General features: G+C 35.9%; 1 protein-coding gene across 1 annotated transcript; it reads left to right on the top strand.

Annotated features, from left to right (window-relative positions):
• The first annotated feature begins 22,710 nt into the window (after positions 1–22,710).
• Positions 22,711–45,109, top strand: LOC131158451 (subtilisin-like protease SBT3.9). The gene is made up of 11 exons (XM_058113322.1): positions 22,711–22,779; positions 22,862–22,953; positions 35,117–35,214; positions 35,301–35,459; positions 35,525–35,636; positions 36,043–36,586; positions 37,132–37,226; positions 37,319–37,561; positions 44,069–44,183; positions 44,264–44,453; positions 44,541–45,109. The coding sequence occupies exons 1-11, from the start codon at positions 22,711–22,713 to the stop codon at positions 45,107–45,109; spliced, it is 2,286 nt and encodes a 761-aa protein (XP_057969305.1).
• The last annotated feature ends 26,980 nt before the right edge of the window (positions 45,110–72,089 follow it).

Below are 72,089 nucleotides of genomic sequence, written 5' to 3'. Positions count from 1 at the left end.
AAGTCAACAATATAATAACATTACTAATAATAATACAAACAAAGTAATACTAATACAAGTAAAATCAATATAATAATGTTAATACAATTAATATAATGGCAATAATAATATCCAAGCAATTTACTAATAACAATATACAAATAATAATAACAATATGATCAACATAAAAAAAAAACCTTCAATAACAATTTTAATATATATAACAAGGATAAAATAAAGAAAAATTTAAACATTAAAACATAAGGTGTGTGTGTGCGCATGTATTTACAGAGGGGGTCACCGTGGGTATTGCCAGAGTTGGGTGATTGCCGGAACTGGTGAGGAGTTGCTGACAGGAGCAGTGGAGAGGCCTGGTGGTCTGCTAGTGTTGCTGTGCGCGGGTGTGGAGGACCTCCGGCGTTTGCAGAAGAGTTGCAGAGTGGCCTGGTGAGTCTCGGGTGTTCTGGTCCTCCACGGCGGCTGTAGGAAACGATGGTGATGCCAAGTTGCAGCAGAGATTGGAGGATGGAATCTGCTAGTCTGTCGTGCGGGTGTTGCAGCGAGATACTGGTTGGAGCAAGGGCGGCTACTTGCTGCGGGTTTGCCGGATTGCTGGAGTGCCACTGCGGAAGATGGTTGGAGCTTCAACTGCTGCAAGGACTCGCCGGTGAGGTCGTGGTAGGCTGGATGTTCGGGTGGCTTTGGTTCGTGCCGGCGTGATAGTGGTTTCTGGTGTGGCTGGCTCTGCAGGGAGCGGCGGCGATGGCATGCACGGGGGCAGCGTGTGCGAGTGTAGAGTTGCTGAAGATCGGCTGGATGATGGTGAGTTCGAGTCTGCCACGGCCGTGGAGTGTTGTGGTTCTTGCGGAGATGGATGCTGCCGGAGTGAGGAGCGGCAGCTGGGAGATGGTGAGGGAGGAGGTGGTCGGGGCTGGGAGACTGAGGGAGGTCGAGAATGGCTGCGAGAGAGTGGGAGGGGGCAAGGAGACAATGGAGGCAGTGGTGTCTGGGTTGCGCAGAGAGGGTGACAGGAGATGAGGAGATGGGGATCTCGGCGGCTATGGAAGAAGAAGAAGAAGAAGAAGAAGTAAGAAAAAAAAATTTTGTTTTTGGGTTTCTTTGCCTCCCCCTGTGTGTGCGCCCTGTGCTCCACTCTTATAAAAATTTTAAAAAAAAAACCCTAACATCATTACCTTTTTCAATTTTGGTATTTTTCTCTTTTTTGGAAATAAGATATACTACCATTATGGTTATAAGGAAATAAAAATAATAATAATAATAGTAATAACAAAGATAAATAAATAAAATAATAGTGAAGGTAAAAATATTAATAATAATAATAATTAAAAATAATATCAATAATAATGAAAATAATAAATAATAATAATAATAATAATAAACAATATAAATAAAAATAAAAATAAAGGTAATAATAATAAGACCAATGAACATAATAATAATAATAATAATAATAATAATAATAATAATAACAAATAAAATAATAGTAATAAAAAACATTAATAATAATGATAATAAAAATTAAAAATAATAATAATAAATAATAATAATAATAGAAGTAAAAATAAATAATAATAATAATAATAATAATACTAATGAAAAATAATAATAACAAAATAATACTAATAATAAAAATAATAATAAGGACAAATGAAATAATAAAAATACTACTAATAATAATATAATAATAATAACAATAGTAATAAATATATTGGGCATGGGTAAAAATAGGGTGTCTACAGCTGCCCCTCTTTGTAGGCTTAGTTGTTTCAATGTAACGGTAGGAACTCTCCTACGTTTTTTGTAGTAACAAGCCTGCAAAGATAAAAGACACCTATTTTAGCCAAGCCATTCAACTGTCTAGGCTTTTCAATCAAGTATTGTTTGCTTTTGCCAATCAGGGATAATTTGCACTGAATGTAAGAATCCAAACACCAAAGTATGTGAGAATGACTTGCACTGGGGTTTGAGAACCCGAGCGCCAACGCATATGAGAATGACTTGCACTGGGTTTGAGAACCCGAGCACCAAAGCACATGAGAATGACTTGCACTGGGTTTGAGAACCCGAGCGCCGAAGCACATGAGAATGACTTGCACTGGGTTTGAGAACCCGAGCGCCGAAGTACATGAGAATGACTTGCACTGGGTTTGAGAACCCGAGCGCCAAAGCACATGAGAATGACTTGCACTGGGTTTGAGAACCCGAGCGCCAAAGCACATGAGAATGACTTGCACTGGGTTTGAGAACCCGAGCGCCAAAGCACATGAGAATGACTTGCACTGGGTTTGAGAACCCGAGCGCCGAAGCACATAAGAATGACTTGCACTAGGTTTGAGAACCCGAGCGCCAAAGTACCATGATAATGACTTGCACTGGGTTTGAGAACCCGAGCGCCGAAGAATATGAGAATGACTTGCACTGGGTTTGAGAACCCGAGCGCCAAAGCACATGAGAATGGCTTGCACTGGGTTTGAGAACCCGAGCGCCAAAGCACATGAGAATGACTTGCACTGGGTTTGAGAACCCGAGCGCCAAAGCACATGAGAATGACTTGCACTGGGTTTGAGAACCCGAGCGCCAAAGTACAATGATGGCTTGCTTCGAATGTAAGAATCCGAGCCGTAGGGACACGATGATCCAGCCATGGGACACAATGATGGTTTGCTTCGAATGTAAGAATCCGAGCCGTAGGGACACGATGATCCAGCCACCTCAATCCAGTAACAAGATGTGAAAGCAAAATTTGGAAAGTTTGTTACTCTATTTGGAAAATGCACTTGGGGTAAAGTCTAAATGTCAATGAATGAATCCCCTATCTTTGGGATTTGTTGCTCAGTTCAAAATAAATCAACGTGTGTCTGGGGTCAACTTGCCCTAGTTTTCCAAGTAAATCAATGTGTGCTTGGGGTCAGTTACCCCAATACAACTGAAATCTCTCCATCAAGGATGTCAAATAATCATTTGAAAACTCAAGACAAGTGTGAAGGGTGCTCTATTGCTGCTTGTGATGCTAGAATGCAATGATATGCTGCTATATGTATGCATGTTGCTAACTTGTGATTATATGTATGCATTTTTATTTTTTATTTTTGTGATGCTAAAATATGAAATGCATAAGATGTATAGTAATGCGTGAAATACATGACAATGCATGAGATGCATGGTAATACATGAAATGCATGGCAATGCATGAGATGTGTGGTAATGTGTGAAATATAGGGTAATGCATGACATGCAAGGCGATGCATAAGATGTATGGTAATACATAAGACGTATGGCAATGTGTGAAATGCATGGAAATGCATAAGATGTATGGTAATACATGAAATGCATGCAATGCACGACGATGCATAAGATGTATGGTAATGCTTGAAATGTATGATAATGCATGAAATGTACGGTAATACATGAAATGTAGGTACTGCATGCAATTGATAATGCATGAAATGTAGATAATGCATGAAATGCATGACAATGTATGAGATGAATGGTAGCGCATGGAATGCATGGCAATATGTGAAATCTAGGTAATGCATGAAATGTATAACAATGCATGAAATTTGGGGTAATGCATGATAATGCATGAATCTTTTCTCCCAATGCACTCATGATCAATGTCCTCATTTTTGCTCTCTACATGAGATTCGCCACATTTGAATGGATTTGTAACCGATCTTAGCTTAATCTTCTTTATTCATCCGGTCATGGAAGTGATTGACTCAGCTCAAATGAAAATCATAAAATCTGCCCCAGTTGAATGGACCTACAGATGATCTTGACCCTGATTTCCTATTCCAATTCAATAAGAAAGTACTTGAATGGGACCTACTGAGACTCAACTCGGAATTTGCCCCAGTTAAATTCATCTGTCACCGATCTTGAATCTATTGTTGGATTCCTTTTGAACTTGACATAACATTTGCCCTAGTTTGACTACTCTTTCTCCACAAGGATCTTCTTTATAGAAATTTCTGGTGATTCTGAAACTCTTTGACTATCCGTCCTCTTTTAATGCTCTAAAGAGTAAAAAGGGTTCCCCCTTTTTCTTTTCTCATTTTTTTCATTTTTTTTTTGTAAGGAACAAGGAATGATTATGCAACTATGACATCAACTCGCTAAATCAAAAGGCCATCTGCACTAAATAAATGTTTTACCATGTTTCAATGCTATCGTAGGGGAAAATTCATGCCAGTATTCAAAAGTCATGTAACGTTGATTTCCCAGCCTAGATGACTGTTCCTTCTCTTCACTTGCCCCAGTTTCATCAACTCATGCTTTGATCTCAAGATGGTCTTTAAGACTCGGGACGAAACGTAGGCTTAAGGATGTAGGATTTCAGAATAAAAGGGAAACTAAGGCTCAAAAATACCACCCCAAATAATGTTTTATGCCCCCAGTTCGAGTTGAGGCGCTTTTGCATGATGTTGACCGAACTTGTTATTTAAACAAGCTGCCTACGTACCCTTTCAGGATCAGGTCATTACGTAGTTCAGACTCAATATTGAGTCTGACAAATCATTTAAGACAACAATGTATACCAATCTGGTCAGGACTTTCATTTGGACCGTAATGTTGGTTAAGGATATGGGTTAAAGAAGAAAGGAGTTACATAAGGTTCAAAATCATCACTTTCATCAAGGGTAATTTGGTCAAAGATCACATATGTAGTAAGTCTCTTATTTTCTCTCTTCTTCCTTCTCTTTCCTTCTTTCATTCTTTATCTTCTTTTTCTTCCTTTTTTTTTTTACTGCAATTTTCACTTTTCCTTTTATGAAGGGATTTAAACTTCATTCTCATTTGAACTTCAATTGGGACTGACCTTTTTTAAAACTGCCCCCAGTGTGGGGTGTGATCCTTTGACGGGTTAATCAAGAAATGAATCTTTCAGGCTTGAAAAGGGTTTGCAAGGGATTTCTGTTTTTGACTTTCTTTTGGGTAGCAGAACCATGGCCTGCCATCCTTTTGGTAATGACTATTGTCTCAAATGATTTGCCAAACGCTAAGGGACCCAAACCCAGGTTAGCTTTCTGGTGATCTGACTTTTAAGAAAAAGCTGGTTTAACATTCAGGCTCAATTTGGTTAACAAATGGTAAATCATTGTTTGGGTTCTTTTTAAGGATAACTGGTCGGCCAAAGAGGGCCATCCATCATTTGGTCAAAGCATGTGATTAATTTATCAAAACAGTGCAGCCACCTCGTTGAATTTCTTGGAAAGTAAAAAAAAACCTTCTTCATGATGTCTGAATTCAATGATTGTTTCATCCTTTAACATCTCTTTCTAGCTGATGAACACTAGCAATATTACTTTCCCTATTCCGGCATGAAACATAAGCAAACATAATTTGGCAATGGGACTCATGATGCAAGTGAGATAACAAAATGCATAATTCATTTTATTGAATATAGAAACTATTCCGAGACACAGGCGTCCACGGATTACGAAAAGCAAATAAAAATGAAAAACAAAAGAATATCAACTGAAAAGGATTAGATAGTCAAAAGTTCAGTACTCCATCACTTTAGCGTCGGCGGATAATGACTGAAACCATTGATTTGGGAACCTCCTGGATATATTAACCACTTCCTTCCTCATGTTTGGGCAAAGGATTCCCTTGGACTCCTGGTTGCTTGTCATCAAAAGCTAACCATCCAGCATCTCTTAATGATTGCACCTTATGCTTGAAGGCCCAACATCTGTCAATAGTATGGCCGGGAGAGTTAGCATGGTACTCACAACGAACCCCAGGATCATACCACTGTGGAGGAGGGTTCGCAACGGGCGTCCCAGGGATTGCAGATACCATCCCCTTTTCCCGCAGCTGAGGAAATAATTCGGCATATGTCATGGGAATGGGGTCCACCCTTCGGAAGTTTCTAGTCACATTCCTATCTTGTGCTTGTTGATTCGGTGGACCAGAGTGAACAATCTGAGGCCTGGTGCCTGTATGCGCCGTTTGATTTACCATGGGCTCAAAACCAAAGTTTCTCTTGGGCCATTGGTTCCCACCTCTGGTGTACTGATTATTCCAATTAAACTGCCCCTGTATCATTTGCGCCTCTTCCTCTTTCTTCTTATTAGTCCATCTTTTGCCTAAGCCAGTTTCTGTGCCGCTATCCTTGATTAGGCCTGCCTTGATATCGCCTTCAATTCTTCCTCCCGCAGCCACAATATCCATAAAATCATGGGGAGTTGCTCCCCGAAGGTGCGTACGGTAGGGGTCCTTTAATGTGCTCACGAACAAGGAGATAGCCTCTCGGTCACTCACCGGGGGGTCCACTTGGATCGACATATCCCTCCATCTATAAGCGTATTCTCTGAATGTTTCGGTGGATTTCTTCTCCATTTCTTGAAGAGTCATTCGATCAGGTGCCATTTCCGTCACGTGGCGATAGTGAGTGATAAAGGCACTGGCCAAGTCCTTCCAAGTGCGGACCCGAGCCTTATCTTGTTGAATGTACCAACGGATGGCGGACCCGGTCAAACTGCTTTGAAAGCAATGCATCATTAGTTTTTCATCATCCGAGTAAGCGGCCATTGCTTGGCAGTACATCACTAAATGTGTTCGAGGGCACCGGGTCCTGTCAAACTTTTCAAAGTCTGGCATTTTAAACTTCGGCGGCAGGATGACTTTCGGCACCAAGCAAAGGTCATTTGGATTAACTGAATCGAAAGTATTAGAACCTTCCATTGCTTTTAAACGTTCTTCTAATACGTCGCAGCGACGCTCAGCCTCAGATTTACTGATCCCCATATCAGAAGGTACTAATGGAGGAGTTCCTACTACTGGGAACCCCTGTTCTGGCATAGCAGGGATGAAAGGAGGCATGTTTGGCGGTGGACCCCCCATGACACCAGGCAGTGGAATTGATGTTTGTCCATGATCTGGGGTGAACCCTGGGGGATGAGCGGGGTCCACATCTACTTCGGGATCAACATGCACTGCCTTTCCCTTGTTCATCAGTAACTCCAGAACCTTACTTATCTTGTCATTTATTTCTTCTTGTCCTTGTTCTAGACCTAGGACTCTATTTTCCAATTGTTCACTCATTTCTCTCGCTCTTCGCCGAGTATTGTACTGATGCGTGGTAGTCTCAATTATTGCTTTATATTACTCAGACCACCTCTTTGATTAGAAACTGAAAGCCAAAAAAAAAAATTTCCTTTTTTAGAACCTTGAATGCACAATTATGTACTATATGAGTGAAAGCGTTTTGATGCATGATTATGGTATGCAATAGGTGTTTATGCATGGATGCAACTAGTGCCCTTGTATATACAAACACAGATATAAACATGCATGCAGCCTATCGTGCATGACTATGTATTAAATGAAATGTATGAATATGATGTCCTAAATTACTACTTAGTTAGAATTCTAGAAAAATCCCACTAATGAGACAGGTCAAGATTAACATGACCATTGATGGGCCACGATTTCAATTCAATTTCTCCCTTAATCGGTTCATGTATCTCAGATTTTATGAAGGGTCAAATTATGATCTGAGGTTGGGGTTGACCCAGGTTGGTCAACCCGTTGGATTTGTTCAGTGCGGACTTGTGGACTTTAGTGTGCACTTGGGTCTCAAGTATTTTAAAATATGGGTTTTAATATACTTCATGATGGGATCAGGCCCTAATTTTAAAGGGATTTGGGCTTGGATTGTTTAGAAAATATGGGCCCGGATTTTTAGGGAAATAAGGCCGAAGCCCATTTATGGAAATCTGGATTTGACCCATTTTGAAAATCAGGCCTGGACCGAGTTTTTACTTAGGAAAAGGTTGGGCGTATACTTGTTATTTCTCAAAAAATTGGGCCCGAGTTACTTGAAAAGGGTTGGGCCCACCCATATTTTAAAATGCTTGGGCCAAGTGCTTCATTTTTTGAAAGGATGGGTCTTGGTCTTATTATTGGGCTTTTTCAGAATACTAACTAAGTAGTATGTATGTCTAAATATATGTCAAATGCATGATATAATACAAAGTATTTCACATATATGCAACACACTATTCATGGAGAAGGATGTGGCTCCTGTCCCAACCTAGGGTAGGTACGTATGTATAGGGTTCTTCATGGCTCTACCCTAGTTAAGGAAGACTATAGACAAGTATGTGTGGGTAGGTTCTAACCCTATTGACAAAAGGTTCCCAATTTGGAATTTCATCCTCCTCTATAGGGGTCCGGATAAAACCCGCATTGAGTGGAGTGGTTCGCGGGTCCCATCAAGCTCTGCCACGAAGGGACTGACGCTATTACACTCCTATCTAGTCCTAGTAAGGAAAGCTCGGGTATAGAGCGTGAGAGTGTGTGAATTCAATTTTTTAACCTAATCCCGCTATCCCCACATTTATTCACATGCTATAAACAATATGGAAACAAGATATCTACCATTAATATATATATTCAAAAGATAAGGAAACACAATATATGCAATTAATATGTTTATTCACAAAAATTTGGAAACAAAAAATAAGGAAACAAAATTTTTTTTTTTTTAATTAATTAAGGTTATTTACAAATTATGGAAGTAAAATATTTACAATTAATCAAAGTTATTTACAAATTAAAATATTCACAAAATAAGGAGTAATTAAAAGATTTATTAAATTAGAACTTAGGATAATTTCTAATTAATTAATGGCTCGACTCTCTACGTCCCCAGCGGAGTCGCCAAGCTGTCGCGACGTCCCGGGAGCGCATGTGCCCCGGGCGGCGGAATTAAAAAATCAATTTTATTTTTAAGGAAAAACATGGAATATCGGAGTCGCCACTAACCTTTAGTGCGGTTAGAACACATGATTACTACCCCGTTAGGGGTAGAATCGGTCTACAATACCAGAGTTGGGGTCGGTGAGTTCGGTTACGCGAGGGGAATGTATGAGCACCCCCTACGCGCCCGTTCTTAAGAACGGTACCTAATTAATTTAAAATTATCCCTAAGTTAATCTAATAAATCTTTACATTACTCCTTTTTATGAATTTATAAAAACATAGGAAAATAAATAAATATATACATATATTCCCTCAGAGCTTAGGGTACGTGATGCCCAAAGGCTAATACCTCTTGCAATTATATCATAGGGATTTAAAAATCAAGAAAATATTTTATCAAAATATATACCATAGTACGTATAAGATTGAATAAAGAAAATACTAAAAATAGTGATAATATTATTAATAATGATAAGAATGATAACGTTAATAAATAATACTAATACTAATAACAATACTAATATTAATAGTAGTAATAGATATGATAATAATAATAATAATAATAATAATAAATGACAATAATGGTAACAATAATAATATTAACAGTAACAATACTAAACATCATTAACTAACAATATACATATTTTAATAATATGATATTTATCCTAATATTAACACGCGGTCAAAGATATGCACAAGACATACATATGCTAACAATTAATTAAGGAAAACAAATCGAATTTAAAATATGTAAACTACTAAAACGGACAAGAAAATAATTGAATTTATGGAAACAAGTTAATTCTAAAATTAATAATTACCTATTTAATATGACAACCAAAATTAACACGCAACCTTAACTATACAAATATTAAATACAAAGAGAGTACAATAATGACCAAAAAACCCTAAGTACATAATTTATGTGGAAGCAATTTCAACCCTAAAAGTACATCAAGATACAATAAATCAAAATACGAGAATACAATAGAATGTGCATGAATATGCAAATAATTATATAAGGCAATCACAATAATAATACAAATATACAAACTATACAAAAAAATGTGCATTCAAAATAATATAAATATACAAATAGACATATAAGACAATAACAATAATATATATGCACATTAGATAATAACTAATAAATGACAACAATAATAATAGTACTCCAATAATATAATAATAATAATAAGAACATACCAACAATATAATAATAATACTAATAATAATAAGTCAACAATATAATAACATTACTAATAATAATACAAACAAAGTAATACTAATACAAGTAAAATCAATATAATAATGTTAATACAATTAATATAATGGCAATAATAATATCCAAGCAATTTACTAATAACAATATACAAATAATAATAACAATATGATCAACATAAAAAAAAAACCTTCAATAACAATTTTAATATATATAACAAGGATAAAATAAAGAAAAATTTAAACATTAAAACATAAGGTGTGTGTGTGCGCATGTATTTACAGAGGGGGTCACCGTGGGTATTGCCAGAGTTGGGTGATTGCCGGAACTGGTGAGGAGTTGCTGACAGGAGCAGTGGAGAGGCCTGGTGGTCTGCTAGTGTTGCTGTGCGCGGGTGTGGAGGACCTCCGGCGTTTGCAGAAGAGTTGCAGAGTGGCCTGGTGAGTCTCGGGTGTTCTGGTCCTCCACGGCGGCTGTAGGAAACGATGGTGATGCCAAGTTGCAGCAGAGATTGGAGGATGGAATCTGCTAGTCTGTCGTGCGGGTGTTTGCAGCGAGATACTGGTTGGAGCAAGGGCGGCTACTTGCTGCGGGTTTGCCGGATTGCTGGAGTGCCACTGCGGAAGATGGTTGGAGCTTCAACTGCTGCAAGGACTCGCCGGTGAGGTCGTGGTAGGCTGGATGTTCGGGTGGCTTTGGTTCGTGCCGGCGTGATAGTGGTTTCTGGTGTGGCTGGCTCTGCAGGGAGCGGCGGCGATGGCATGCACGGGGGCAGCGTGTGCGAGTGTAGAGTTGCTGAAGATCGGCTGGATGATGGTGAGTTCGAGTCTGCCACGGCCGTGGAGTGTTGTGGTTCTTGCGGAGATGGATGCTGCCGGAGTGAGGAGCGGCAGCTGGGAGATGGTGAGGGAGGAGGTGGTCGGGGCTGGGAGACTGAGGGAGGTCGAGAATGGCTGCGAGAGAGTGGGAGGGGGCAAGGAGACAATGGAGGCAGTGGTGTCTGGGTTGCGCAGAGAGGGTGACAGGAGATGAGGAGATGGGGATCTCGGCGGCTATGGAAGAAGAAGAAGAAGAAGAAGAAGAAGAAGTAAGAAAAAAAAATTTTGTTTTTGGGTTTCTTTGCCTCCCCTTGTGTGTGCGCCCTGTGCTCCCCTCTTATAAAAATTTTTAAAAAAAAACCCTAACATCATTACCTTTTTCAATTTTGGTATTTTTCTCTTTTTTGGAAATAAGATATACTACCATTATGGTTATAAGGAAATAAAAATAATAATAATAATAATAGTAATAACAAAGATAAATAAATAAAATAATAGTGAAGGTAAAAATATTAATAATAATAATAATTAAAAATAATATCAATAATAATGAAAATAATAAATAATAATAATAATAATAATAAACAATATAAATAAAAATAAAAATAAAGGTAATAATAATAAGACCAATGAACATAATAATAATAATAATAATAATAATAATAATAATAACAAATAAAATAATAGTAATAAAAAACATTAATAATAATGATAATAAAAATTAAAAATAATAATAATAAATAATAATAATAATAGAAGTAAAAATAAATAATAATAATAATAATAATAATACTAATGAAAAATAATAATAACAAAATAATACTAATAATAAAAATAATAATAAGGACAAATGAAATAATAAAAATACTACTAATAATAATATAATAATAATAACAATAGTAATAAATATATTGGGCATGGGTAAAAATAGGGTGTCTACAACAAGGGCTACTCATAATTTTGTTTCGCAATTGGAAGCAAGGAGACTCAACTTATCCTTAGAGAAGGTTACAGGATGCATGAAAGCAGTTAACTCTGTAGCCCAGCCTACTTTGGGAGTAGCCAAGCAAGTGGCTATAAAGCTTGGAAAGTGGGAAGGTCATGCGAGTTTCATAGTGGTGCCATTGGATGACTATCCAGTCATTCTAGGAATGGAGTTCCTAATGGGAACGAGGGCAGTGCTGATGCCTTCGGCTAGTTCCCTGTGTCTGATGGGAGATCACTTATGCATGGTGCAAGTCGTTGCAACGAAAGGAGACGACGGGAAGTCCCTTTCAGCCGTACAACTCAATGAAGGATTGGGTCAGAGTGAGCAGACACGTCTAGCCACGGTGGTGGTAGACAAAGAAGTAGGCCAAGACCTAGAGCCTACGACCATCTAAGCGGTGTTGGATGAGGATAAGGAGGTGTTGCCGGATATGATGCCTCAAAATTTGCCTTCACAACGGACTGTGGAGCAAGAGATCGAGTTGTTATTAGGAGTGAAACCACCTGCTAAAGGGCCATGTCAGATTACGCCTCGAGAGATAGTAGAGTTGGGGAAGCAACTTGATCAATTGGAAGTGGGAGGTGTTCACCCTTCCAAAACACTGTTGGGAGTATCGGTGTTGTTTATGAGGAAACATGAAGAGCATCTACGGAAGGTGTTCGACAGGCTGAGGGGAAACAGTTTGAATGTGAAGAAGGAGAATTTCTCTTTCGCTCAGCGGGGCAACAAATTCCTTGGTCAAGTCGTTGAACAAGGTCGTATCCAGAGGGGTATGGAGAAGGTAAGGATGATTCAAGAATGGAAGATCCCCATGATAGTGAAGGAGTTGCGTTCCTTTCTTAGCCTTACTAGATACTACAGGAAGTTCGTTGAGGGGTATTCGCGGAGAATGACTCCAATGACAGGACTACTGGGAAGGTATTATTGGCCGCACACGCGGGATGATGTGGTTAATTATACCAAAACTTGTCTCCTTTGCCAACAAGACAAGGGGGAGCGGAAGAAGTATGGTACTTTTATGGCCGCACCAAAGTACTGTTCGGCAGAGGGGACGACACAATTGTTCCTTGTGACTATTGTGAAACATTGGGGTGTTTCCCAAGTTATTATTTGTGACCAAGATTTAATGTTCACTGACAACTTCTTGACAGAGTTTTTCAGGATATTTAGGTCACACCTTGACATCTCTTCGAGTTATCATCGACAGACAGACGGACAGATGAAGAGATTCAAAGAGCTACTAGATGAGTACTTGTGCCATTGTGTCAACGACAACCAGAAGAATGGCGTGCAACTACTTGATGTGGCTCCGTTTTGTGGCAACGCCCAAAGGCTCTCAACTACCAAAGAGAGCCCTATTGAGCTTGTTATAGACCAACTGCCTCTGTTACCTCACACAGTGGGCGAGCTGTACAAACGAAATAGTCCCAAGGTGTGCATCTTCACCAGAGAATGGAGACTGAATGCAGAGTTTGCCCAAGCGTATCTGGAGAAAGCTTCTAAGCAGATGAAGAAGTGGGTAGATAAGGGGAGAAGACCGCAGTTTCATGTTAGATGCCTCAAGCCATTCAACACCAACACCAACGACCTGAGCAGAAGTCAGTCAAACAGCGCAGAGTTGAAGACAGTGCAACTTAACAGACATGATATTGAAGAGATCCTTATAGATAGAAAGTTCATATCCTCAAGGAAGAAGCGACAGAAGTTCCTAGTGAAGTGGAAGTGCCTTGATGACAAAGAAATCAGCTGGATTTCTGTGGAAGATACTCAACCACTCGTGGACAAATTTGAAGTGTACCTACCGCCAAAAGTCTACGAGGACGTCAACCGCATAAGTGGGGGAGAATGTCACGAGCTAAGCTTGTTCAGGGCATTATGCTTGCCTGTGACCACTTATCTCGTGTGCTTGGGATGGGTTTCCATCATTTAAATACTAGTGTAGGGTTATTTTCTGCTAGTAGAGTCTTTGTAAGCCAAATAAGGCAGTATGACTCCTCGGTCACTTTGATGTTTCCTAGTGCTAGGATGATAATTACATAAAAACCTCTTTAGGGGAGGGTGAGTGTTCATCAGTCATTGTAAAACTCACTGGCAATTGTCAACGTGCTTAGCCTACTTGCCTCCCTTGCTAAGTACAACATGTCAATGGAGGATTTGTTAATGAATTACGTTTGCTTCAATGTTTACTACTTGCTTGTTACGACTTTCATGAATTGATTATTGTTTCCGCTACTATACAAATGAATGTTAATGAAAGTGCTTTGTGAATGAATGTTGGTAAACGATAGGCTGGCTAGTTAAGCAAGAGTGTGAAAATAGTCGGACCGTGACACTTAGCTACCTACACAACTCCTTTGGATTTGCAAGGCTTCACCCAATATATATTTTTCTTTTTGTTTATCCTTTAAATTTCCAACAAGGCCCTACAATAATTAAATACAAAAATTCATAAATTATCGAATAAAATGAAATAAAATAAAATATTGTAAATTGAGCTCAATGTCAAAATACGGGACATAATCTGGCATATAAGTGAAATTATAATATTTAATTAAAAATTTTAGACACCTAATTACTCAACTTTATCATGTAATCATGGAGGTTCGGTCAGATGGGGCTTTCTTTAGGTCATTTACACCGGTCGGTCAAGGATTTTCGATCGACTAACCTTTTCAGTAGTAAACATATCAGTTGACTGAGGATTCAAAGAACCGACCCACGTGGCAAGATCGGTTGACCAAGGTATTTTGTATATGAGAAGGTCGGTCAGTAGGGCTTAGGTAAAAACATATTGGTACTGTTTTTGGCCTTAAATTCAATTGAAAAACTTTGTAAGTGTTTATCAACTAAGGTAAAGGATTTTCGTGAAAGCATTTGTTCCCTACAGTCAGTCTATGGTCAGAGTTGAGTTGTTATTCCCATCATGCCTGAATGAATTATTATAGACCCAAAAATAAATGCAATTACAATAGACATGAAGTGTCTTCATCATTCGCTCTTCATGTTGCCATGCCATATTCTAGAAGAAGTGGTCTTTTTGCTTCTCATAGTTTTGTTAGTACCTCGACTCTACATGCCATCCAAGAAGGTAATTCATTCAAGCACTAATTGCACAAGTGAGATACCTTGGATTTGTCATAATCAAAATGGTATAGGTCTCACAAAGTCAATAGGCCAAGCAGGAGCATCAGTAGCAATACCATATTGAGTAAGAGGTACTTCTTGTGGTGAATTATTCTGATGTCCAGGTTCATTTCCTGCCTCCATTGGTTCATTCACATTTTCTCTAGGAGGTGGATGGTATTTCGGAATCCAACCAATTTCTCTGCCATACTCATAGCCCATAAGCTTTAAGGTGGTCGATGTGAAGTACTCTGAGGTTTTTCTTTTGACAAATGGAATTATGGATTGAGCTAGACCCAAGTGTTCAAATATTAGGCTTAAAATCCCTCCATAAAGGAGTATAAGCCATCTAGTCTCTTCCTTGGCGATCATTAATTTCAATATAAGTGTAGGAAGATTTAAATGTTTACCGTTGTAGATACACCACATAACGAAACAATCTAAGTAAGAGATATGGTCACTGGACCCACTCTTAGGTAGAATGTTGTACGTGATAAGCAAGTGGATAATTTTCTCTTCTAAAGTGAATTGCTTATACGAAGGTGGATGACCATACTCAGTTGTTGGCTTTGTTAAAATTAATGGCAAAAATTCTTAAGGGGTAAACCCTTGTTCCATAATCTAGGTTTGTTCAAGGTTTGGACATTCAAACGTCCCAAATGGAATATGAAATCTTTCCGATATGGTTTGTAGGGTTAGGGCAATGGTTTTGTTCATTATTTGGGTCATATACGTATTGCCTTGCCTTCCTAAATTGGCATAAAATAAAAGAACAAGGTTTGGATAAAGCCCTTTGCTGATTGGAAACGAAATGATCCCATCCTAACACTACAAACATCCTAAGGATATTTGGAAAATGAGTTTCCATGAAGTTCATATCTAGTACCTTACATAGAATAGGTTCAATAGTACGAAGGAGTTCATTGTATATTTTCCTTGGCCTCAGAGTCACAAGCCATAGTATGATATGCTCTGAGTCATTTGAACCTGAAGAAATGTTCTTATTAGCTATTTTCTTCATTTTCAGCATGATTTCTACGGTGAAAACAAGAGAAAACTAAGAAATTAGAAGTAAATCAACAAGATCTAGGATTTAATAAGAGGTTTTAGAGCAAAATCAAGTGGTAGAAGGCTTGAAGAGAGAGAGACGCAACTCCATGTGAGAGACAATGAGGGTTCGAGCGGCTAGAGTTATGAAAAGTAAGGGTTTTGGCAAAAACACCTCTTATATTTGTGATTTTTGCTTGCCTGGACATTTTGTTCAGTCACCCGAATTGATACTGGATATTAAAAGCTAGAACAAGCAGGGGTTCGATCACCCGGTTAATACCCTCCGGTTGCTTAAAGTGTTAAGAGTTTTAAGGTAACTTAAGTTTTAGTCCAAAACTCTCAACTTAATTAGCTCCTTCTTCTCAAATTATTTTCCGAGCATGTAATAAGCCTAATTCATGTTTTATTGAAATAAAACGGTCATCTTGAAGTGGTTTCGTGAATATATATGCCCATTGCTAATGATATCTTCATTTTGCACACATGTTCTCGAAGGAAATGATGTCTTATGTCAATATGTTTAGTCTTTGAGTGAGATATTGTATTTTTGGATATTTTTATGGTGCTAATGTTATCACACTTCAAAGGTATAGCCTCATAATACAAATTAAAATCTTTGAGTTGTTGTCTCATATACAACGCTTGTGCATAACAACCACCTGCTACAACATACTTAGCCTTAGCACTGGATAATGCCACAAAATTCTATTTCTTGGAAAACCAAGATACCAAAGATCGTCCTAAGAAGTGACATGTACCACTTGTACTTTTATGGTCTATTTTGCACCCGGCATAGTCTGTATTGAGTAGCTGATTATTTCAAATGATGTATCTTTAGGATACCATAAACCTAAGTCTATAGTACCTATTAAATAGCATAAAATTCCTATACATCAATTTGATGTGATTCTTTAGGTGATGCTCGAAATCTAGCACATATACAAATGCTAAACATAATGTCTAACCTAGTAGCTGTTAAGTATAACAAACTACCAATCATACCTCAGTAGTATTTAACATCTAACAGTTTTCCTTACTTATCTCTATCAACACTAATAAAGGTGCTCATTGGGGTTCTCAATGCCTTGCCACCTTTTATGTCAAACTTCTTGAGCAAGTCTTTTATGTATTTAGATTGGTTAATAAATGTTCCATTTTTGGCTTGTTTTATCTAAAGATCAATAAAGTATGTCAGTTCGCCCATCATGCTCATCTCAATCTCATTTTACATGCATGTAGCGAATTCTTTGCATAAATTATCATTTGTAGCACTGAATATAATATCATCAACATAGATTTGAATGATAAGCATATCATCGGTCTTAGTTTTGATAAATAGGGTACTATCCATTTTTCTTCTCGAGAAACCATTGTCTAATAGAAAGTTACTTAATCTTTCATACCAAATTCTAAGAGTTTGTTTTAATCCATATAGGGCTTTCACTAATCTAAACACATGACTTGGAAAATGGAAGCCTTCAAAACTAGGGGGTTGTGCTACATATAATTCTTCATTTATATAGTCATTTACGAATGCACTTTTCACATCCATTAGATAAAGTTTGAAATTTTTATGGGATGCGTAGGCTAGTAGCATACGAATTGCTTTCATTCTAGCTACGGGAGCATAAGTTTCAACAAAATCAATGTCTTCTTCTTGATTATAACCTTGTGCTACAAATCTAGTCTCGTTACAGACAACAATGCCATTTTCATCATTTTTATTCCTATAAACCCATTTAATGCCAATCACAAAATAATAATTAGGTCTAGTAATTAACTTCAAAACTTTATTCTTCTCAAATTGATTTAATTCCTCTTGCATGGCTAACACCCATGATCATCATTGATTGCATCGTTAATGTTCTTAGGTTCCTCTTGAGATAGGAACGCACAATGATCACACAGGTTCTTTAGTGAAGACTTAGTCAACATCCCTCGTAATGGTTCACCAATTATTTGGTCCTTAAGGTGGTTCTTCACAAATTTCCATTCCTTAGGCAATTCATCTTGTTCTAAAGAGTCATCATTAGATGGTTCTTCGGCTCCAATGTTATCATCTTTGATTTCATGAATTGCTAGTTCTTTTAAACTCTTTCTTATATCGAGATCATCATTATCAGTAGTTTTAGAAGAAAATGGATTAGCTTCATCAAATATGACGTGTCTGGAATCTACAATAGATAATGTTCTATTGTTGTAGGCTCTAAATGCTTTGCTATTTATAGCATATCCTAGAAAAATTCATTCATCTGATTTTGCATCGAACTTTCCTAGGTCCCTTTTATCATTTAAGACAAAACATTTACATCCAAATACATAAAAGTATGAAATGTTTGGTCTTTTTCCTTTCCAAAGCTTGTTGGGGGTTTTATTCAGATTAGCACTAATGGTTACTCTATTTATTACATAAAAGATGGTGTTTACCGCTTCAACCCAAAAGCATTTAGGCAGATTATGCTCATTTAACATAGTCCTAGCCATTTCCTGTAGTGATTTATTCTTTTTCTCAACAACTCCATTTTCTTGAGGTATCTGTGGCGCTAAAAAGTTGTGAGAAATTTCATTTTCAGTACAGAAACTTTCAACATCTTTATTTTTAAACTCTCCACCTTTATCGCTTTTTATGTGTAAAATACCATACCTTTTTTTCATTTTGAAGTTTTTTACATAGATTGGTGAGCATTTTACTCACCTCATCCTTGGCGGATAAGAATAACACCTAGGTGAACCTGGAGTAGTCATCAATTATGACGGCTGTGTATTGCTTTTCTGAGCAATTTTTGCTTTCTCGTGATCGATGAAAATTACTTTTGGGTTTTCGCCATAGGCTACAAGCATATTTTATATAGTCCAATGTGAAAACTCAAAATGACATTATTATACTACAACAATATAACAACACTCTGCGAGTGCTCCTCCCTAAGTTTGGCCGACAGGCTTCAAGTGAATGAACTGTTCTAAATATGAGCCAACGATACTTTTTCAAAGCCTAATTTCACCATCTGTTGCTCCCTTTGCTTTGTTTTGTATTTTTCCTCCATGCATGCACTTGCAAAACAAGCTTTATATGAAGTCGTTGAGTAATTGAGATGTAAAAGGCAAATATTTAAAAAATTTAATAAACAAACGGTATAGTATGGCATCATGGAGCTAAAAAATGTAAATTTTCTCAAAAGTAATTGGTTTTTGTGTATTTAATAAGCTTTTAAAAAAATTATTCTTTTCTTAAGTACTGTTAATTGCGACTTGGAATTTGATTTTTTTTTATTATTTGAAGTGAACAAAATGTAAGGTTTCTAAAATAAATAAATAAATAAATAAAAACTCGTGTTTAATTGATACATGTAAGAACATTCATTGCATTTGCTTGAAGCTCAACATGATAAAATTCAAGCACTTTTTAAAGAAAATATAGTAATCTATTATAATAGTATAAGATAGAAAAATGACTCATGTACTCAAGATTTATGAAAATAAAATAAAGAGGGACATTATTTGTTAAAGAAAACTACAAAATTTTGATGTGTAGATGGATTGCTAGCTTCTATGGTTAGCACTAAAGCTTGAAAAATTGAAAGTTTATAAAAGAGAAAAAAAATATTTGAAAAAAAGAAACAGAAAAAATAAGAATAACACGAGGCACAATGGTAGGTTAAATTTTTTGAAACTTTTAATAGTCTCCCTAATCATAAGCCTAGAAACTATAACTTCAAATATTATGATTCATTGTATTTGTCATAAAAACAAAATGATAGATTTATCAAAATAAAATAAAGCAAAGTGGGGAGATAATTTGTTAAAGAAAACTACAAAATTTTGACTTGATGGTGGAGTGCTAGTTTCTATGGTTAGCACTAAAACTTGAAAATTTTAAAGTTTATAAAAGAGAAATAAAATATTTTTAAAAAAAGGAAAAATAAGAATAAGAGGAGGCACATCGACAGGTGAAATTTTTTGAAACTTTCAAAAGTCCCCCTAATCCTTAAGCATAGAAAGTATTGCTTCAAAATTTTCGGTTCATTGTATTTGTCCTAAAAACAAAATGATTTCGCTAAATTTCAATATTTGATGAAAGCATATCAATATTTAAAAAATAAAAAGAAAATCATGAAATTTATTAATTTATAGCATATATTTAATCTCTAAAATTATACACTATTTATCTTATTTAAATTTTCTTTTCCCACACCTATGATCCAATATTGTATTTTCTTAACACTTAATATCATTTTCATGTCAACAATTGTTAGGGTCACATTTTTTTCTCCACAAAAAATATACACTTATTAAGGACGAAGATATTAAAGAAAATGGCGAAGTTACTTTAGTAAGTTGTTTAACGAAAACCAGATAGAAGGCTTAAACTTAGAATTTTCAAATGAAGAAAAAATTAAAAATATAAGATTTATTTGCAAAATTAGAGTTAATGAAGCTAAGTTTGGATTAAAAAAGATGAAAAATGGGAAAGCTATGCGACCAGATAACATCCCAATTGAAGTTTAGAAATGCTTGGGTGATAACGGAATTATATGGTTAACTAATTTATTTAATACAATTGTGAAAATTAAAAAAATGTCAGATGAATGAAGGATAAGCACTTTAATACCTGCATACAAAAAAAAAGGAGATATTCAAAATTGTAACAACTATCGTGGAATTGAACTTATGAGTCATACGATGAAACTATGGAAAAGGGTAGTTGAACAAATATTAAGGTAGGAAATGAAGATCTCAGAAAGTCAATTTGATTTTATGCGTGGGAGATCTACCAGAGAAGCTATTTGTCATTTAAGAAGATTAATGGAAAAGTTTAGGGAAAGAAGAGGGGGCTTGCATATGATATTTATTGACCTTGAGAAAGCATATGATATGATACCTAGAGAAGTTTTATGGTAGGTTTTAAAAAAAAAGGGTGTATGTTGTAGGCATACCGATGTCATTAAGGATATGTAAAATGGAGTAACGACTATAGATTAAAAAACTAGAGAAATTCCAATTATCATAGGTTTACATCAAAGATCTGCTTTGAGTCCTTATCTTTTTGCTTTATTAATGGACCAATTAACTAAGAGTATTCAAAAGGAGGTTCCATGCTGTATGTTGTTTGCAGATACAGAATATATGAAATGTAATTTTAGTAATGATAGGAGGAATATTAGAGGCAAAGTTAAACTTGACGATGAAGAAATAAATGACACTTGTAGATTTCGATACCTTGGATCTATTGTGCAAGCTGAAGGAAAAATTAAAGATGAAGCAATGCATAGAGTTAAGGTAGGTTGAGTAACATGGAGAAGTGCTTCAAGTATGTTATGTGATCAGAGAATACCCTTAAATTTGAAGAGGAAGTTTTATAGGATAAGTATAAAACCAACTATGCTATATGGACTGGAATGTTGAGCGATGAAGAAACATAATATCCAAAAAGTAAAAGTTGTCGAAATGAGAATGCTTAGATGGATGAGTGGTATAACATTGAAAGATAATTTAAGGAATGAATATATTCATGATAAGTTAATTGTAATTCTTATAGAAGATAAGATAAGAGAGGAACGACTCAGATGGTATGGACAGTTGCAACGTAGTCCATATATTGCACATATGAGGAATAGTGACTTAATTACTGTGGGGGACAATAGAAGGGGTAGGGGTAGACCTAAAATAACTTGGGAGGAGATAGTGAGTAAGGAATTAATATCCTTAAATCTATCAAAAGAAATCGTTCATGGTCAGATAAATTGATGGAAAATGATTTATATAGCCGACCCCACTTAGTGGGACTAAGGCTTGGTTTTTTTGTTGTTGTTTTAAAACAAGCAAAAAGATTAATGCGCTATAGGTTTATAGGAGGTAAAACAAAATAAATAAATAAATAAATAAATAAAGAAGGGGGGAAATGAATAAAGCAATAGACTTTACAGTTTACATTGTCGCCTCCAAAAGGATAAGACTTTGATCGTTAAAAAATGCGCTAATTTTTTTGTTCAAAAGTTTAAAATATTTTAACTAAGATTGCCTAATAAAAAATAAAAAAAAAACTTCATAGCTAGCCTCATTTTTTTATAAAAAAATAAAATAAAAATTAGAGGTCTCTACATTTCTTCAATAAGCATGTGGATAAAATATTAATTACACAATATGGTATACATGAAATTGCACTTTGAGGATGCAATCTTAGAAACCCAGAAACAAAAAGAGAAAAGAAATTCCAATTTCAAATATACGACGACTATAAACACATCTTTAATTGGATTTTGCTGCCCATAAATTTAGCTATGCAAGTACAATCACATCTTCAAGATTTTTGTTTAAGCTCGATGATTTACTTCCCTATGTCAATGTTTAATATCATAAATCATTTTTTAATTTTCAAATTTTATACTATTTTCTCCTATTTTTTATTTTTATTTATTATTTCCAACAGTCATAACCCTATTCTTTACCTCACTATTGTAGTATTTTTTTAGAAAAAAAAAAAAGTTGTTGAAAGGAAGAAACATTTGCTATGGGAATCACATAAATAAAAAATAGCTGTAATATAATAATTAAATTTGCAGATATCTAGTGACATGAAATTCCCGAGAACTCAATTCCTTATATTTTGGTAAAAAGTCTTGGAACTAGTGACTAAAATTTTCATAAAGAGCAATATGTTAATTTCTTAAATTAACTTCTAACTACTATTCTCAAATTAATTATAGCATGTAGTCTCCATCTATTGCTATAAATTGGGCTGCCTAGATTACGAAATATGAACAGATATACTCTTGTTTCAATCATTGCTTTCTTCAAGGATGCATAGCATTATATTTCTTGTTCTTACTTTACAAAAACTATCTATTCTACTTGCCCAACCAAGTAAGGTGCGTGCTTCATTTTGCTTTTAATTTCAAGTTTAATAGTAAATTTGTCAAATTTTATTTTATTTTTACTTGAATTTCACAGGTTTACATTGTGTATATGGGAGACTCAACTCATCATACACCCCAACATATTGAAGACTCACATCATGAGCTTCTCACAAATTTGCTGGGAAGGTTTTGTCTTTAATTAAATATTTACATGGATTAATCATATGTTTGTGCATATTTACGTGGATGTATACATGCATATTCAATTACTTTATTTCTTTATTATTTGGGTAGGAACCTTGTCAACAATTTAGAATTTAAAGGTCATTAATCCAAAACAATTTAGAATCGAGTTTAGGAAACTTAGTATAGTGATCACACCAAAGTTATAGGAATTCTTCTGAACCTTTATTTTTAATTGATATGAATCAATTATAGGAGTTTCTCCTCATGATCATTTCCCCAAACCACAATGATTTTGGGTTATGAGAATTCATATTAAAAATGTACATTTGGGTCATATTTTTAAAGGAAAATAAGAAATTTTCATTTTAAATCTTAATATGGCAAAAAAAAAAAATGTCTTATTAATTAAGAAGTCTAAGATCCTAAACTAAGTTATAATTGAGAAGGTTAATGAAGCTAAAAAATAATTTAACCTGAGCAGAGGTTAGTGTCTTTCGCGCTATTTAAATTTTCAGAGATAAAAAGTAGAAGTATAATTTTTTTCTTTTTTATAAGCGATTGAATGACCATTGGTAAGTGGTTGATTGACACCCTCTTCCCATATTAGGTTGCATGTGCATGCAAGAAATAGTTGGCGTCGACGTGCAAAGCGGCCGATTGGTCTTTCAAAGGTGGTGATCGGTCTTTGCAATTTTTTAAAAAATACTTGTCTCTTTTGATTTGTTGGCATTCTTGGGTTTGCCACATGTTCTTAATCGTTGATACATGTCAATGGTTAGGGCAAGGTTAACGACCCTATCTCACATGAGGTAGCTATTGATTTTTTTTAAAATTCAAATTTTGAATCATTTTTCCTACATTTATCTTCTATTGCTTTTCTATAAATACACATGCCATGAGACTTTTTTGGGCATGCTGGATGTGTAGTTTGGCTAGAGAAAGATAGAAGTAAATCCAATCTCTCTTCACACATCCATTCATCCTATATTCATTCCTTCCATTCTCTTTCATTTTCTTTCACTTTCTCACCACATTTTGACTGATTCTTTCCATTTTCCTAGTACCATATCCATTGGTCGAATTTAGGAACTTTTCTACCTTTGTCTTTCTTTCTTTCTTTCTTTTTTTTTTTTTTTTTTTTTTTTTTCATTTTCATGCATGATCAATTAGTTTAAGCATGTTATATTTTTGTATGTGGTGGATGAATGTAATGTGATGTGTAATTGAAGTGTTTCTCTATTTTTTTATTTTTTTTTACCTTTCAAAAAATATAAATAAAGTAGCTACTCCATTTTTGACTTTAAAAATAAAATGGGTTGATTGGAAGAATGATTGACTAGTCTTCTTTCCGTTGTTTCTTTTCAAATTCATTCTCCAAATTGTTCGCTATGGACCTCAAATATTGGCATCAACAATTTATAATTTATCCTCCCTATTATTCGTCTTCATAATTTAGCTTTATATATATACATAATGTAACTCTTTAGGTAGTATTTGGTTCACGATGTCTCTGAATATTGCCAAGAATGTGATGTACATGACACCCTGAACACTCAATTTTTCCTAACCATTATATAGCAAAACTTTGGGGTTTTCAAAATTGTTCTTTCTTTTTAATTAGTTTTAGTTCTTTTTTTAGTTATTAGTCATATGAGCTTTCTAAGGTTTTGACCTAAGCAATCATTCTCATTTTGATTCTCTCAACCTCACCACTCTAAAACAAAGATTTGTTTACTAGGCTTTTTGTACAAGATTTTTGTTACATTTGTCCACTTGCTTTGCAAGTACAACATCAAAATGAAAAAGGAAAAATACGAAAAAAAAAAAAAAAAGGAAAAAAAGAAGCAAGCTTGGTCTTCATCCTTGGGCATCCTTCACCTGCCTGAATATTAAGCATATTTCAAAGTCAATTTTATGACAAAGTATTTCAAATTGGAATTGCAATATGTTGTGATATGGATTGAATAATGAAGATACACAGCGAAATAAACAACAACAAGTAAAAAACACATAACCAGAACAAAAACAACACAAAGATTTACGTGGCTCGACAAAGCCTACATCCACGGAAGCAATGACACACAAATTTCACTATGAAAATCACAATGTACACAATACACTTCTCAAAATGATTACTCTCTACATCAATATACGCCCAATATAGCATATATAGAAGTTCCTCAAAGGTTTCCCTTCGTTTACCCAACAACCCAACATTCAAAAATTCAAAATTCAGAAAAAATTGCTCGCAGCCCAAGCACCTTTCGTCGACGATCCACAGAAAGCAATTCATCTACGAGAACAAGCTTTCATCGATGAGTCTAGAACACTAAAATTTTACTGCACTAGGTATTTTCGTGTCGACGATTTCAAAACCTTCATTGATGAGTCCTTACTGTCCTCTCATCAATGATGTTTTGCTGTGCTACCCTTTCATGTTTTTCCTTCTTCCTTCTTTGCTTATGAAAAATAAAGTAGAAGAGCCACAAACAACAATCTCCACCTTGTCAATTGTACACCCCTTAGGAGAATCCCAAAAAATATGTTTAACTACTCCACCTTGAATTTGTAAACGCTTGGATGGGTATGTCTCCCTTCTATCACTTAGGCACATGGAGTAAGTCGAAATAATGCTTGAACTTCTTTAAAGTAACTGATTTCATCATAATATTTGCTGCATTTTCAGACGTGTAAACTTTCCCCAACGCAAGCTCACCCGAAGCAATCAATTCCTCAACCCTGTGAAACCTCACATCAATGTGCTTGGTTCTAGCATGGTATATCTGATTCTTCATCAAGTAAATGACTCTCTGACTATCACAATACAGCACCACACCATCTTACTATAACCTTAGCTCTCTGACTAAACCAGTAAGTCATAAGGCTTCCTTTGCAGTTTTAGCAACTACCATATATTCTGCCTCAGTCATGGATAATGCTACCAAAGATTGTACCATGGATTTCCAACACACTGGTCCTCCTACCAGGGTAAACACATATCCCGTTGTAGACCTTCTGTCATCTATATCTCCAACATAATTAGCATCAACAAACGGCATAACTAAAGGATAAGCCTGTTGCTTGTCGAACATGATGCCATATCTCGATGTACCCCATAAGTATCTAAGTATCCGTTTGACGGCTTCCCAATGGTGCCTTCTTTGATTAGAAAGAAAATTCCTTATCACGCTCACCGAATGAGCCAAATCTGGCCTCATACACACCATGGCATACATCAAACTCCCCACAACACTAGCATAGGGGACCTTCGACATGTCTCGGATTTCTTCATTCGAACTTGGGCAATCTATAGTAGACAATATGAAATGATTCGCTAGAGGTGTACACACCGGTCTGGCATCAACCATGCTTAACCTTCTGTACATAACCGCCATGAGATAATAATAACCTCCCTACAGTTCTGTCACAGTGAATCTCTATCCCAAGTATTTTCTTGGCTGAACCAAGATCCTTCATGTCAAATTCCTTATACAATAGGTCCTTTCACCGATTCACCTTAGTTAAATCTCTTGCAGCTATCAACATATCATCGACACACAATAACAAGAAAATAAGTGAGCCATCATCAAGTTTGTTCACATATATGCAGCAGTCATACTCACATTGTTTGTAGCCAATTTTGATCATATAGGGATCAAAATGTTTATACCATTGCTTCGAATACTATTTCAACTCATAAAGAGATTTCTTCAACCTACAAAAAAAAATTTCTTTTCTTGGTTCAATGAATCCCTTCGATTGTACCATATAGATTTGTTCCTCCAAGTCATCATAAAGAAATGTCGTCTTCACATCCATTTATTCCAAATGAAGATAATAATGAGCTACTAACACCAACACAACTCTGATAGAAGTATGTCGAGCCACTAGAGAAAATATCTCATCATAATCTATCCCTTTTTTTTTTTGTGAGTATACTTTTGTCTCAAACATGCCTTGAACTTCTCACCTTCCTTTTCTGATACTGCCTCCATCTGCTTATACACCCATTTGCACCCAATGTGTCTCTTCCCATCTGGAAGCTCCACCAACTCCCAAGTTTGATTTTTACGTAGTGACTCCATTTCATCAATCATTGCTCCCATCCATCTGTATTTCTCCTAGACGTACATTGTTTCTTGAAATGTAGTTGGATCGTTGCAACTAGTAAGAAAAGCATAAAACACTAACTCTTTAAAACCGATACCTTGGCAGAGGCCGAATAGTTCGTCTGGATCTTATTAATGGAATATCATCGACTTGCTGGATTTCCAAGCTAGATCTCCCTGCAACCACAGGACTATGATCATTTTCGTTGCCCTGAGCTTCGAACTCAACCTGCACAATACGTTCATCACTACCCCATCTTTCTTGCTCTTGTTTTTGTTCATCACATTCACGAGTACTCTTCACCATAGCCTTCTCATCATAGAATACATCTTTACTGATGACCACCTCGTTTTCCACTAGCTTGTATCCCTTTACACCTATTGGATACTCCAAAAAGATGCAATGATGAGACTTTCGGTCAAGTTTAGACCTCTCCTCACTTGACACGTGAACATAGGATGGACACTTGAATAATTTCAATTTGGAATAGTCATGTGCATTTCCTATCCATACCTCTTCCGTTACTTTACCCTCTAGTGACGCTCTTGGTGATCTATTTACCAGAAAACAAGTTATACTAACTGCCTCAACCCAGACGTTCTTCGTAGCCGTGCATTCAATTTGAGACACTGAGCCCTATCAGTAAGAGTCTAGTTTATTTGTTCTGCCACACCATTTTGTCGAGGTGTCTGACAAACTGTAAAATGTCTCTTAATGCCCTACTTCACACAAAAATCCATAAATCAAGAATCAACGTACTCGGTCCCATTATCCAACCTTAAACATTTGATTCTCCTCCCTATCTATTTCTCCACTTTAGCCTTCCAAATCTTAAACTTGGCAAACGTACTTGATTTGTGACGCATGAAGTAAACCCGGACCTTCCGCGAGTAATCATCAATGAAACTCATGTAATACACATGTGCACCGTTTGATGCAACTCTAACTGGGCCCCAAACATCTGAATTTACATAGTCAAGAATACCCATTGTCTTGTGAATAGCTGGTCTAAACTTTGCCCTATTTTGTTTTCCAATAACACGTATCCTGCAAAATTCCACTTTACATGATTTTAAGCCCTTCAAAAGTTTCCTCTTGTGTACTTCCTTCATGTCGTGTTCTCCCATATGCCCAAGGCGCATATGCCACAAGATGGTCTCATTTGATTCAGGATCCACGACTACAACTCCATCTACAACGGTAGTTCTCTACAATATGTAAATATTCCCATCTAGTTTTTCCCCTTTCGTTACAGATAGATTACCTTTTCATACCATCAAGACTCCACCTTTGGACTTGTAATTGAAGCCATTACAATCTAAAGTGCCAAGAGATATTAAACTCTTTCTTAACTCAAGTATATGTCTTACATTACACAATGTTCTTACAACACCATAAAAGATATTTATCTTTACATTTCCTATGCCAACAATCTTGCAAGAAGCATCATTACCAATACGAACTGATCCAAAATTTACTAACTTGTAAGTGCTGAACCACTCCTTGTTTGGAGTTATGTGATAAGAACATACCAAGTCAAGTATCCAAGAGTCTGTTAGATTATCTGTCCCCGTTGAAACTGATAGAACATCGTCATCTGCTGAATCTTCTTCTTGAACAACATTCATAGATTTTGAAACCCTCTCATGCTTTTCAGCATTTCCCTTCTTCCAATTCAGATACTCCGATTTCACATGCCATTTTTTACCGCATTTATAACACATATTTCCTTCTTCTTCTTGGATTGTTTTCAGGATGATTTCTAACTATACCTATTCTTAAATTTTCCTTTGCCCCACTCATTACTACCCTTTACCACAAGTCCTTCTCCTTCATCACATATCTTTAACCGTTGATGAAAATTTAACAAGGCATTTGTTACCTCTTCTAGATCAAAAGTTTTTTTTCCCCACGTAAAAGTGGTCACAAGATTTTCATAGGTATGAGTCGAGAGTAAAGAGTTTAATAGCATCAAAGCTTTATCATCCTCATAAAATTTCACATCAACCCTCATCAAATCACTTATGATTTGGTTAAAAGCATTGATGTGTTGATCTAGAGTTCATCCTTCAACCATCTTAAGCCAATATAAACACTACTTAAGAAAAAGTTTGTTATTGAGGGATTTAGACATGTGCCAACTTTCTAACTTTTACCAGATAGCTGCTGGAGAATCCTCCTTTAACACCAAATAAAGAACTTCGTCGGCCAAATACAAACGTATTGTAGACGCTTCCTTTGCTTTTAAATCTACACATGTTTCCTCATCCATTCCTTCCGGTTGAGTATCAAGCAAAGCCTTAGCCATTCCTTGTTGCACAAGAATGTCTTTCACTATCCTCTTCTATAAACCGAAGTTTCTGGTTCCATCCAATTTGACAACGTCAAATCTTGCAGAATACGATCCCGATGCCATAACAACACCTCCTCTGATCCCAATTTTTTGTGATATGGATCGAATAAAAAAGATGCGCAGTAGAATAAACAACGACTAGTAAATAACACATGACCAGAACAAGAACAACACAAAGATTTATGTGGTTCGGTAAAGCCTACATTCACAAAAACAATGACACACAAATTTCACTATGAAAATCGCAATGTAAATAATACACTTCTCAAAATGATCACTTTCTACTTCAATATATGCCTAGAATAGTATATATAGACGTTCCTCAGAGCTTTCCCTTTATTTACCCAACCACCCAACATTCAAAAATTCAAAATTTAGAAAAAATTGCTCGCAGCATAGGCGCCTTTCATCGATGAGTATAGGGCTTCGTCGACGATCGACAAAAAACCATTCGTTGACAAGAACAGGCTTTCATTGATGAGTCCATAACTTTGAAAATTTCTTGCTCTTGGTATTTTCTCTTCGACAATTTCAGAACCTCGTCAACGAGTCCTTGCTATCCTCTCATTAATGAGCACAAGACATTCGTCGACGATCACTTGCTGTGCTGCCCTTTCATGTTTTTCCTTCTTCCTTCTTTCCTCATGAAAAACAAAGAATAAGAGCCACAAACAACACAATCCAATTTGGGCTCATTTGTGATTTGGGCCTATGACTTTTATTGCAACCCAATTTGGAGTTTTTTGGTTGAAGTTGAAACCCACTACGGGGCTAATTTTGGGAAGATTAAGGCCCATTGTGGACCTTTCTTTTGACTAAAGCCTAACATGGGGCTTAGGGGAGTCAAAAGGACCCAATTAGGGGTCTTTGATTAAGATATCCAATTCCAATATGGTTATTTCCAATGAGTAGTCATGTCATTCCTTTTCCTAAGCACATTAATCCCTATGTAGTGGCCATGCCCTGCATTTCCCAAAGGGAACTGGTCCCTATGCCTAGTTTCCCTATAAATAGAGACTTTGGAGATAGGATTGCAAGCGATTTTGGACACAAGTTATCTAGATAAAGTGAGAAAGAGAGAAAGCAAGAAGAGAGCATTTAGAGATACAAGAAGAAGCAATGCAGAGTCTAGAGAGCATAATTCAGAAGTTTGCAATGAGGTGATAAAGCAAGGGTAGTGAAGAAGAAAAAAGGAGAGGAAATGCTTGAGAGGTAAGTACCCTATCCCCTAATATTATCTTATTTTAATGAATACATAAATTGTTTTGGATGTTTGATTGAATCAGTGTTGTAGAATGTACGGAAATTAGAGGTAATTGCACAGTTGAATAGATTTCCTAATCAAATCAATTTGTAATATTTTGAGATAAAAAGGCTATATGAAGAAGTTTGAAATTGAGTTTGATACAAAATTCAATTTTTTTTCAATTCATAAGGGCTCTCAACACTACCCTAATCTATATTTTTGTAAACCCAAAACTTTATCAAATCCAAAAAAAAAAAAAAAACGAAAAAAAAAAAAAGCAGAGCCTTAATGGTCCTCACGCAGAATCTACAACTCTTAATATCCTAGCAATATAGTCCCAAATATCCAAGCTAGGTCCCAAAACCCTGCCAAGTCTTGGGTTAACTAACCCTAAAATTCAAGTCAACTTGACTCAAATACCCAGGTAAAAGTAATCTAAGTACCACGGTCATCCAAACCCTATTCGAGTTGTCCTCCCCTAATCAAAACGTAAAACCCACTTACGTATTTAACCTCTAATTCTAGCACAAAACTTGCAACGTAAACAAACCTAAAACCCTCAACCCAAATGTGAACCTAAGCCCAAGCCTAGAAAACAAAGCCTAATCCCTAGGCCCACTTAAGTATATAACTAACCCAGGCCTAATCTAAACTTATCCCCATGCGTTGACCCAAACCCATTTAAACAAGAGCCCAACTCACCTAAGCCCAATCCTAAAATAGATTTAGAGTCCAAGCTAACTAAAACCCTTAGCCCGAAACCAAAACCATGTTCCATCCCAATTGGAAAACAAGGCCCAACCTAACCTAACCCAACCTAACTTAACCTAACCCAAGGCCTAAACCCTATCCAAACCCTAACTCCAACTAACCATAAACATAATCCTAGTTTAGCCCACTTGACCCCTAGCTATTTGCCTCACAAGAAAGTGCAAGAAAACATAGAAAAAAATTAAAGAAAAGAAAAGAACAATAGAGGGAGGAAAGAGAAAAGGGTGAGATTTTACCTTTGTGGGATCCAAGCTTGGATCAAGGAAAGGAAGAAGAGAGCTTGAAGCTCTCTACTTTTACTTTTGAGTTGAGACATATGAACAGATCAGAGATTGAGAAAGAGATCAAGAGAGAGAGAGAGAGAGAGAGAGAGAGAGAGATAGAGAGAGAGAGAGAACGAGAGTTGAGAGAACAAGAAAGATTAAGAGAGAAAAAGAAGAGATAGAGGGAGGGAGGGAGGGAGGGAGGGAGGGAGAGAGAGAGCGAGAGAGAGAGAGAGAGAGCGAGAGAGAGAGAGAGAGAGAGAGAGAGCAAGAGAGAGGGAGAAGAGGGCTTACCTAGTCCATTGACCATGGCGAGCCATGGTGGTGGCGTTCGTGTATATGTGTGCAATGCCCACCTCCGACGAGTTAATTGGCACACTTACTTGATGTATGACTCAGATGAGGTCTAAGTAGTAGATCACAATGGTACTATAAAGATAGAAGATGTTCCCCTTCGAGACACAGGGGTTCGCGGGCAGTGCCTCGGTGGGGGGTATTGGGGGTAATGCACCCCAAGACGGTGGGGTTCAGGGACCAGAGGCTATAAAAGACCCCTATGTGCTTCTTCCATAGATTAGAGGATATAAATAAGACCCTCCCCCCAACCAGAGCATCACACACATCTCGACTACAAGATTGTGTCATGTTATGTTTTTTCTATTTTTTTTCCTTTCCCTATTGAAGCTCATTTAGTGAGTGCATAGTTGGATAGCTTGTTATAATTCGATTATTGTAATAAAATTTTGGGTTATCACTTCAATCATTTCTTCAAAGTAGATCTAGGTGTTGTTATTCTACATGGTGTCAAAGTTGAATGCTACTAAGAAGAAACAACTATTATTGTTGAGACATTGCAATGGCAGGAACTTCATCTTCAGCTACTACATCTCCACTAGCACTTCATATACGTCCTCCAGCATTCATAGAAGGAAAGCTCGGTGGCACGAACTACACTTTATGGAAGTTCAAAATGGGTGCTATTCTAGATTTATATGAACTACTTGATACAACTCAAGGTATGGATCCAAAACTGATTGGCACGTCTGATCCCACCAATCCTAAGGTAATCATTCCTCTAGATGCTGCCGTCGTCAAAGCATGGAAGAGGCAGAATATAGATGCATTTTGTGCTATTATCACAAGTGTATCTGATTCTGTACTTACGTTGATTCTGCATACATCCAAGACTGTAGATTCTTGGAATGGTATGAAGATTCAATATGAAATGAGGAATAAGACATAGCTCGAAGATGTATTCAAGTGCTGCCATAAAAAATATGATAGTCTGGTAACTGCTCTTAACACGCAAATTAGAACTGCTGCACTAACCTTTGAGGAATTCTATGTTTTAGAAGAAGGGAAAAAACAAGAAGAGATTTTCTGGTATGTGCTACCACTGTAACAAAAAAGGGCATGCAACCAAGGATAGCAGAAAACGTATCCATGATGAAAAGAATGGCATGATGAAGCCTCTATGGAATGTCAGACAGCTAGCAAATTGTGCTTAACCACAATTAGATCTTTTCATGGTTACAGAAGAAATGTGCTCAACTACTCAAACAGTACCAGGAGATTGCTGATGGGTACTTGATAGTGGAGCTTCCTAACACATGACCAGAAAAAAGGACTTGTATGGTTCCTTTAAGCCTCTACATGAACCTATGAATGTGATTGTCGAAAATAATGCAAAAGGTCCAGTAGAGGGCACTCGATCCATTTTCCTAAAAACCATGAATGGCCAAGGTAAAACTCTTTCACATGTCCTTTATGTTCCTCAAATTAAAAGGAATCTTTTATGTGTAGCTGCTATCACTGACCGTGACTATGAAGTGCGATTTATGAAAACAAAAGCAAAGATCATTGATAGCAATGGTAGCATTGTAGGTGAAGGCATTGGAAAGAATAACCTGTATGAGTTTGTTGCACTTGCCACATCAGCTAGAGATAGAACAAACAGACTTTGGCATGAAAGGTTTGGACACATCTTCTATGCACTTTTGAAGGATGTGCATAGAAAGGAAATGGTGGTTGAACTGCCTGTAGTATTTGATACTATAAAGCCTTGTAAAGCTTGCATGCTGGGCAAGCAACATTGTATGTCATTTTGACAATAGAGCAACAACAAATCAAAGCCTCCTCCAGAGTTGGTACATGTAGATCTCTATGGTAAAATGACTACTCCTACACTGGGAGGATCTTTCTATTTTATGCTGTTAGTCGACGATTATAGTAGAAAGATGTGGGTGTACTTTCTTTAAGATAAAGCTAAGGCTTTTGTAAAATTTAAAGTGTGGCATAACCTTATTGAAAACGAGACAAGTTTGCTGTTAAAGAATCTTCGAATAGATCGAGGAGGGAAGTTCACCTTAGGGGAGTTCAGGAATTATTGCAGTGCATTTGTCATCGAGAGCCAATTGTCAAAACCAAAAACTCCACAACATAATGGCGTTCTGGAATGGCGAAATCACAATGTGATGGAGATGGCCAAAGCAATGATGAAGGCACAAGAACTTCCAAAATTGTTTTGGGTAGAAGCTGTTAATACAACTGTGTATATATATAACTATTTTTTATATATATATTTGTAGCCTTTCCAAAGCATATATAATTTTTACATAGGGCAAAATTGTAATGGTTATTAAAATGTCTATTTGAATATCATGTTAGACCAAACGTTGCATCTATTGTACGTCCTTTAAAATCTTACAAAAAAAACTAAAATATATGCAAGAAATAATACACATCCCACTTCTATGAATGTCATTTCCAAAACAAATACATGTAATTCTATAAGAATACTTTTGATTCCATAAACCAAATGCCCCCTAACAGTTCATCTTAATTATCAAGCAAAAATAGACCTTATGATTATTGGTGTGGAATAAAGTTAAAATTTTGTATTTTTTTTCATGAACATTTTGTAAAAGCTTGAGAAAGAAAATATTTTCTCTAATAGAAGGAGCTCAGATTTAATTTTGCAGTAAGGTTGTCCCTTGATTTATCAAGAAGAGGTTGTGGTATCAGTCATGTCCGGTCTGAAAGCGTCGTCTAAGTTAAAGTTGAGAATTACCAAAAAAAAGAATGATCTAAGAGATTATTGCATTGGGAAGGAGAAACATGCATGTTATCAAAATTGTTAGGATGGATATTATTGTGACGTGGAGGTGGTTTTGTTGGAAAAGGCAACACTAATACTCCCTTGACCTCAAGTTAAACATCATTTTCTATTATTAAATATAAAAAAAAATTATCTTTTTATTTTATTTAACCCTAGCTAAATTTGTCTATAAGGAATTATAGTTGCATGAATTAATCAATGACATGTTCATTTTTTCCCTTTTAAACGTAGAAATGAAATGTTTTTTAAATTATAATATCACAATTAAAAATAAGTAACTATTTTCAATTTGACTATGATAGCAAAGAAGCTGCCAAAGATTCAATTCTATATAGCTATAAGCATGGATTTTCGGGGTTTGCTGCAGTTTTAACGAAATCCCAGGCCAAACAAGTAGCAGGTGTTATAAAAGCAAACCTACAAATTACTTGCTTCAGTTTGAATAATATTTATTCACATTGTCTCTCTAACACACTAACCTTATAGGGTTTCCAAGAGTAGTCCGTGTATTCCCTAGTAAGATGTTTTCTTTGCATACTACTAGAAGTTGGGATTTTTTGCAATTAGAGGCACAAGTGAGTAATGAAATACACAAACAGAAGAGTCATGAAGGCAACGGTGTGATTCTAGGCTTCATAGATACTGGTGAGTGTTGGAAAGATAGCTCGAGGGAATTTGGTTTACATAAGTGTTTAATTATCTTAATATAGGAATATGGCCCGAATCTAAAAGCTTCAAAGATGACAACATGGGAGCAGTTCCATCTCGATGGAAAGGAATATGCCAAGAAGGGGAAGACTTCAACCAATCCCATTGTAATAAGTAAGTTCATTGCATTTTAGCTTCTTAATTATGCTTCACCTTTTATCCTTGACGTGCCATTTTCTTTTGTCACATTTAGTTTTCAAAATTAAATCATTAATTTTTCATCTTTATTTGTTAGTAGCTTGCCATCATTTGATCAATTGAATAAAGAATCACCTAGTCTAAAACTCAATATGATATTCATAATCTTAGCAACTACTCATGAAAGCACAGGTGACAGCGAGGGATTAAAAGATATTTTGGTGAGAAGTATTCAAATTACTTTTCCACAATAATGAATTTTCCACATTTTTCTCTACCTTTAATAAGATATAATTTGTTCTTATATTTATTGTTGAGATACTTTTATATATATATATATATAATTTCTCCAACATAATTAATGCCCGAACATTGTGAACAGCAAAGTTATTGGTGCACGCTGGTATATCAAAGGATATGAAGCTGAGTATGGAAAGATGAATAGAAGCGAGACAAATGAGTACTTATCACCTCGAGATGCAGATGGGCATGGTACTCACACCTCCTCTACAGCATTAGGGAATCCCGTACAAAATGCAAGTTTTATGGGGTTAGCTCAGGGCCTAGCGAGAGGGGGTGCTCCGTTAGCTCATTTGTCAGTTTATAAAGTCTGTTGGTCCTCAGGGGGTTGTGGTGCTGCAGATATCCTTGCGGCATTTGATGACGCTATTTATGATGGGGTGGATGTGATTTCTATCTCGCTTGGGTCATCGTTTCCAGCTCCATATTATTCTGATGATACTATGGCTATTGCTTCGTTCCATGCTGTGGCAAATGGAATTACCGTAGTTACTTCTGCTGGGAATTCAGGTCCCATTCCTCAAAGAGTTATAAGCAATGCTCCGTGGCTCATAACTGTTGCTGCCAGTACAATTGATAGATCTTTCCTCACTCAAATTACCCTGGGAAACAACCAAACATTGGTGGTAATATTACATTTCTCTGAGCTAATGGAACCCTCCTCAGGATACACAATACATAGTTAAAGAAAATTTAGATTGTTCAATTTGATAAATTTTAATCCAATTACACGTGTGATACAAGATTTAGCTTGCATGTCCTATATTTTTATTAGGGTGAATTTTCTATATTTATAAATTACATTTTTAAAATTGTAAGTAACAATAATGTTACTCCTAAGTATTAGTGTGACATTTAGATGTTCAAATATATAGTTAAATCCAAACTTAAGCACAATAATTAGGATTTATCTTATTTGTATCAAGTGTTGGATTATAGCACATTTGTAACTAGATTCAAACTTGGATTCATTAAATTTCCATCAGGATTATCATAGCAAACTATATCTTTTTGTTGGGTGGGAGTACAAGATTATTTACATATAGTTGCAAATAATAAATATGAATAATTGTCTTGGACTACAATTCATTATAAATTACCATATACAACTCTTTTTTATCTGTTCTAACAATGTACAGATATTAATTTCTAAATTCTTTTTTTGCTCAAGGGTCAATCTATTTATAGTGGGGAGAAAATGAACAAGTTTTACCCCCTTGTGACTGGAGAAGACGTTGCATCTTCTGATGCATATGAAGATGCAAAGTAATAAACTTCTCTATGTGCTTTATTTTCTATATAAAATATTTATGGATTTCCTAGTCTATGTTTTAGAAATGTATTTTTTGTTTTCACAGATATTGTGAGGTGGGAGCTTTGAATGCCACATTAGTAGAAGGAAAGGCAGTTCTTTGTTTTCAAGCCTATAATCAAAGTTCAGCTACGATTGCTTTACGCGCTGTATTGGAAGCCAAGGGTGCTGCTGTTATCTTTGCTCAATATCCATCGAAGGATGTTAATAAAGTGAATTCAGTTATCCCATTTGTTCAAGTGGACAACATAATAGGAGTATCGTTGTTGAGATACATCGAGATAACAAGGTAAATGCACAAAATATGTGTGATATTAGTACACATCAAATTAATTAAGGCTCTCTTTAGTTATGAAAAATATTTTTTCATTTTCTAACTTTTAGTTTTTCAAAGAATTATAAAATTTTTAACTTTTTTTTTTTATGTTTTCAAAATCCATAATAATAAAGAAAAAAATTAAAAGAGTTTGTGTACATGTGCAAAATAATTTGTTATTTTTTTATTTTTGTATTTCAAAATAATAATTAAAAAGATAATTTGCTTTCTAATTTTTCAAAATTTATATAAAATAAAATTTAAAATCGTTAATTTGGGAGTTTGAATTTGGGTTTGTGTGGATTTAGAAGAAACTATTTATAAAATCCTCACAAATTAAAATGTAACTTCATACTCCATGCTCCCACGTGCGATGTGTGAGTTGGAAATTTAGAAAAAATAATATGAAAAGATGTTTTTTGATTTTGTTGGGAAAAAATTATATACGAAACAATTTGCACAAGTAAATCAATGGAGTAATGCAAATCATAAATAAAAATAAGACACCCAAAATCTAACGTGATTCTATCAAATGTTGAGGTACATCCATAGGGCACGGCAGTCCAAATCAACTATCACCAAATTTGTACGAAGTGGGTACAACAAGCACAAGCCATACAAATACACAACATTGTATAACAAATGCAACAAGATGAAAAACTTCTAATGAAATATTGTGAAAAAAACTCCAAACAATCAACCAAAGTAGCACAACTAGAGAAATTCCAATAAGCTGGTAATAACACACACAGTCAGAGTAGAGAAGAGCAGTAGCCGGTTGCTGCAGTGGAGAAGACAACCTGCTGGCAACAGGCGTGAGGCGCTGATGAGGCGTTGTTGTGTGTGTGGAATCCCGAAATAGAGATGAAATAGGGTAGAGAACCGGTTTGCTGTTGTGAGTGGAATATCTAAATAGAGGGGCTACTCCATTGGTATTTTGTGCGCACAATGCAGAGCTTGGGAAAAGCTCAACGGTTTGATAGTGTGAGTGGAAGACAAGCATGGAAGACATGCTCTAGACTTTGCTCCACTAGGAAGCCAACCAATATTAATACAAATAAACATTTTCAAGTCATTGGGCCCCACAAGGTGGGAAACCAAAAAAATCTCCCCCACCTGACTTGTGGGGACGACTCCACCAATCCGGTCAAAACTCGATACTTCACATGCTTGTCTTTAGAAAATGTTTTTTTCATCATATCCAAACCATTATCATCGGTGTGAATTTTGTCAAGTTCCAACAATTTCTTATCCAACATATCCCAATTCTAATGATATCTAACAACAATATATTTTGAATTTTAATGGAAGATAGAATTCTTGCTCAAATGAATTGCACTTAGGCTATAAAAAAAAAAAAAAAAAGAACATACCTTTCTTATTCTATGCCCAACTCTTTCAAGAATATCTTCAACCAAAGCAATTATTTGCAAGCTTCAGTAATGGCAATAAACTTGGCTTTTGTATGGTAGATGGAGCAACATATTTCTGAAATTTAGATTGTCATGCCACAACTCCCTCAAGCAAAAGTCATAAAAAAATCCGACGTTGATTTTCTATAATCAACATCAAGAGCCATGTCGACATCCGTAAGTGCCTTTAAGGTATCGAAGTATTCATTTTACCACTCACCAATGCTCCTTTCCCGGATTAGAGAGAAAATGACTAACAACTCCAGTGGCATGAGCTAAATCTAATCTTGTACAAACCATTGCATACATTAAGGAAGCAATGGCTGAAGCATAACGAATTTTATTTAACTCTTCCTTGTCTTTCTCACTTGTAGGAATTTGTTTTGTACTAAACTTGAAGTGACTAGAAAGTGGGCAACCAACGGGGTTTTGCTTTATCCATATTGAACCTCTCAAGCACTTTTTCATTGTACCTTTCTTGAGACAACCAAATTTGCCCTTTTTCACTATCATGAACTATTCTTATACCAAGAATTTGTTTTTCCTATCTCAAGTCTTTTATAGCAAACGACTTGCTCAACTCCAACTTCAACTTGTCAATATTAAAGGGGTGTTGTCCTACAACAAGCATATCATCAACATAGAGTAAGAGAATAATATAGGTACCATCTAAAAACATTTTCACAAACAAGCAATCATCCGGAGAGGCTTTTATGTAACCATGATCAATCATAAAAGAATCAAATTTTTTGTACCATCTTTGTGGTGCTTGCTTCAACCCATACAAACTTTTCTTTAATTTGCACACTAAATTCTCTTTCCTTTTTTGTTTGAAGTCTTCTAGTTGTTACATGTAAATTTCCTTTTCAAAGTCACCATGTAAGAAAGCGGTTTTCATATCTAGTTGCTAAACTTCTAAATTCAAGTTTGCTTCCAAGCCAAGAACAACCCAAATAGATGACATCTTCACAACTGGTCAGAATATCTCATCAAAGTCAATTCCCTTTTTCTGACCAAAACCTTTACCACAAGCCTAACCTTGTACCGAAGATTCTTTCCATCATTTTTCAACCTAAACAACCCTTTGTTTTTCAAAACTTTCTTTCCAGTAGGAAGTTTAACTAAATCATAAGTATGATTGTCAACTATAGACTTCATTTCCTCTTGCATAGCCCCCACCCATTCAACTTTACTTTCACGGTTCATGGCTTCTTCATAGCTTTTGGGATATCCATGATCCATTAGAGTAACATAATCACTTAATGGATATTTAGTTGATGGTCTTCGCTCTTTTGAAGATCTTCTCAATGGAGCTTGTTTTTGAACTTGTTGCTTCCCCTCGTTTTCATCTTCAACAACTAGGAATTTCATCATTTCCAACATCTTCAAGAGGTGGATGAACATCTTCCATATTTTCATCAAGTGCCAAAGGTGGAGAAGGTGAGTCTAAGTCAACAAAAACATTCCCATTAGATTGTGATTGCTCAACCATGCCAAAATCTTCAATTGTTTGATCTTCAAAAAAATATAATATCCCGACTTCTAACAACTTTCTTTTCAACCGGATCCCACAATTTATATCCAAATTCACCATACCCATAGCTAAGAAAAATACATTGCTTTATCTTGTCATCTAGTTTGGATCCTTCATCTTTTGGAATGTGAACAAATGCACAACAACCAAACACTTTCAAGTGATCATAAGTGACATCCTTACCTTTCCAATCTTTTTTTTGAAACTTCAGCAAGTATAAGAGTTGAAGGAGACAAATTAATCAAGTCTACTGCCGTCCTCATTGCTTCCCCCCAAAATAATTTTGGCAACTTCGCATGAGAGAGCATACATCTCATTCTTTCAAGTATGGTGTGATTCATCCATTCAGCAATTACATTTTCTTAGGGGTTTTCTTGACAGTATTTAATGTCTAATGCCTTGACTATAACAATGTGCATCAAATGGGCCAATGCACTCTCCACCATTATTCGAACGCACACATTTTTCCTTCTTTCGAGTCTCCTTTTCAACTTTGACCTGAAAATGCTTAGACCCATCTAAAACATGATCTTTAGTTTTCAAAATATAAGCCCAAACTTTTCTTAAACAATCATCAATAAAGGTAATAAAATAAAGTGCACCACCATGAGATTTAACTTTCAAAGGATCACATACTTCAGAATGTATCAAATCTAAAATATTAGATTTTTAGTAACAAACTTTGTACGAAAAGGAGTTTTATATTATTTACTGGCCAAACAATGAACACAAACTTTAAGAGGAGTAACTTTCATCCTAGGTAGGAAGTTCTTTTTGAACAAAAATTGCATTCCTTTTTCACTCATGTGCCCAAGACACTTATGCCACAAATAGGTAGAAGAGTGATTCTCAATTGCATTCACAACACCATTACCAATATTACCTTGCATCATGTAAAGTGTACTAGTCTTCTTACCATTAGCCACCACCAAATTACCCTTTGTGAGCTTCCATTTTCCATCACCAAAATGGTTGTCAAACTCTTCATCATCAAGCTTTTCGATAGATTTCAAATTTGGCAGGATGTTAGGTACTTGTCTCACATCTTTGAACACCAACTTGCATCCCAGATTTGTTTCCAAACAAACATTTCCCATGCTAGTCAACAATTTTTGACAAACGTTCATTTCCCATTCGAACAACTCCATAACTTCCTTTGGAATAGAAAGTGAAGAAATCTTCCCGAGAAATGACATGGAATGATGCACCAAAATCAATAACCTAATAAGTCTTTTAACTTGTCAAATTAATGCAACTTTTATCACAAACAATCGTAAGATCACCATCAGATACAGTTGAAGTTATGTATTCATGCTTTTTCTAAAAAAAGTTCTCTTTATTTTGTTCCTTGAATTTCAATTTTTTACACTCCCGCTTCATGTGCCCTTTCTTATGACAATAGTGGCACTTAATATCTTTTTTCAAAACTGAGCTGGACTGGCCTTTTGATTTATCATAACGGTGAGAAGATCTACTTTTGCTTCTACCTCTTCCACGGTTTTCTATTACAAGCGCCTCTAAATGAGAATAGCCACCTGATTTTCTTCTAATTTTTTCATTCAACAAGCTTATAGTTACTTGGTTCATAGTAACAATTCTATTGGGAGTCGAATTACTAATTGTCACAACCAAAGTCTCCCAACTTTCCATTAAAGAGTTTAGAGACATTAGGGCTTGCAACTCATAATCAAAAACTATTTTCATTGTAGCAAGCTGACTGATAATATTTTTCATTACATTCAAATGCTCAGTAATAAGACTACCATCTTTATATTTCAAGTTCAGCAATTTTAGAAAAAGAAAAGCTTTATTTGTAGCTGACGTTCTATCATAAAGATCCTCCAATTTTTTTCACATTTCATATGTCGAAGTTTTCGTAGAAACATGATTAAAAACACTATCATTAATCCATTGACGAATGACAGCAATTACTTTTCTATTAAGCCTATAACACTCATCATCATTCGTGTTTTTAGGCTTTCGGCTATAACCCTTAATAAGTCCATCAAAATCTTTGCAAAGTAAAATATCTTATATTTTTGTTTTCCAAGTTACCCAATTGCTTCCATTGTAGCTAATCATATGACCAACATTACCATCCATGATTTTCACAAACCTTATGAGTCCAAATAACACGGCTCTGATACCACTTGTTGGGAAAAAATTATATCCGAAATGATTCCCACAAGTAAATCAATGGAATAATGCAAATAATAAGTAAAAATAAGACATAAAATTTAACGTGGTTCCCTAAAATGTTGAGGTACCTCCACGGGGGAAAAAATATATAAGAAACGATTTCTGCAAGTAAATCAAAGGAGTAATGCAAAATAAAAATAAGACACAAAATTTAACGTGGTTCCCTCAAATGTTGAGGTACATCCACAGGGCACGATAGTCCAAATCCACTATCACCAAATTTGTACGAAGTTGGTACAAAAGGCATAAGCCTTACAAATACACAACAGTGTTTAACAAATGTAGCAAAATGAAAAAAGTCTCACCAAATATTACGAACAAAACTTCAAACAATCAACCAAAGTAGCATAATTAGAGAAATTCCAATAAGCTGATAATAACACACACAGCCGGAGTAGAGAAGAGTAGGAGCCGACCGGTTGCTATAGAGGAGAAGACAACCAGCTGGAAGCTGGCGTGAGGCACTGGTGAGGCATTGCTATGTGCGTGGAATCCCGAAATAGTGATGAAACTAGGTAGAGATCGGCTTGCTTCTAAGTGGAATATATAAATAAAGGGGTTGCTACATTGTTGTTTTGTGCGCACAATGCATAGTCTGAGAGAAGCTCCATGGTTCGATAGTGTAAGTGGAAGACAAGCATGGAAGACATGCTCCAAATTTCGCTCCACTTGGAAGTCAGCAAATTTTAATACAAATAAACCTTTTCAAGGCATTGGGCCTCACAAGGAGGGAAATCCAACAGATTTTTCTATATAAAGGAAATTAAAAACTGGGATAGCTTTTTTTTTTTTGTAATTATTTGAAAAATTAAAAAAATAAAATTATATACAAATAATTTCAAAACTATTTAATATATATTGTTAAATATATATTGTTCCCTTCTTAACTCATTTTATCTAATTTTATTTTTGCCCTTGTTTGAGATTGGGTATATGGAAAAGTTGTCTTCAATCCTAACTTGTTAGCAGGATGCTATATATAGTTGATTATTATGCCAATGCTTTTTAAATCATGCACTTGACTTTAGTGCCCACCTCATCCAAAACTGTATAGGATTGACTTTAGTGCCCACCTCATCCACCAAATTAAGATTTCATTTTTGGCAGCACAAGTATATCATTGTATAAAAATATTTGGCATATAGTTCAGAAGACTAAACTTCATAAACTTCCTTTGCATTAGGAGTACAAGCAATTGAATATAAAGACTTCATATCAAGGGATTTATTTTCTCTCTAAAAAACTTGCTTTTGTCTTACTATCATGCAATGCAACACCCTTTTTGTTTGACAAATATCACCACACCATATTCTAATGGATTCCATCTTGTGATAGCAATCCTATGGTCATGATTGGCCCTACAATAACAAAATTAGGAGAACAAATTGCTCCAAAAGTTGCAGTCTTCTCTTCTCGAGGACCTAGTTCTCTTAATCCAACTATCTTACAGGTAATAATGTTTTTTTTATAAATGTTTTATTGTGTTTTCCGATCATTGATACCAACTTATTCAAACATTATTTTGTTCAGCCTCACATTGCTGCTCCTGGGGTTAATATCTTGGCTGCGTGGCCTCCAATTAGTCCCCCAAAATCAGAATTTAATATTTTGTCAGGAACATCCATGGCAGCTCCCCATATATCAGGCATTGTTGCTATCGTAAAAGAAGTTCATCCCACTTGGAGCCCTGCTGCCATCAAGTCTGCGCTTGTCACAACTGGTAGAATTTGTTTTTTTCCTAAAAAATATATACTAGTTGATTGTATTCAAAATGTATTATACAACTCATTCTCTCTCTCTCTCACAGCCTTTTTGACGGATATATATGGTCAAAGTGCGATTGCGGAATCATTACCATCCAAACAAGCTGATCCATTTGACTTTGGAGCTGGATTTGTGAATCTTAACAAAGCCCATGATCCCGGTCTTATATATGACGCTGGACCTTCGGACTATCTCCAATTTCTCTGTTCCTCCGGCTACAATGATACTGAAATCAAGATGATCGCCGGATCTGACGCCAAATGCCAAAACACCGCCAACTTCCTCCTGAATCTTAATCTACCATCTATTGTTGTTCCTGAGCTGAAGCATTGCGTTACTGTATCAAGAACAGTCACAAATGTTGGGCAAGTAAAATCTTTCTACACGGCATACTTTGATGCTCCACCTGGCATAAGTGTCGTAGTACGGCCGTCATTTCTTTCATTTGACCATACAATAAATAAGCTCAAATACAAGGTGACACTTTGCTCAAGAAAAAATGTTCAAGGACAGTTCTCATTTGGGAATTTGTATTGGGTAGATGGTTGCCACTCGGTGAGGATATCAATAATCGTTCGATCAGTAATCTATGACTCTTCTTCAGATACATGAAACAAAATATATGTCATAAACTATGATCTCTATATCAAATAATCTTTACCAGTTATTAGGGAGCCTTTACTTTCTTATGGCTTTGGCTAGTTCTTTGCTAAAATATCCTAGCCTTCTTTTTATTTTCTACTTTATTTTGTGCTTCATCTATTGCTTTGGGAATCCTTCCTCTCAAAGGTGGATCTCTTCTTTTGTCTGACTTATATATTTGTCGTCTTTCATTATAAGCTCGTATAATTTTCTAAATTACTTATCGTGCAATTGGCAAAGTTTGTCCTAATTTCACATACTATTGTCTCTAATTAAAATAAGATTCAAGAGTAACAATTATGCCGGAGGAGGATATTAGAGCCCTTTACACACTCATCCAATGAACGAGGCCTGATTAATCTATGATTGTCATTTAAACTTAATCAATCAAGACTCATGACTCTTACATGTTTATTTAATTTACCAAACTCTTCATATTAAATAGTCTAGCTATTGCACAGGCTATTCTCACCTCTAGAATCGAAGGACTCCATTTCCCCACTTTCAAGCTCCATCATTGAATTCATTTTGAGTATTTGAAAAATATAAGAAACAAAATTGTATACAAATGAACATGTGTTCAAGTGTCTAATAAAATCATCGAATTGGCTCAAGGTGATTGAACTAGGCACATTACCCCTCATTTCAAGATAGAAGACATTTCCTTATCACCTAAATATAAGGGTTTGCACATGCACAAACTTTTGACAAAATGACACTATGAGAAAAGATTAATTAAGTAAATACTATGCACCACAACAAACACATGTATACATACATGTTGAGTTTTTTAGTCTAATCCCTGTTTTGATTATGACAACCACAACATCTCATTTGTGTATTAAGTATTTGAATAAGTTTATATCTCTGTAAGCACAAGTGATGGAAGCAAAATGGAAGCCGTAAAAGCACCTAAACGAGCATACCTCGGCATATTCCATGGGACATCAAGAGAGCAAAGTGTGAAGACTTCGTTAATTTTTAAAGTTGTAATAATAATTAGGTTTGAATGTGCATGCATAACATATGAATTAATTTGAAGCTCACCAATGACCTAAGATTGACCTTAAGACCTCGAATTAACTTGAGAAATTTTTTTCATAAAATTTCTAACTTATAGAAAAGGTTTAAATAGGTTTTGAACTTAAAAAGAAGGCAAAATCAAGTTTTTTAAAGGGCCTAGTCAACCGGCCTTATAGGCATAATCGATTGGAGTGTCAAAATGATCACTTTTACGAAAGGGCCAGTTGACTGACCTCCCATAAGCATATGAAGCCTAGTCGATCGGCATGCGTATTTGGCCAAATTTTAAAGGCCTAGCCCACCGGTGCTATTTTGAATGTGCGAAGCCCAGTCGATCGGCCTTCAAAGCCCAGTCAACCGGATGTTAGAATTGATGTATTCCCAAGAGGGGGGGTGAATTGGAATTTTCAAATTTATCACCTAGGTTAAATAAAATGCTCGTATAAAAAAACCTAGGATTGGTCTATGTAATTCCAAATGCGCAGATGTAAAAGATATGTGGAAATTTAAGTTAAGCGCATCATTCACATAATAACATATGCGTGCGGTAAATGTAAAGTGCAGAAATGTAAATAAACACACGATATGTTATCGAGGTTCGGCCAACAGTGCTTACGTCCCCGCCTCAAGCTCGCAAGCTAGAGGGTTCCACTAATAGCTCATTTAAGGGTGGAGCGGCATCGTTTACAACCAGGTCAAATTAACACAGGGCTGACCTCAACCTTAACCAGGTCAATTAGCGGGGCTGACCTCAACCTACATGCCTTAACAGGACGACGCACCTAGCTTTCCTAACCGGGTGTAAGCCAATCCGGGACTATTCCGGGGCTAGTCTCCCTCTTCAGGCCCGTGCCTGGAAATACAACCAAAGTGTATTACAATCAAATGGTACAGTGATTGTGCTTTCGTGTAAAGCAGATATGTACCCGGATGCGAGCAATAATATACACCACAAATATGAAATAATATGTAAGCTCAATGTGGTCTAGATGATTCAACTCTCAAAGGTATTTTCTATCGGTGTAAAGCGTACGTGAGAGTGTCAAACAAAAAATCATTGTATCACAAGATATTCAACAAATAGTTTCACACAAAGATGTCAAGTCTTATGTATTTCAATCATTAAGATATCTTAAGCATGTATGTATTAAACGATGTATATGCTTGGTTTGCAAAAGACGTGTAATCTTTGTATTCAGCAAATAATATATGAGTGAAAGAATATTGCAACAAAGATTTTATCACACTAACAAATATCTCATCAAATATTTTCAAGATAAAAACACAGTAGATATTTGAAAATGTTTTTGCAACCAAAATGAAAATACCCTCTTCTTAAGATCTTGCAATGAAGATGCAAGCTTAGAAGATCTAACAAGGTTTTCTTAGGAAATGCTTATTAGCAAAAGCCTCCTAAGAATCCTAAGATTCAGCTCTCAAGAAAATCACATCAAACAAATAGGATGAGGAGAGCAAATCTATTAAACAAAACACTCAATCAACTTACAAAATATGTAGGCAATGCTAGAAGGCAAGTATGAGTGGTTTGAGTAATAAAATAAGTAGTATAGGGTTTTTATTTTTCAGAAAATTCTTCCCTAATCAAGGTGGCTAATCTCACATTAATTTTCTCAAATGAACTTGTATATATAGGCAAGGGAGAAAATATGACCGTTGAGGACCTCTAGGGTATTTTTAGAAAAGTTTAATGATGTTTAAGGCATTTTAACCCAGTTTAGAAAAATATTAACCACGGTAAAAATGGGAACAACCCGAGAGGTCCGGTCGACCAAAAGTGGTTCGGTCGACCAGGACTCAAGTGGCTCGGTCGACCAGGGGCATTTTGAACTGAGTGGTCGGTCGATCGGGCAAGGGCGATTTTCCAAAACTCCGAGGTTCGGTCGACCAGGGCCTTTTTGAACTCCATGGCTCGGTCGACCAGACCGTTGGGAATCCTCCCAAGACCCCTCGGTCGACCAGGTAGTTGGAGTACATATCTGGTCGATCGACCAGGAGGTCAAACTGTTGACTCGCAGGTGGTTCGGTCGACCGAGGTCAAATGACCTATAAGGGCTCGGTCGACCGGGCCTGGGTCAAATAGTTGACCCGGACCGATTTCGGTCGACCAGGCCAAATTGAACTGAGTTGGCAGGTCGACTGAAAGTGCATCAAGTGTGCATTTCGGTCCCTTCTTGCAACATATAAACCCTATTCAAGTGCCTATTACATACAAGTGTAAAGGTGAGTGTCCTAAGGTCACTTGGGGTCCAATTTGAGATCACCGAAAAAGTCCGGTGTCGGTCGACCGAAGGTTCACCCTAAGGTCTTTCTATGGATCGGTTTGAGCTTGCAAATTAAATCATGCATGTGATGTGTGTGAGCTTATTACAAACCGAAAACCCTAATTACTATTACAGACAAATTTCATTTAAAAAACTATTACAATTAAGAGTATGAAATTGTCTTCAAGTCTTTGAGCTTTTCACGTGCCACTGAAGATATGCTAATATGAACCTGCACACATGAACTAGATATGAATTAAATACAATCGTATTTGTCATTATCAAAACCAGGGTGTGACCTATAAGGTCAACATTCTCCCCCTTTTTGATGATGACAAACCCGATTGGCAAAACTATAGGGTTAAGCCCTAAGAAGGCTCCCCCTCACAAGATGCATCCAATTTGCCTCTCTTTCCATCTCCCCCTTTTGGCAACAGCAAAAAGGGTCATTGGAATTAAAGGTCTAGGCATGGGTTGTTAAGTACATTTATACAAGAATAATTTTGGAAAGGGATTTTGAAAAATTTCGGCAGAGTGCCGTTTGTAAATAGCACTTTCCAAAAGATATCCTGTATAAGTATGACCTGTTTGAGTTTAAATTTCCTAACAATTTATCCACAACTACTCAAATACTTCAGTATGGTCTAATTACAGCAAGTGAAATATTAATTATGAACATGAATTGGACAAGTTGTGCAATAAAAGTATAAGGTGTGCACATAATCAATATATCTGGTGATAACAAGGTTCAAATGACATAGCAAACCTGATTAAACCAGAAATATACACAAACCATTTGACATTGAAATATATCATAAGACCCGTGGAAATTTTGATTTAAGGACACACGGCATATGATACCAGAAAGAAGGTTTGAGCATAAATATAGTCCAACAAGTTCACATGCACTTTCACATATTATCAATAAACCAGTTATATAACGCAACATCTTTATAAGATTTCATGACATACAATTTTAAGACATGGAAGGCACAAGTCATGAGGGCATGTAAGCACACTAGCAAGACATGCAGCATATCCAATATGGGTTCAGTTCTTGCTTTCATACATTGATGTATATATTCCATTTAATATGTGCAACAGGTACTGAGACGTTGCTTGATGAAAAAGAGAACTTCTATTTCAAGATAATCAAGCAATATTTTTCTGGGTTGTCAATTATGCAATGCTAAATCATGACCAGAAAAATCATAACCATAATGATCCAGAAATGTAAGATTCACATGCATGATCATATGGCAAATCAAGTAACAGTGGCAACAAGAACATGTTTCAATTCTATGATGAAGGCATTCCATTTGAGCACAAGCCACACTTGATTAAAAATACATCCAATCCCAGCATATTTTATGAGCAAGACGAGATGGACATTTTTATTTTTAGATGCTCCCCCTAAAAGTATGCAAATTATGAAACAATTACTTCACATGAATATATACATTTGGCACACACAAGTAATTGTTTTGATTATTTGGGCAAATGCCTACAGAAAATTCGGCAGCATGCCGGCTATAAACAGGACATTTCCCAAATTTTACCTGCACAAAAACGTTCTCAAACAGACAATATTATAGAAGTAGGGCACACGAGAACCTATCATCTACCAGCAGGCAATTCTCAACAACTGCATCCGCCATGCAGTAGGCATTCTATACTACTCAAGTATTTCAATATTATACACAATTAACCACAAGAACATGCACGTCAAGAACCTGCAGATGTATATATATATCATAAATAACCAGGGTGGTATGTCAATAATATCACAAGAGTACAAAATAAAATGCAAGAGCTGTTTTATTTAATACAGACCAGATGATATAAAATAAAACAAAAAGAATCAAGGCCACGCTATCTGATCTGTGGACAACTATGGAGTCTAGATCTCTCCTCCATCATCTCCTCCATCCTCTCCTCCATCACCACCATCGGCGGCATCAAAATCAAAATCCATTGTCATCCTATCTCTCTCATCCTGCATCTCCTAAATGCGATCACTCAGCTCACTGAAGCTAGCTGTTATGGTCCGCTCCAAGTCTATAAGGCGGCTATCAGTGGAGATGGAGTGCTGTTGGAACTCCTGTCAAAGTGCAGTGGATGACGATGCAAGATCCTGCAAGTCAGACTGTACTGATCCTCGAAACTGTATGAACATGTCTGACAAGCCGGAGATAGCAGCCATGAGATCCACCATCGATGGCTGTGGAGGCTGTGGTGGCTCCTGTGGGGCCCCAACATGTGCTGCTCTAGAGGACGCCCAAACGTTCCCTACGAGCTCATACCCCATCAGTCTAAGGGTCACTCCAGAGAAGGTGTCCGCCGGTCGTCTCCTCTTCAGTGAAGCCACATTCGTCCTTGTGACTCCAATACTTCTGAACAACTTGTTCAGGATACCTCCATATGGCATGATCACTCGGTGGCCAATCGTCTTGGCCATCATCCATTGGATAATCAAACTCGGCAAGTCCAACTTCTTCCGAGCAAAGAGGCACCACATGACGAAGCAATCTAAAAAGGAGACGTGCACTCTAGATCCCGCCTTGGGCAGGATATTATACGTGATCAGATGATGCACGATCTTAGCCTCTAAGCTGAACTGTCTGTACTGGGGAGGATGGATCTGGCTAGCAGTGCCAGGGTCAGACATGGTCAGAGGCAAATGTGGCTATGGTAAATCCCTGATCAAGGATCCAGGAGTTACCCACCTCGGGGCACTGAAAATCACCACGGCCAATGTATAGGACGTCAGATATGTATTGTGCGTCAAAGCGCACATCTGTCCCCAAAACACGGGAGAAATACCCGTTCTCGTCATTGCCAAGGTTGGCATAAAACATCCTAACAAACGTCGGGTAATGTCCCCCAGGCTGGTAGGAGATAAAGGATCTCCATCCCTGATACTCGAACATATCCAATATATTCTGAAAATACTGGCACATAAATACTAAATCGAGTATCTTACCTAGTATAGCCTCCTTGGGATGGAACTCCCGTATGTACCGCATCTTGCATCTGTCTCAGAGAAAGTACTCATCCTCGGTATGTGCAAGATCGTGTACTTCAATATGAGTCATGGTAGTGCAACTATGAGGTTTGGAAATTGGGTTTGCTAGGAAATGGGGAAGGATCTCTCAAGATTTCTCGTGCAAATGAGCTGAAAATGAAGAGATTCAACATATATATCGCAGCTCGGTCGACCAGGAGTAGATACGGTCAACCAACGCTTGAAATTCCCCAGGTACCGACACCTTTTGGTCGACCGAGGTGATAATGAACTAGAATGGCCGGTCGACCGTAAGGGTGTATTGTGACATGTTTCAGTCGACCAGTGGGAAACCGAAACTGCCGGTCGACCGAGACATTTTGTTCATGAGGGTTCGGTCGACCGTGAAGGGTCAAAGTCAACATGGCTGGCCGACCGGGGCATTTTATAACTGTAGTGCTCGGTCGACCGAGCATAGTGGACTTTCCCAGTTTTTCTTGATTTTTGATCCAAGGTTCTCCCTAAGGTCCAGATTTGATGTGTAACAGTATAGCCATGATTCTTAGGGGTTCTTGGTGAAGAGATATCACTCAAGTGAGGTGCGTACCGAGAATTAACTTATCGACCTATTTTAGGTACCGGGCACTACGAAGTATGCGGCTTTTCTTAACTTGTGCTCTATGGTAATCACAGAGTATCCTGCAGAGATGATGCCATAAAGGAGCAAGGATATGAATCAATGAACGAATGAAAACTCACCGAGTATGATCGTGGTTTGGTGATAATTTCCTATGGATGAGATATAAGATGAAGCCCTAAGATTCAACTTTGTGCAATGGACAACTGCTGCTCAACTTTGTGTTTTTCATGACGGCAGGGGTTAAGCAATTAGACCTAAATACTGGGCGTGCATGCCATGTCCATTTGGAAGTGGATAAAGGTTCTTAGTATAACAAGATAGTACGTATACTAAGATTTTCATTTTAAGTAACACCACTTCCCAAACCAAAGTCATCACAACCTCCTGAATTTAGGCCTAGGAACTAAGGAAATGTATCAAGAATGTATTTTCAATTTGAATTTGCTTTTCTTTAAGTCCTATGAGGTTTGCTTCACTGATTATCCATCTCATTTCCTTTTCTAGTCCTCTCTCGCTTCTTAGCAGGCAATTAAACCACATATGCCACACAAATTTGCAAAATAAGCAAGTATAGAATGTACGTGAAGGATTTTGCTTATTTAGTCCATCTTTCTTTAGTGAGACTGGATCATCAGTTTTATGTGAGCAACTCGAACCTTTTTTGAAAAAAGTTTTCTCTTTAGGTTTTAGGTTCGAAGGGTTGATTATGATTATTCGTATCATTTTTAATCTCAAGAGTAATTTTTGAATAATCACCTGTTTCTTCTTCCAAGCATGCAATATTCAATATCTTCTCAACCTTTTTCTTATTAAGAATAGCATGAAAATTTTTCACCCTCTTTAATTGTTTTGCTATTCTTTTGTTCTCATTCTTTAGACGTATTTCATGCTTAGAGATTCTAACTAGAAACTTGTGCATTTTTAATAAGGTATTTTCTAGTTCTTCATGTGATAGCATGCTTTTAATATTCAAATCAGCACATGATTCACCAAAAGAATTATCACAACAATTTTCATACGAATCATTGCATGCATGCTCAATAGGACTATCATGAAGCACAAGAGATGATTCATTCCATAATAAACTACAATATTCAATATATGAATCATCACAAACATCATTATCAAAATTATTATGATATTCAACAGATGGTCCAGCATTTGATATGTCACACAAGCAAACATATGATTCATCACAAGATTTTTCATGGTAAACATCGCATGAACCATATGCAGCATTATCAGCAGATGATTCAGTATATGACCCAATACAACATTTATCACAGAGACCATCAAACGGGCTAGAGTGAGAATCATATACCTCGCCGTTGATGTCTAACTCTTGAATTACCTCCTCTTGATCATCTGGAGGAGTTACCATCTCTATTTCCTGGGATTTTTCATATTACTTTTCTAATTCATCCCAGATTTCCTGTGCAGTCTGATATACCACAAACTCGACAAAGATATCAAAATCTAACGTAAGATATAACATGTTCATGGCATCATAATTAATCATGTTAAAATCATTTTCATTTATTTGTGCACATCTTCCTTTGGCAATCACAAGCCAGACCCTCCAGTCCATAGATTTCAAGAATATTGTCATTCTAACCTTCCACATGGTGTAGTTGACACCACAAAATACTGGAGGACTGGTAAGTGACTGTCCCTCAACGAATGGGGATACACCAATGTGAGCCATTGCAATCTTTTTACAAAAACGTTTAAGTCAAGTGCAATGAGTCTCTGATACCAATTGTTAGAATTAATGTATTCCCAAGAGGGGGGGTGAATTGGAATTTTCAAATTTATCACCTAGGTTAAATAAAATGCTCGTATAAAACAACCTAGGATTGGTCTATATAATTCCAAATGCACAGATGTAAAAGATATGTGGAAATTTAAGTTAAGCGCATCATTCACATAATAACATACGCGTGCGGTAAATGTAAAGTGCAGAAATATAAATAAACACACGATATGTTATCGAGGTTCGGCCAATAGTGCCTACGTCCCCGCCTCAAGCTCACAAGCTAGAGGGTTCCACTAACAGCTCACTTAAGGGTGGAGCGGCACCGTTTACAATCAGGTCAAATTAACACAGGGCTGACCTCAACCTTAACCAGGTCAATTAGCGGGGCTGACCTCAACCTACACGCCTTAACAGGACGACGCACCTAGCTTTCCTAACCGGGTGTAAGCCAATCCGGGACTATTCCAGGGCTAGTCTCCCTCTTCAGGCCCGTGCCTGGAAATACAACCAAAGTGTATTATAATCAAATGGTACAGTGATTGTGCTTTCGTGTAAAGCAGATATGTACCCGGATGCGCACAATAATATACACCACAAATATGAAATAATATGTAAGCTCAATGTGGTCTAGATGATTCAACTCTCAAAGGTATTTTCTATCGGTGTAAAGCGTACGTGAGAGTTGTTGCGACGTCCCGGGAGCGCGTGTGCTCCGGGCGGCGAAATTAAAAATCATTTTTATTTTCAAGGAAAAACATGGAATATCGGAGTCGCCACTAACCTTTAGTGCGGTTAGAACACATGATTACTACCCCGTTAGGGGTAGAATCGGTCTACATTACCAGAGTTGGGGCCGGGAGTTCGGTTACGCGAGGGGAAGGTACGAGCACCCCCTACGCGCCCGTTCTTACAAACGGTTCCTAATTAATTTGAAGTTAATCTAATAATTCTTTAAATTACTCCTTTTTATGAATTTATAAATACATGTAAAAAATAAATACATAAATAAATATATACATATATATATATATATATATATATATATATATATATATTCCCTCAGAGTTTAGGGTACGTGATGCCCGAAGGCTCATACCCCCGCAATAAAATCATAGGGATTAAAAATCAATAAAATATCTAAGAAAATGCGCTCCCAAATTTTGAAATTGTATATAAAATTTTTATAGGAAAATATTAGTATGGGAGGTTTTACTATATATTAATAAGATAATAAGTTAAAATATTAAATTATCACAATGCATATAAAAATAGTAATGATAATAAGCATATCTGTTAAAATATTACAACTTTCAAAATAGGCAATAAAATACCATATGTATATATTAAAACACTCAAGATACTATACAAGGTAATACCATCTATAAAAAAAAATGCCTTAATAAGTGAAACTAAATAATAATTATACCATAATATTATAAACAATATCATACTAAATATAATAGCAAAATATATACCAAAACACTAAACTTACCATAATGATTGATACCTTTATATGTAAACATGATAAAATATTAGAATCCGAATACTAAATATCAGAAAATGTTAATATGAGTATAGATAACACATAAAGAAAACCCTAAGTAATTAAAATTGAACATGCATCAACCATGAAAACCCTAAATAGCCCTAAACATATGGATTAAGTAAATAATTACAATAACTATTCTAGCTACGTATTAAACATGCAACAATAATATTAACAATCCAACGAATAAAATGAAATTAAACTTTAAATATCTAGACAAGTTCCGACTATAAAAATTCCGCACTCAAGAAAATTAACTTATATGAATAATACAATCAAAACTTATCCTGCGTATCAAAAATTAAAATGATTATAAAAATTATAAAAACCTATGTACCTGCATACGCAAAGAAAAAAAAAACAAAAATCAAGACATTAGATATTAGGACAAACCAAAACTAGCAAAAATAATAATAATAATAATAATAATAATAATAATAATAATAATAATAATAATAATATTAACTAAATACTACCATAAATATTATATCAACATACACACATACATAGCCTAGATATAAACATTAGCTAAATATTACAGCAAATAATGTATTAATATACATATATACACATAGCCTATATGCAAATATTTAACTAAAAGCTACAACAAGTATTATATTAATATACACACACAAAATACCACAATAGATATTATTTTAATACATACCCACATGCAAATAAGAGAAAAGAGAAAAAAAATAAAAAATAAAAAACTTGAGCTTTAAGACTTAAAATAAAACCAATATATGTATATATATAAACCTAATTAAATGTATGTTAAAAAAATTAAGCTTTACATGTATATGTATATATATATAGACATGTATATGTGCCTGCAAAAGTAAGCAACAATGTTAGTGTCTCAAATATTGCAAAACAAATAAAGATGTAAAATAAATAAATAAACAAGTAAATAAAAATAAAACAAAATTCATTTGTGTGACAGTGTGTGTGCTGTGTGTGTGTGCAGTGTGTGTGCTGTGTGTGTGTGTGCTGTGTGTGTGCGTTTCTGTGTGTGCAGTGTGTGTGTGCTGTGTGTGTGTGTGTGCAGTGTGTGTGCTGTGTGTGTGTGCAGTATGTGTGTGTATATACAACAGAGGGGCAGGTAGCTCCGGGATAAGAGAGGCCGGTGGAGCTTACGGAGGTGCAGAGAGCCTCTCGGGTCTGCTGGTATGGTTGACTGCAACTGGGCTGCTGCTGCATGGTGTTGCGGCCGTGAGTAGCAACGGCGAGTGAGAAAACGAGAGGCGAGGATGGGGATTCGAAGGGGGCTGCTGCTATGGCTGGGAAAGAAAGAAAACGAGAGGGAGGCTGCTGGTGAAGTGAGATGGAGAGGAGAATGAGAGCATATGGTCTCCGGGAAGAAGAAGAAGAAGAAGAAGGAGAGCAGAAAAAAAAAAATTCTGGTTTCCCTACGCGCTCCGTCTGTGCTGCTGCGGCTGTGCGCTGCCCCCCCCTTGGCTGTCCCCTCTTTGCCATTATATAAAAAAATCTCAAAAACCCTAAAACAACTTCCCTTTTTTGATTTTCTTTTTCTTTTTCTTTTTTTTTATTCTTTTATTCTTATGGTAATAATGAAAAAGGAAATAATAATAATAATAATAATAATAATTATCATAATAATATAAGTATCCATAAGATAATAATAATAAAGATAATACTACTATTAATAGTAAATAATAATAAATAATTATGGTAAGAATAAAAATAATAAAGATATTATCAGTAAAATAATAATAATAATAATAATAATAATAATAATAATAATAATAATAATACTAATAATACTAATAAAAATAGAGTAATAATACAAAAAGTAATAATAATAATAATAATAATAATAATAATAATAATAATAATATATAAAAAATAATAACAATAAAATAAATGGAAAACAAAAATAATTATAGTAAAGTAAAAATAAAATAAAGATAATAAAAGTACTAGTAATAATAATAATGATAAAAATACTAGCAAAATAATAGTAAAGTACTAATAATATAGGAAAATAATAATAATAATAATAATAATAATAATAATAATAATAATAATAATAAATAAATAAATAAAAATTAAAAAATATACCCAAAATAATAGTAAGGTAACACTAATTATAATACTAGTAATGAACAATAATAAATAATACAAATAATTATAAGAAAATAATAATAATAAAAATAAGGTAATAATAATAATAATATAATGAGAAGAGACTCCTTTGTTCTATTTGGCTAGGGCAAAAATAGAGTGTCTACAGCTGCCCCACTTTGTAGGCTTAGTTGCTTCAATGTAACGATAAGAACTCTCCTACGTTTTTGTAGCAACAAGCCTGCAAAGATAAAAGACACCTATTTTAGCCAAGCCATTCAACTCTCTATGGCTTTTCAGGTTAATCAAGAGTTGTTGATTTCTGCCAACCAGAGACGATCCGCGCTGAATGTAAGAATCCAGGTTGAGGTACACAGGGATGGCTTGCTGCGAATGTAAGAATCCGAGCCGTAGGGACACAATGATCCAGCCAAGGGACACAATGATGGCTTGCTTCGAATGTAAGAATCTGAGCTGTAAGGACACGATGATCCAGTCATGGGACACAATGATGGCTTGCTGCGAATGTAAGAATCCGAGCCGTAGGGACACAATGATCCAACCATGGGACACAATGATGGCTTGCTTCGAATGTAAGAATCCGAGCTGTAGGGATACGATGATCCATCCATGGGACACAATGATGGCTTGCTTCGAATGTAAGAATCCGAGCCGTAAGGACACGATGATCCAGCCATGGGACACAATGATGGCTTGGTTTGAATGTAAGAATCCGAGCCGTAGGGATACGATGATCCAGCCATGGGACACAATGATGGCTTGCTTCGAATGTAAGAATCCGAGCCGTAGGGACATGATGATCCAGCCATGGGACACAATGATGGCTTGCTTCGAATGTAAGAATCCGAGCCGTAGGGATACGATGATCCAGCCATCGGACACAATGATGGCTTGCTTCGAATGTAAGAATCCGAGCCGTAGGGACACGATGATCCAGCCATGGGACACAACGATGGCTTGCTTCGAATGTAAGAATCCGAGCCGTAGGGACACGATGATCCAGCCATGGGACACAATAATGGCTTGCTTCGAATGTAAGAATCCGAGCCGTAGGGACACGATGATCCAGCCATAGGATACAATGATGGCTTGCTTGGAATGTAAGAATTCGAGCCGTAGGGACACGATGATCCAGCCATGGGGCACAATGATGGCTTGCTTCAAATGTAAGAATCCGAGCCGTAGGGATATGATGATCCAGCCACGGGACACAATGATGGCTTGCTTCGAATGTAAGAATCTGAGCCGTAGGGACACGATGATCCAGCCATGGGGCACAATGATGGCTTGCTTCGAATGTAAGAAGTCGAGCCGTAGGGATACGATGATCCAGCCACCTCAACTAGTAACAAGGTGTGAGAGCAAAGTCGGGAAAATTGTTAATCTATTTGGAAAATGCACTTGGGGTAAAATCCGAATGTCAATGAATGAATCCCCTTGTCTTTAGGATCTATTGCCCTAGTTCAAAATAAATCAATGTGTGTCTGGGGGTTAACTTGCCCCAGTTTTCCAAGTAAATCAATGTGCGCTTGGGGTCAGTTACCCCAACTCATAATTAAACACAACAAGAATCTCTCCATCAAGGATGTCAAATAATCATTCAAAAGCTCAAGAAAAGCGTGAAAAATGTTCTATTGCTGCTTGTGATGCTAGAATGCAATGATATGTTGCTATATGTATGCATGTTGCTATATGTATGCATGTTGCTAACTTATAATGTAGTGATATGTGGCTATTAATATGCATGTTACCAACTTGTGATCATATGTATGCATTTTTATTTTTTATGTTTTTATTTTTTTGGGTAATGTACGAAATGCACAATGGTGATGCATGAGATGTATTGGTAATACATAAAATGTAGGTAATGCATGCAATGCAGGACAATGCATAAGATGTGTGGTAATGTGTGAAATATAGGGTAATGCATAAAATGCATAGCGATGCATAAGATGTATGGTAATGCATGAAATGCATGGCAATGCATAAGATGTATGGTAATGCATAAGATGTATGGCAATGCGTGAAATGCAAGGCAATGCATACAATGTATGGTAATACGTGAAATGCATGTCAATGCATAAGAAGTATGGTAATACATGAAATGTAGGTAATGCATGCAATGGATGATAATGCATGAAATGTAGATAATGCATGAAATGCATGACAATGCATGAGATGAATGGTAATGCATGGAATGTATGGCAATATATGAAATCTAGGTAATGCATGAAATGTATGGCAATGCATGAAATTTGGGGTAATGCATGATAATGCATGAATCTTTTCTCTCAATGCACTCGTGATCAATGTCCTCATCTTTGGTCTCCACATGAAACTCGCCATATTTGAATGGATCTGTAACTGATCTTCGCTTAATCTTCTTTATTCATCCAGTCATGAAAGTGATTGACTCAACTCAAAAATCACAAAATCTGCCCCAGTTGAATGGACCTACAGCTGATCTTGACTCTGATTTCCTATTTCAATCCGATAAGAAAGTGCCTGAATGGGACCTACTAAGACTCAACTCGGAATTTGTCCCAGTTAAATTCATCTGCCACCGATCTCGACTCTATTATTGGATTCCTTTTGAACTTGACATAACATTTGCCCCAGTTTGACTGCTCTTTCTCCACAAGGATCTTCTTTATAGAAATTTCTGGTGATTCTGAAACTCTTTAACTATCCATCCTCTTTTAATGCTCTAAAGAATAAGAAGGGTTCCTCTTTTTTTTTTTTTTTTTTTTTGTGATTTCAAGGAACGAGACATGATTATGCAACTATGACATCAACTTGCTAAATCGAAAGGCTATTCGCACAAAATAAATGTTTTACCATGTTTCAATGCTATCATAGGGAAAAATTCATACCAGTATTCAAAAGTCATGTAACGTTAATTTCCCAACCTAGATGACTGTCCTTCTCGTCAACTGCCCCAGTTTCATCAACCCATGCTTTGATCTCAAGATGGTCTTTAAGACTCGGGACGAAACGTAGGCTTAGGGATGTAGGATTTCAGAATAAAAGGAAAACTAAGGCTCAATAATATCACCCCAAATAATGTTTTATGCTCCCAGTTCGAGTTGAGGTGTTTTTGCAAGATGTTGACCGAACTTGTTATTTAAACAAGCTGCCTACGTACCTTTTCAGGATCAGGTCATTACGTAGTTCAAACTCAACATTGAGTCTGACAAATCATTTAAGACAATAATGTATACCAATCTGATCAGGACTTTCGTTTGGACCGTAATGTAGGCTAAGGATATGGGTTAAAGAAGAAAGGAGTTACATAAGGCTCAAAATCATCAATTTCATCAAGGGTAATTTGGTCAAAGATCACATATGTAGTAAGTCCCTTATTTTCTTTCTTCTTCCTCCTGCTTTTCTTTTTTTTTTTCTTTCCTTTTTAATCTTTTTTTTTTTTCCTTCTTTTACTGCAACTTTCACTTTTCCTTTTATAAAGGAATCTGGATTTCATTTTCATTTGAACTTCAATTGGGACCAATCTTTTAAAAATTGCCCCAGTGTGGGGTGTGATCCTTTGACGGGTTAATCAAGAAATGAATCTTTTAGGCTCAAAAAGGGTTTATAAGGAATTTCTTCTTTGACTTTCTTTTGGGTAGCAGAGCAATGGCCTGCCATCCTTTTGGTAATGACTATTGTCTCAAATGATTTGCCAAACACTAAGGGACCCAAACCCAGGTTGGATTTTTGGTGATCTGACTTTTAAGAAAAAGCTGGTTTAACATTCAGGCTCAATTTGGTTAACAAATGGTAAATCATTGTTTGGGTTCTTTTTAGGGATAACTGGTCGGCCAAAGAGGGCTATCCATCATTTGATCAAAACATGAGTGATTAATTGATAGGAAATTATGAGAACAGCGCAGCCACTTCATTGAATTCCTTGGAAAGTAAAAAAAACTTCTTCATAACATCTGAATTCAATGATTGTTTCATCCTTTAACATCTCTTTCTAGCTCATGAACACTGGCAATATTACTTTCCCTATTCCGGCATGAAACATAAGCAAACAAAATTTGGCAACTGGACTCATGATGCAAGTGAGATAACGAAATGCATAATTCATTTTATTGAATATAGAAACTATTCCTAGACACAGGCGTCCACGGATTACAAAAAGCAAATAACAATGGAAAACAAAAGAACATCAACTGAAAAGGATTAGATAGTCAAAAGTTCGCTACTCCATCACTTTAGCCTCGGTGGATAACGACTGAAACCATTGATTTGGGAACCTCCCTAATACTTCCTTCCTCGTGATTGAGCAAAAGATTCCCCTGGACTCCAGGTTGCTTGACGTTGAAGGTTAACCAACCAGCCTCTCTCAATGATTGTACTTTATGCTTAAAGGCCCAACATTTTTCAATTGAATGGCCTATTGCCTTAGTGTGATACTCACAGCAAGCATTTGGGTTGTACCATCTTGGGTAAGGGAACTGTACCAACGCTCCAAGTGTAGGCGCAACTAGATGTCTTTCAACCAATTGTGGGAATAATTCTGCGTAGGTCATCGGGATACGGTCTATCTTTCTAACTTTCCCCTGGACACCTCTATTTTGTGTTTGAACATGGGCGGTCATGACCAAAGGCCTTGTGCTTGCATGTGCAGTCCGCTCATCATGGTGTTTAAAAGCGAGGTTGTTTCTAGATTCGATGTGCGAGACTTTCTGACAACATTGCTCTTGTATCATTTGGGCTTTCTTACTTTTCTTTCTATCAACCCATTTAACAAGGCTTCGTTCTGACTGTGAGCACTTTGCCTTCCCCATATTGATTGCATCTTCAATTTGCTCTTGGATGACTGCCCGATTGGGACTATTTTGGGGGGTGCTTTTAGGGAAACGGGCAACACATGGATATGGGTAAACTACTTTCCCTTTTCCTATCATAGGGCGACTCTGGGCTGTCATCTCCCTCTTTTGATAAGAGCAATCGCTCGTCTTCTCCTCCCTACTCTTTGAGATTAGAACTGCCTCCTGGCGATATTGAGTCATAAAAGCGCAAGCTAGATCTCTCCATGTATGTATTTTTATTCGGCGACACCATTCTAGAGCTTCCCTTGTTAAACTACTTTGGAAACAATGGATGAGCAGATCATCATTATCACAATATGCGGTCATCTTTTGTAAATACATCCCCAAGTGAGCTAGTGGACACTCAGACCCACTAAACTTCATAAAATTTGGGACTTTGAGCTTTCGGGGTAAGATCGAATTCGACATTAGACAAGGATTGAAAGCATCCAATGAACCATACATGTTTGCTTTTTGCATAGCTTGCAGCTGTTCTTCCCAGACTTCATTTTTATTATCCATTTCTTCATTAGTTATCTGCTTTTTGCCCATTTCTTTAACTATTCCCCTTTCTTGAATATTAGGATTGATGAAGGGCGGAACTTGGACATCTCTCTCCGGGTGAGGTTTCATATCCTGGGTTGATAGGAAAAATGTGTGTAGGCTTAAGCCTAGACCAGCTAACGACTCCATCAACCATGGTTGGAGCAAAGGCTTGTTTTCAACTGCCTGCTTTGGATGTCGTGTAGTTTGGCTCCATGAGGGGGCTACCTCCTCCATCTGATTCTTAATCTTTCGCACATCTTGATGGACATCTTCAGAGCTCATCTGACCTTCTAGATTCTTCATCATGAGTCTAACCCTTCGTCAAGAACTTAAAAGGATGTGCAGAGACCGCTCTATTTCGCTTGCTTTTAGAATACCAGATCTCGATTTCACCACCTTGGCACATAGGAAATTGCGATATGATTACCAACTCATCGGAGATGACTATGCATGCATAGTAATGAATTTGAGCATGGAATGCACGATTAGATTATGCAATGGGTGTTTATGCATGGATGCAACTAATGCACTTATATATACAAACAAAGATATGAGCGTGCATGCAGCCTATTGTGCATGACTATGCATGAATATGATGTAACCTAAATTACTACTTAGCTAGAATTCTAGAAAAATCCCACTAATGAAACAGGTCAAGATTAACATGACCATTGATGGGCCACGATTTCAATTCAATTTCTTCTTTACCCATTCATTTCCTTGATGATGGTCCATGTACCTCAGACCCCACGAAGGGTCAAATTATGGTCTGAGTTTGGGGTTGACCCAGGCTAGTCAACCCATGGGATTCATTCAATGTGGACTTGTGGACTTTTAGTATGCACTTGAGCCTCAAGTATTTTAAAATATAGGCTTCGAGCTATTTCATGATGGGTTAAGGCCCTAGTTGAAAAGGAATTGGGCTTGGATTATTTGAAAAATGTCGGCCCAAATTTTTAGGTAATAGGGCCGAAGCCCATTTTTGAAATTTGAGTTTGACCCCTTTTGAAAATCAGGCCTGGGCCGAGTTTTTGCTTAGGAAAAGGTCGGGCCCAAGTTTGTTTTTAAAGAATCGGGCCCGAGTTTATTTGAGAAGGGGTTGGGCCGACCCCTATTTTAAAATGTTTGGGCCAAGTGCTTCATTTTTGAAAAGATGGGCCATTGTCTCATTATTGGGCTTTTTTAGAATACTGGCTAAGTAGTATGTATATCTAAAGTGGATGCAAAATGAATGATATAATACAAAGTATCTCACAACATATATACAACACTATACGTGGAGTAGGATGTGACTCCTGTCCCAACCCAGGGTAAGTATATATATACAGGGTTCGTCATGGCACTATCCTAGTTAAGGGAAAACTATGGACAAGTACGTGTGGGTAGGCTCTAATCCCTACTGACAAAAAGGTCCCCAGTTTGAAATTTCATCCTCCCCCATAGGGGTTCGGACAAAACTCGCACTGAGCGGGGTGGTTCGCGGGTCCCATCAAGCTTAAGCTACGAAGGGACAAACGCTATTACACCCCTATCTAATCTTAGCAGGTAAAGCCCGAGTATAGAGCGTGAGAGTGTGTGAATTTAAATTTAACCTAATCCCGCTATCCCCACATTTATTCACATGCTATAAACAATATGGAAACAAGATATCTACAATTAATATATATATTCAAAAGATAAGGAAACACAATATATGCAATTAATATGTTTATTCAAAAAATTTGGAAACAAAAAATAAAGAAACAAAATATTTATGATTAGTATACAAAATATCTATAATTAATATGCTTATTCAAAATATCTACAATTAATATGCTTTATTCAAAATATCTACAATAATATTCAAAAAATTAGGAAACAAAATATTTTTAATTAATTAAGGTTATTTACAAATTATGGAAGTAAAATATCTACAATTAATCTAAGTTATTTACAAATTACAATATTCACAAAATCAGGAGTAATTAAAAGTTTTATTAAATTTGAACTTGGGATAATATCTAATTAATTAATGGCTCGACTCTCTAAAGTCCCTAGCGGAGTCGCCAAGCTGTCGCGACGTCCCGGGAGCGCGTGTGCCCCGGGCGGCGAAATTAAAAATTATTTTTATTTTCAAGGAAAAACATGGAATATCGGAGTCGCCACTAACCTTTAGTGCGGTTAGAACACATGATTACTACCCCGTTAGGGGTAGAATCGGTCTACATTACCAGAGTTGGGGCCGGGAGTTCGGTTACGCGAGGGGAAGGTACGAGCACCCCCTACGCGCCCGTTCTTACAAACGGTACCTAATTAATTTGAAATTATCCCTAAGTTAATCTAATAATTCTTTAAATTACTCCTTTTTATGAATTTATAAATACATGTAAAAAATAAATACATAAATAAATATATACATATATATATATTCCCTCAGAGCTTAGGGTACGTGATGCCTGAAGGCTCATACCCCCGCAATAAAATCATAGGGATTAAAAATCAATAAAATATCTAAGAAAATACGCTCCCAAATTTTGAAATTGTATATAAAATTTTTATAGGAAAATACTATTATGGGAGGTTTTACTATATATTAATAAGATAATAAGTTAAAATATTAAATTATCACAATGCATATAAAAATAGTAATGATAATAAGCATATCTGTTAAAATATTACAACTTTCAAAATAGGCAATAAAATAGCATATGTATATATTAAAACACTCAAGATACTATACAAGGTAATACCATCTATAAAAAAAATGCCTCAATAAGTGAAACTAAATAATAATTATACCATAATATTATAAACAATATCATACTAAATATAATAGCAAAATATATACCAAAACACTAAACTTACCATAATGATTGATACCTTTATATGTAAACATGATAAAATATTAGAATCCGAATACTAAATATCAGAAAATGTTAATATGAGTATAGATAACACATAAAGAAAACCCTAAGTAATTAAAATTGAACATGCATCAACCATGAAAACCCTAAATAGCCCTAAACATATGGATTAAGTAAATAATTACAATAACTATTCTAGCTACGTATTAAACATGCAACAATAATATTAACAATCCAACGAATAAAATGAAATTAAACTTTAAATATCTAGACAAGTTCCGACTATAAAAATTCCGCACTCAAGAAAATTAACTTATATGAATAATACAATCAAAACTTACCCTGCATATCAAAAATTAAAATGATTATAAAAATTATAAAAACCTATGTACCTGCATACGCAAAGAAAAAAAAAACAAAAATCAAGACATTAGATATTAGGACAAACCAAAACTAGCAAAAATAATAATAATAATAATAATAATAATAATAATAATAATATTAACTAAATACTACCATAAATATTATATCAACATACACACATAAATAGCCTAGATATAAACATTAGCTAAATATTACAGCAAATAATGTATTAATATACATATATACACATAGCCTATATGCAAATATTTAACTAAAAGCTACAACAAGTATTATATTAATATACACACACAAAATACCACAATAGATATTATTTTAATACATACCCACATGCAAATAAGAGAAAAGAGAAAAAAAAAAAAAAAACTTGAGCTTTAAGACTTAAAATAAAACCAATATATGTATATATATAAACCCAATTAAATGTATATAAAAAAAATTAAGCTTTACATGTATATGTATATATATATAGACATGTATATGTGCCTGCAAAAGTAAGCAACAATGTTAGTGTCTCAAATATTGCAAAACAAATAAAGATGTAAAATAAATAAATAAACAAGTAAATAAAAATAAAACAAAATTCATGTGTGTGACAGTGTGTGTGCTGTGTGTGTGTGCAGTGTGTGTGCTGTGTGTGTGTGTCTGTGTGTGTGCGTTTCTGTGTGTGCTGTGTGTGTGTGTGCAGTGTGTGTGCTGCGTGTGTGCTGTGTGTGTGTGTGTGCAGTGTGTGTGTGCTGTGTGTGTGTGCAGTATGTGTGTGTATATACAGCAGAGAGGCAGGGAGCTCCGGGATAAGAGAGGCCGGTGGAGCTTACGGAGGTGCAGAGAGCCTCTCGGGTCTGCTGGTATGGTTGACTGCAACTGGGCTGCTGCTGCGTGGTGTCGCAGTCGTGAGCAGCAACGGCGAGTGAGAAAACGAGAGGCGAGGATGGGGATTCCAGGGGGGCTGCTGCTATGGCTGGGAAAGAAAGAAAACGAGAGGGAGGCTGCTGGTGAAGTGAGATGGAGAGGAGAATGAGAGCATATGGTCTCCGGGAAGAAGAAGAAGAAGAAGGAGAATAGAAAAAAAAAATTTTGGTTTCCCTGCGCGCTCCGTCTGTGCTGCTGCGGCTGTGCGCTGCCCCCCCCCCCCCCCCTTGGCTGTCCCCTCTTTGCCATTATATAAAAAAATCTCAAAAACCCTAAAACAACTTCCCTTTTTTGATTTTCTTTTTCTTTTTTTTATTCTTTTATTCTTATGGTAATAATGAAAAAGGAAATAATAATAATAATAATAATAATAATTATCATAATAATATAAGTATCCATAAGATAATAATAATAAAGATAATACTACTATTAATAGTAAATAATAATAAATAATTATGGTAAGAATAAAAATAATAAAGATATTATCAGTAAAATAATAATAATAATAATAATAATACTAATAAAAATAGAGTAATAATAAAAAAAGTAATAATAATAATAATAATAATAATAATAATAATAATATATAAAAAATAATAACAATAAAATAAATGGAAAACAAAAATAATTATAGTAAAGTAAAAATAAAATAAAGATAATAAAAGTACTAGTAATAATAATAATGATAAAAATACTAGCAAAATAATAGTAAAGTACTAATAATATAGGAAAATAATAATAATAATAATAATAATAATAATAATAATAATAAAATAAATAAAAATTAAAAAATATACCCAAAATAATAGTAAGGTAACACTAATTATAATACTAGTAATGAACAATAATAAATAATACAAATAATTATAAGAAAATAATAATAATAAAAATAAGGTAATAATAATAATAATATAATGAGAAGAGACTCCTTTGTTCTATTTGGTTAGGGCAAAAATAGAGTGTCTACAAGAGTGTCAAACAAATAATCTTTGTATCACAAGATATTCAACAAATAGTTTCACACAAAGATGTCAAGTCTTATGTATTTCAATCATTAAGATATCTCAAGCATGTATGTATTATACGATGTATATGCTTGGTTTGCAAAAGACGTGTAATCTTTGTATTCAGCAAATAATATATGAGTGAAAGAATATTGCAACAAAGATTTTATCACACTAACAAATATCTCATCAAATATTTTCAAGATAAAAACATAATAGATATTTGAAAATATTTTTGCAACCAAAATGAAAATACCCTCTTCTTAAGATCTTGCAATGAAGATGCAAGCTTAGAAGATCTAACAAGGTTTTCTTAGGAAATGCTTATTAGCAAAAGCCTCCTAAGAATCCTAAGGTTTGGCTCTCAAGAAAATCACATCAAACAAATAGCATGAGGAGAGCAAACCTATTAAACAAAACACTCAATCAACTTACAAAATATGTAGGCAATGTTAGAAGGCAAGTATGAGTGGTTTGAGTAATAAAATGAGTAGTATAGGGTTTTTATTTTTCAGAGAATTCTTCCCTAATCAAGGTGGCTAATCTCATATTAATTTTCTCAAATGAACTTGTATATATAGGCAAGGGAGAAAATATGACCGTTGGGGACCTATAGGGTATTTTTAGAAAAGTTTAATGATGTTTAAGACATTTTAACCCTATTTAGAAAAATATTAACCACAGTAAAAATGGGAACAACCCGAGAGGTCCGGTCGACCAAAAGTGGTTCGGTCGACCAGGACTCAAGTGGCTCGGTCGACCAGGGGCATTTTGAACTGAGTGGTCGGTCGACCGGGCAAGGGCGATTTTCCAAAACTCTGAGGTTCGGTCGACCGGGGCCTTTTTGAACTGCATAGCTCGGTCGACCAAACCGTTGGGAATCCTCCCAAGACCCCTCGGTCGACCAGGTAGTTGGAGTACATATCTGGTCGGTCGACCGGGAGGTCAAACTGTTGACTCCCAGGTGGTTCGGTCGACAGAGGTCAAATGACCTATAAGGGCTCAGTCGACAGAGCCTGGGTCAAATAGTTGACCCGGAACGGTTTCGGTCGACCGGGCCAAATTGAACTGAGTTGGCCGGTCGACCGAAAGTGCACCAAGTGTGCATTTCGGTCCCTTCTTGCAACATATAAACCCTATTCAAGTGCCTATTACATACAAGTGCAAAGGTGAGTGTCCTAAGGTCACTTGGGGTCCAATTTGAGATCACCGAAAAAGTCCGGTGTCGGTCGACCGAAGGTTCATCCTAAGGTCTTTCTATGGATCGGTTTGAGCTTGCAAATTAAATCATGCATGTGATGTGTGTGAGCTTATTACAAACCGAAAATCCTAATTACTATTACAGACAAATTTCATTTAAAAAACTATTACAATTAAGAGTATGAAATTGTCTTCAAGTCTTTGAACTTTTCACGTGTCACTGAAGACATGCTAATATGAACCTGCCCACATGAACTAGATATGAATTAAATAGAATCGTATTTGTCATTATCAAAACCAGGGTGTGACCTATAAGGTCAACACCGGACCTTGAGCTCGGTAGACCAATGCTCAGTAAAATGGAAATCGCCATAGGGCCAATCGACCGGACCTTGTCCTAGTAGACCAGACCAATTGGGATTTTGAATTTCTTGGCAAATAATGGCTAGAAAATTAAAAAGAAAATAATATTTTTATGTCCAATGGTCAGTTAACAGCTAGATTTTGTTTTTGCCTGTAAATAGGGACCTAAAACACTTGGAGAAGGTTGGAGAATCACCTTGAAATTTATGTTAACATTTTTTTATTCCCCCTCTTGTTTTATACCCCTTTTATGCTTTAAATTTCTATTTTCTCCTACTCTTCTTGAAAATCATTTTTGGGAAAAATATTTTTGCGGATTTTATTTGATAAGGCTTGAGCATATATCATCTTTTATATGTGCATTGCTTGAAGGCCTTGTCTTTTATATTATCATGTTTTCAAAGATCAAATTTCTCCCATACTCTTCCCTTGAAAAATTATTTTTGGAGAATTTTTCTTTGTCATCCAAGTATGGCTTGAGCATATATTTATACTGCTTGAGAGCCTACTTATGTTTTTATATTTCAAAGGTCAGTCATTTAGAAAGAAAACCCTAACTTCTCCTATTCTTTTATTTGGAAAAAATTTTTGGAGAAAAGTTTGGGGGTATTAAAGTAAGCCTCAAGCATATATCCATTGATATACATTTTGCTTGAAAAGTTTCATGAAAAAGGTTAGAGCATGTATTTACACTCATATACTGCAGTGGCCCAAAAAAATTCGTTCAAATTTCTCTGATACCACTTGTAATAACCTAAATATTTCATATTATAATAATCATTGATAATGACAGCGGAAGTCCTCAAATGCTAATTACTAGAGTACTAATCTATCCCAATATCACATTAAAGATCTAAACTTATCAAATAATGGATATCACAATAATGCTCTGAACTCATCAGAATACAAATAAAATATTAACAAATCTAAACAAGACCTTCTATCCCACCCACGCTTTACTGTGTTACTCTGATCATTGTTATACTCCACGAGGCATTTGAAAAATATTGGATAATCATGGGGTGAGACACTTCTCTATAAGACGGAATAGATTACTATCAGTGTGTGGCAAATGAGTTTTAAATATACACATGATTCAACCCTTAATTAACTTAAATGAAATAACAATTTTAAACTATGCTCATACCTATACAATTTCATAGCACATATTTCTTTTTCAGTTCATACATATTAAACCTTTGCTGAGATTGAGGCGTTTCATTCCTCCGTCCCCCAATAAGCCATTCATAGCAAACACTTGCTGTGATTAAGGCATTTTGTACCGTCGTCGCCTAATCATCTATTCATAACAAACACTTACTAAGATTGAGGTATTCCATACTGTCATCTCCTAATTAGCTATTCATACTAAGACCTTGCTGAGTTTGAAGTGTTTCGTATCGTTGTCCCCCAAATCAGCCATTCATACCATTACTTTAACAAACATTAGTATGTTTCGATGAGCGTTTTTCGTCGTGTAGTTTTATTTACAAATTTTGGTTGTCCGAAGTGTAATTTGTGTGTTATCATCATTATTAAATACATGTTTTATGGTTTATGATTATATGGTTCATATTTTATAATTTCAATGTGTGGTTATCATTATAAATATTTGTTTTATGTTTTATGATTATATGATTTATGTTATATAATTTGTGTGTAAGGTAAGGATTTCCAAATGTATTCGTAAGTGGTATGATTACTTGTCAAAGTTGTGTAATTATGCATTTAAAATCATGCATTCATGATTATAATTCTAATTAAATGCCCAATTATGTCTAATATATTTGACGTCGAGCTCATTCTATAATCTCAAGATAAATATACTATTTTTGTCATAAATTTACGGCCATTCGTGTTTTAATATTGCAGGAAAATTTTGGAAATTAAAATTGAAATTAAAAACATATGTGAAGTCATGCACGTATTTGTTTGAGGCTGTGACGACCTGCTTAACTTATCACATAATAAACATAAATAATAATAATAATATCAACCCGAACCTGTGGGTAGTGGGGATAGCCTAACATAAACAGCGGAAACTTAAGCAGCAGTAAAAATAAATTACATCCATCAACCAGTAATTACATAATACCAGAGTCTACTACATTCCCAAAATACATTATTTGAATACAATCTTCAAAACATCAAAATAGACCTAGGATCTTACAACAAAAATCTCATAATCCTATATCAAAGCTTACCCTTCTAGCAGGGAAGCTCAACTCACTCAACGGTGGCCATGATTCGCCGGTCTCTCAGGGTCTCCTGAAAATTTAATTAAGTTCAGGGGTGAGACACATCTCAGTAAGGGAAAATAAACTAAATGCAGTTGTATGACAACATGAATATATAATCCAGTTATACATATACAATACATTTCGTATATCCGTAAACATTCGTCATAACATACTCAATCATCATATACTTTAATATTGTTTTAGTAACTCATATCATTCATAAATCGTCTGTTATATCTGATAATTCTGAAAACATACCTAGGATGAATAACTAGCTGATGTCA

This window comes from Malania oleifera, chromosome 6 (assembly GCF_029873635.1).
Source record: "Malania oleifera isolate guangnan ecotype guangnan chromosome 6, ASM2987363v1, whole genome shotgun sequence".
NCBI classification, from domain to species: Eukaryota; Viridiplantae; Streptophyta; class Magnoliopsida; order Santalales; family Ximeniaceae; genus Malania; species Malania oleifera.
This window is presented reverse-complemented; position numbering and strand designations above follow the sequence as displayed.

Excerpts from the sequence above, each read along its gene's own strand:
- LOC131158451 (XM_058113322.1), top strand. The coding sequence starts at position 22,711 with ATGCATAGCATTATATTTCTTGTTCTTACTTTACAAAAACTATCTATT. Across the intron at positions 22,780-22,861 it reads TACTTGCCCAACCAAGTAAG|GTTTACATTGTGTATATGGG; the intron begins GTGCGTGCTTCA and ends TGAATTTCACAG. Across the intron at positions 44,454-44,540 it reads GTCTGCGCTTGTCACAACTG|CCTTTTTGACGGATATATAT; the intron begins GTAGAATTTGTT and ends TCTCTCTCACAG.